Source organism: Felis catus, chromosome X, assembly GCF_018350175.1.
Source record: "Felis catus isolate Fca126 chromosome X, F.catus_Fca126_mat1.0, whole genome shotgun sequence".
Lineage (NCBI taxonomy): Eukaryota > Metazoa > Chordata > Mammalia > Carnivora > Felidae > Felis > Felis catus.
The window spans coordinates 75,098,477-75,170,565 of NC_058386.1; positions in this window are offsets into that span (position 1 = coordinate 75,098,477).

Sequence of the window (72,089 nt, forward strand, 5' to 3'; positions counted from 1 at the left end):
TGTGTGAGGCAGACTTGAAAACATTCCCCAAGTCATACACATATCAATCAACAAAGGGTGGAATCTTCACAAGCATTAAGAGCTTATACATAACCTACAATAAAACACTTCCTGAACAATGAGCTGCTTGGACCCAGTACCAACTACAACAAAGTTATATGTAAACATAAAGTCAGATACATCCCTGGTAATTTGGAAAATTTGTCATGTCCAAAGCTGCACTTTCTTAGAAAAATATAACTTACTAGGCTTTCATTGAACATGAGGCAAAAATTATAAACTCTCTGAATAGCAGCCTCCAAGCTACTTACAGATCCAATAATAAGCAGCAAAAATACAATTGGTCAAGGCATTTTAAGCACAACTTTTGACCAATAGTGGCTTATGATGGTATAGGAGAGACACATGAGTAACCAAGCTAAAACAGAAAGTGAAAAAAACATTTTTGAACAGGGATATTAGAGTCTGCATACTGTGAGGGAAAAGGATTGTGGACAATTAGTTCAGCCAAGGCATAAACAAACAAATGAATAAATAAATAAGCAAGCAATAGCAGTATCACCCCCTGCCATGATGGGTGTATGTGGGGGATCAGTATGTAAGTTGCTAAGGTATCCAGTATTCAACAACAACAACAACAAAAATATGAGGTGGAATATGAGGTGAAATCAACAAAGGGTGGAAGCTTCAGGGGCATTAAGAGCTTACACATAACCTACAATAAAACACTTCCTGAACAAGGACATAAGACATAAGAAATGACATAAGAAAGTATAAGCCATACATGGAGGGAAAGTAGCATTAAAAAAATTGACCTAAGAAAACCTAGATGTTGGATTTGGTAGATAAAAACAGCTAACAGTTGTCATAAAAATGTTCAAAGAACTATAGGAAACCATGTCTAAAGAACTAAAGGAAAGTGTGAGAACAAGTTCTCAACAAATAGAAAATATAAACAAAAAGAAAAAAACACAAAAGAGAGAAATAAAAAATTGCAGTTGAAAACTGAAATAGAAATTTCATTAAAGGGGTTCAACAGAAGATACAATCATACAGGAAAGATACAGTGAACTTGATAGATCAGCTGAATTTTAAACACAAAAAAAAATAATAAAGGAAAAATGAAAAGATACCACTGTCAAAATTTTGAAAACCAAAGGCAAGAGTACCACAATTAAGCAAGATTAGAATGATTTACCATGTACAGGGAAACAGATAAGTTTAATAGCTGTCCTCTCATCAGAAACAAGAGACCATATACAGTGGATGACATATTCAAAGTGTTGGAAGAAGTCTGTCAACTAAGAACATTATATCAAGCAAAATTATTTTTTGAAAATAAATAAAAATAAAGATACTCAAGATAAATGGAAACAGAATTTTTTGCCAGCAGACCTATTTTAAAAGAAATACTAAAGAGTGTTCTTCAAGCTTAATGCAAGTGATGCCAGTAATCTATGCAAACCCAAACAAATAAAACAAAACAGTAAAGGTAATTATATAGATAATTATACAATCTTGTGTATTCCTTATGACAGCCCTAATAATTTCTCCTAGAGCCCTGATTATATTTACTGGGGAATAGTACTCATAAACCTAGAAATGGGTAAAAATTGAAGTTGAGTAACATAAGTAATCCAACATTTTTGTTGTTCAGAATCCTTTTTCTCTGTCCTACTACCTTTGAATTCCCATGTAAATTTTAGAATCAACTTCTTTCTGTTACCAAAAATGCAAAAAAAAAAAAAAACAAGCTAAGATTTTAATTGATATTGTGTGGAATCCATAGAGAAATTGGAAAGAATTGACATTTCAACAATCAGGAACCTCCCATTCCATCAACATGGTATGTTTCTCCATTTGTTTAGATCTTCTATGATTTTTAAATCAGTGTTTTATATTTCTTTACATATAAATTAGGCATATATATATTAGATTTATACATAAATATTTTATGTTTAGCATGTGCTATTATTAATGATATTTTTTCTTTCATTATTTCAAAAGCAATTTTTCACTGTTGGTATATAATAAAGCAATTGAATTTTATAATACTTTTCTTGTATGCGGCAACATAACTTAACTGGTGTATTAGTTCCAGGAGTGTTCTTATATATTATTTGGAATTTTCTACATATACAATCATGTCATCTGTGAATAAAGGCAATTTTATTTCTTCTTTTCCAATCTGTATGCCTTTTAGGTGTTTTTCTTCTTTCATTCCTCTACCTAGACATTTCACTACAACATTGAGTGGGAGTGTCAAGAATGGAAACTGTCTATTAGCTTAAGGAAATTCCCATTTATTATTAGTTAAGGGTTTAAATCATGAATGAGTATCTTCTGGTCCTGTATTTAACCTTGTTTTCATTAAGCTATTTTCAATAAGTTTATTGAAAAAAATTTACGTTATTGAAAAACTGCCATAAACTCATTCTTAAAAAAGCTAATAGACCTAAACAAAGACTATTATAGGGTTCTAGTTAGTTTGTGTACCAAAAACATCTTTAATTTACAACCCTCTAAAACCAAAATTTCAATTAAAAATAATCATGTTCTATTAGGAAATTTTGTTTCAGCTTGCATTGCACAAACCCCCAACACTGCTTCTGTGGATCCATCACTCCAACGGGTCTGCCTTCCTCCCAGTGCTGCAGGGCTCCTTCCACAGGGGACCACCAATGGCAAAGTAAGCTAAGCCTGCCCCTCCTGCCCTGTACAACTTGTGGATCCACCACGGCTAATACTCCAGATAACATTAAAGCAGCACCACAAGTTTGGCAGTGTGCAAGCAGCCAAGACAAAGGCCACACCACTCCACTGTGAGTCCTACCTCAGGGAGAGGGGAAGATAAGGTACACACCAGTCTGACTGTGGCCCCAGTGGTGGGCTGGGGGAAGACATCAGGTCTGACTGCAGTCCCACCCACCAACATAAGTTACTCTGGACAGCACAAAGGACATGCCCTGTAGTTTGGAGCCACTGCAGGGACTACACAAAATGACAAAATGGAATAATTCTCTTCAAAAGAAACTCTAGGAAGTAATGACAGGTAACAAATTGACAAAAACAATTTAAGTAATATAACAGAACAAGAATTTAGAATAATAGTCATAATATTAATTTCTGGGCTTGAAAAAAAACATAGAGGAGAACAGAGAATCAATTGCTGGAGAGATCAAGGGACTAAGAAATAGTCATGAGGAGCTAAAAAATGCTATAAACGAGGTGCAAAATAAAATGGAGGTGGCCATAGCTCAGATTGAAGAGGTAGAGGAGAGAATAGGTGAATTAGGAGATAAAATTATGGAAAAAAGGAAGGTGAGAAAAAGAGAGATAAAAAAAAATCCAGGAGTATGAGAGGAGAATGAGAGAACTAAGTGATGAAATAAAACAAAAAATATCCATAGCATAGGAATTCCAGAAAAAGAAGAGAGAGAAAAAAAAAGGGGAGGAAAGTGTACTTGAACAAATCATAGCTGGAACATAGAGGAACAGAGAACTCCCTTCAGACGTAACTTGAATCAATCTTCTGCATGACATAGCATAGTGAAACTGACAAAACACAAGGATAAAGAGAAAATTCTGAAAGCAGCTAGGGACAAACAAGCTATAACTTACAAATGTAGACTAATAACAGTAGTAGCAGACCTATCTACTGAAACTTGGCAGGGTAGAGAGGAATGGCAGGAAATCTTCAATGTAATGAACAAAAAAAATATGCAGCCAAGAATCTTTTATCCAGCAAGTCTGTCATTCAGGATAGAAGGAGAGATAAAGTTTTTCCCAAACAAACAACAACTGAAGTAATTCATAACCACTAAACCATCCCTACAAGAGATCCTAAAGGGAATTCTGTGAGTGAAGTGCTGCAAGGGTCACAAAGTACCAGAGACATCTCTACAAGCATGAAATCTAAAGACATCACAATGACTCTATCCCACACCTTTCAATAATAACACTGAATGTAAATGGACTAAATGCTACAACCAAAAGACATAGGGTATCAGAATTGATAAAAACAGACCCATCTATGTGCTGTCTACAAAATTCTCATTTTAGACCTGAGGACACTTTGAGGTTGAAAGTGAGGGGATGGAGAACTATCTATCATGCTAGCGGAAGTCAAAAGAAAGCTGGAGTAACCATACTTATATCAGACAAACTAGACTTTAAATTAAAGGCTGAAACAAGAGATGAAGAAGGGCATTATATAATATTACAGGGTCTATCCATCAGGAAGAGCTACTAATTATAAACGTCTATGCACCGAATATGGAAGCCCCCAAATACATACAACAATTAATCACAAACATAAGCAACCTTATTGATAAGAATGTGGTAATTGCATGGGACTTTAACTTTACATTTACAACAATGGATAGATCATCTAGACACAGGATCAATAAAGAAACAAGGGCCCTGAATGATACATTGGAACAAATGGACTTGACAGATATATTTAGAACTCTGTATCCCAAAGCAACAGAATATACTTTCTTCTCGAATGCACATGAAACATTCTCCAAGATAGATCACATACTGGGTCACAAAACAGCCCTTCATAAGTATACAAGAATTGAGATCATCCCATGCACACTTTTAGACCACAGTGCTATGAAGCTTGAAATAAACCACAGGAAGGAGTCTGGGAAACCTCCAAAAGCATGGAGGTTAAAGAACACCCCACTAAAGAATGAATAGGTCAGCCAGGCAAATAGAGAAGAAATTATATATATATATATATATATATATATATATATATATATATATGAAAGCAAATGAAAATGAAAATACAACAATCCAAATGTTGTGGGATGAAGCAAAGGCAGTCCTGAGTGGAAAATATATTGCAATCCAGGCCTATGTAAAGGAATAAGAAAAAGGCCCAATACACACTCTAACAGCACAACTAAAGGAACTAGAAGCAGAACAACAAAGACACCACAAATCCAGCAAAAGAAGAGGAATAATAGAGATGAGAGCAGAAATAAACAATTAGAATCTAAAAAAAAAAAAAACAAAAAACAAAAACAAAAAAAAACCAACAGCAGAGCAGATCAAGGAAACCAAGAGTTGGTTTTCTGAAAAAATAAACAAAATTGATAACCCTCTAGCCAGGCTTCTCCAAAAGAAGAAGGAGATGACCCCAATAGATAAAATCATGAATGAAAATGGAAGTATTACAACTAGTCCCTCAGAAATACAAGCCATTATCAGGTAATACTATGAAAAATTATATGCCAACAAACTGGACAACCTGCAAGAAATGGACAAATTCCTAAGCACCCACACATGTCCAAAACTCAAACAGGAAGAAATAGAAAACTTGAACAGACCCATAACCAGGGAAGAAATTGAATCAGTTATCAAAAACCTTCCAACAAATAAGAGTACAGGACCAGGTGGTTTCCCTGGGAAAATCTACCAGACTTTTAAAGCAGAGATAATACCTATCCTTCTCAAGCTGTTCTAAAAAATAGAAAGGGAAGGGAAACTTCCAGACTCATTTTATAAAGCTAGCATTACTTTGATTCCAAACCAGACATGGACCCAGCAAAAAAAGAGAACTACAGGCCAATATCCCTGATGAATATGGATGCAAAAATTCTCAACAAGATACTAGCAAATCGAATTCAACAGCATTTAAAAAGAACTATTAACCATGATTAAGTGAGATTCATTCCTGGGCTGCAGGGCTAGTTCAACATTCCCAAATCAATCAACGTGATACATCACATTAATAAAATAAAAGAAGTATATGATCGTGTCAATCGATGCAGAAAAGGCATTTGACAAAATTCAGCATTAAGTCTTAATAACAACCCTGAAGAAAGTCGGGATAGAAGGAACATACTTAAACATCATCAAAGCCGTTTATGAAAAGCCCTCAGTTAATATCATCTTCAATGGCGAAAAACTGAGATCTTTCCCCCTGAGATCAGAAACACGACACGGATGTCCACTCTCACCGCTGTTGTTTCACATAGTGTTGAAAGTTCTAGCATCAGCAATCAGACAACAAAAGGAAATCAAAGGCATCAAAATTGGCAAAGAAGAAGTCAAGCTTTCACTCTTTGCAGATGACGTGTTATTAAACATGGAAAACCCGATAGACTCCACCAAAAGTCTGCTAGAACTGATACATGAACTCAGCAAAGTGGCAGGATACAAATTTAATGTACAGAAATCAGTTGCATTCTAATACACTAATAATGAAGCAACAGAAAGACAAATAAAGAAACTGATACCATTCACAGCTGCATCAAGAATCATAAAATACCTAGGAATAAAGTTAACCAAAGATGTAAAAGATCTCTATGCAAAAATTTACAGAACACTTATGAAGGAAAATGAAGAAGATATAAAGAAATGGAAAAACATTCCGTACTCATGGATTGGAAGAATAAATATTGTTAAAATGTCTATACTACCCAAAGCTATCTACACATTCAATGCAATCCCAATCAAAATTGCACCAACATTCTTCTGAAGCTGGAACAAGCAATCCTAAAATTCGTATGGAACCGCAAAGGACCCCGAATAGCCAAAGTAAGAAGACCAAAGCAGGCGACATCACAATCCCAGACTTTAGCCTCTACTACAAAGCTGTAATCATCAAGATAGCAGGGCATTGGACCAAAAACAGAAACATTGACCAATGGAAAAGAGACTACAGAATTGGAACCACAAAAGTATGGCCAACTCATCTTTGACAAAGCAGGAAAGAATATCCAATGGGAAAAAAATGACAATCTCTTTACCAAATGGTGCTAGGAGAACTGAACAGCAACATGCAGAAGAATGAAACTAAACCACTTTCTTACACCATTCACAAAAATAATCTCAAAATGGATGAAGGACCTGAATGTGAGACAGGAAACCATCAAAACCCTAGAGGAGAAATCAGGAAAAGACCTCTCTGGCCTCAGTCGCAGCAACTTCTTAATGGACACATCTCCAAAGGCAAGGGAATTAAACCAAAAATGAACTCTCGGGACCTGATGAAGATAAATAGCTTCTGCACTGCAAAGGAAACAATCAACAAAACGAAAAGGCAACCAATGGAATGGGAAAAGATATTTGCAAATGACATATCAGACAAAGGGCTAGTATCATAAATCTATAAATAACTCACCAAACTCCACACCCAAAAAACAAATAATCCAGTGAAGAAATGGGCAGAAAACATGAATAGACACTTCTCTAAAGAAGACATCCAGATGGCCAACATGCACATGTAAAAGATGTTCAATGTCACTCCTCTACAGGGAGATACAAATCAAAACCACACTCAGATATCACCTCATACCAGTCAGAGTGGCTAAAATGAACAGATCAGGAGACTATAGATGCTGGAGAGGATGTGGAGAAACAGGAACCTTCTTGCACTGTTGGTGGGAATGCAAACTGGTGCAGCCGCTCTGGAAAACAGTGTGGAGGTTCATCAAAAATTAAAAATAGACCTACCCTATGACCCAGCAGTAGCACTGCTAGGAATTTACCCAAGGGATATAGGAATACTGATGCATAGGGGCACTTGTACCCCAATGTGTATAGCAGCACTCTCAACAATAGTTAAATTATGGAAAGAGGATAAATGTCCATCAACTGATGAATGTATAAAGAATTTGTGGTTTATATACACAATGGAATACTACGTACCAATGAGAAAGAATGAAATATGGCCTTTTGCAGCAGCATGGATGGAACCGGAGAGTGTTATGCTAAGTGAAATAAGTCATATAGAGAATGACAGATTCCATATGTTTCCACTTCTATGTGGATCCTGAGAAACTTAACAGAAGACCATGGGGGAGGGGAAGGAAAAAAATGGTTAGAGAAGGAGGGAGCCAAAACATGAGACCCCTAAAAACTGAGAAAAAACTGAGGGTTTATGGGGGGTGGGAGGGAAGGTTTGGTAGGTGGTGGGTATTGAGGAGGGCACCAGTTGGGATGAACACTGGGTGTTGTATGGAAACCAATTTGACACTAAATATCATATTAAAAAAATAAAATAAAAGAGCAAAACTTATAAAACAGACAGTAAAGTAGTGGTTGCCTGAAGCTGGGGAGTGGGGCAAATGGGGAGGTGTTCGTCAAAGGGTAAAATATTCCGGTTAAAAGATGAATAAGTTCTGGGGATCTAATGTATAGCATGGTAACTATTAAAAATATTGTATTATATAATTGAAAGTTGCTAAGAGTGTTACATGTTCTCACTGCAGGAAAAAAAGTAATTATGTAAGATGATGGAAGTGTTAGCTAACTTTATTGGGGTAATTATTTCAAAATGTGTACATGTATTATATAAGCTTACATATGCTATATATCAATGCTATCTCAATAAACCACAGGAACAATGCAAAAAAAAAATTGCTACCCTTAACTGAAAACCAAGATATTATTATCAAGGAAGTTCAATTTTATTGATTCTGTTAAACTTATGTATCTTGTATACATAGCATTAGATGCTGATTCAATTGAACAATCTCTGTGATAGTGTTAAGAAGTTACCTTGGCTATAGATTTCAAACTTAAGAAGAATGTTCAAGCATTCATTTTTGAAGTTGATCTCATACTTATTTATAAAGTTTATTTATGTTCATGTATTTAAGAGTGTCCAATATAACTGCAAAAGTATCATATTTATTAATATTAATACCTTAGATTTTTCAAGCAAGCAAAGTGTATGTCAATTTTTATACTCCAGAAAAAGTGTAACAACTCAGTTTTCAAGCCACTTATATCAGTATTTTCCTGTGGCTCAGGTTTATATCTGAAATAATTTCTTACTCCACTTCTTTTCTGTATATCCGGTGGAGGTTTTATGTGGCTCTTGAGTAATTGTATAACATTCAGTTCCTAATATTATCCTTGTACTTCCCACAGTGTATTAAAATTATCAGCTTAATTGGATTTGCCTCCTTCATATTACCACATACTCATTGAGGGCTGAAACTATGTCCAATTTTTTTTTATATATACCTGGATCCCAGGCAGTGTCTATCGTATAAAGTGATGTTCAAAAGAATGTTTGTAAAACTGAAATGAAGTTTACTCTAATTAACTTGAAGTAAGTAACCTAGAAGGAATGGGAAGTTCAGAAATTTGAGGATCACAATATCTGCTTTAAATGCATACACAGAGATGTCCAAATTTAGGAAATATATATTCCTTTTTGATATATTTTAATGGCAAACCAGATGGTTCAGGAAGAGACCAGAATATTCCAGCCGACCTGGAATCTTAATCAATCTCTAGCCTTAGAATCAACCAGTCACTGGTGAATTAAAACGAAATCCCTGACCTAGAGAAACCGGTGAAGTAAGCAGTTCACCTTAGCTCTGTCTCTAATTCCAATATGCGTACTTATCTCAATATGCCTCCTTTGGATGAAGAAAAGTGTCTGATAATATCTTAATATGTTATCTTTATTGATATAATTATGCTTTTAAATACTAGAGTAAATTTATGGCAATGTGGTACTAGTGTAAATATTTGGGGTTCAAGGAACTTCCCAATATCTTTTAAACCAAGCCCAAAATAAAGTCACATTTTTTTCTACTCATAAATTATTTCATGCAATATACAATACTCTGGATACTGATTTATAAGCATCAAAACATGGCAGTAACAAGTTACTATTTGCTGAGTACTTACTCTGTTCTATACATTGGGCTAAGCATTTTCTATACCTCATTTCTCTTAAACTGAATTACATTTTAGGGAAGTAAGTGTTGTCATCCTTGTAGTACCGATGAGGAAATAAAGACTCAAAGGAATTGAATAAATTTCCAAAGTCAAACAGATAGTAAATGATAGAACCTTATGAGTTTCTAATTTCTAAATAAGTATGTTATCCATTATTTATTCAGTTTTCTGCTCTATTCACTGGAAAGTAGAAATGTAAATAATATGAATCATTTTTGTAGATAATTCATGATGGAAACATCTTATGTTCAGGAACATTGAATTTCTCGGGAATTTTTTTGAATGTACATAGAAAGTCCAGTGCTCAACAAAGTAAAATTAGATGTAATTAAACATCAATAATAATATTAACAGGTTTTGGCTTTGGAGATTTTTCTCCCCAAAATTTTACTTATGCGAAATAATTTCAGAAGCCATGTTCAATGCGTCTGAGCCTTTATTATAATAGCTTTATATCCTTTGTCTTATATCCTCATTTTTCCTCAGTCAATCTTTTCAAAATGTTGTGCTTGACAGCCATTATTAGCATCACTGCTTGATTATATAATTATTGGAATTATTAATTTCAGCAATAAAACATTCAGCAAATATATTGAGAACTAATCAATATGGAATATTCAGATCCCAGCACGTGAAGAGCAGGAGTAAATATACATTTTGATATTGGGAATTTAAGGTGTGCAACATACATTAATATTTGATAATATTTTCTCTCACTTCCCTGGTGTTGAAATTGGCACCCATAACTGAAAGTGATTTAGAAGAACATCAAAAAGTATTACCAAAAAAAGAGAGTATTAACCAGAGATCTCATCAAAATAGATATAGGTATTAGGTCTGATGCAGAATTTAAAGGAATAGTCATAAGATACTTGCTAGATTTCAAAGAAAACATAAAACACATTAGGAAGAACCTTACCACAGATATAAAAGAACTAAAAAACAATCAGGAACAGATGAAAAATCCAATAAATGAGATTCAAATCCAAGTGGATGCAATGTCCACAAGGAAGGTAGAAGCAGAGAAACAAATAGGTGATGTAGAAGACAAAATAATGAAAAACTAATAAAGCCAAACAAAAAGAAAAAAATGATGGATCACGATATTAGACATAGGGAACTCATTGATTGCATCAAATTTAATAACATTTCTATCACAAAAGTCCCAGAAGGAGAGAGAAAATGTGGGGTGTCTATATGAGGAAATAACAGATGAAAACTTGCTAATCTGGGGAAAGAAACAGATATCCAAATCCACGGGTCACAGAGAACTCCCATAACCATCAACAAAAGGATGGCAACACCAAAACATATTATATTTAATTTTGCAAAATATAGTGGTAAAGAAAAAAATCCCAAAAGCTTCAAGACAAAAGAAGTCCTTCTCATACAAGGGAAGACCCATATGGTTAGCAGCAAGTAACTCCACAGAAGCTGGCAAGCCAGAAGAGAGTGGCAGGATATATTCAACATGCTGAATAGGAAAAATCTAGAGCCAAGAATACTCTATCCATCAAGGCTATCATTCACAACAGAAGGAAATATAAAGACTTTCCCAGACAAACAAAATATAAAGAAATTTGTGACCACTAAAGCATCTCTGCAAGAAGTATTAAAGGGAAATATGTAAATGGAAAGGAAAGACTGAAAGTGACAAACACTAGAAAAGAACAGGGAAAATCACCAGTAATAATGAGAAAGCAAGTAATAAATGGTCACTAAGTACACACCTATCAATAATTACTCTGAATGTAAATGAACAAAATGTTCCAATCAAAATATGTAGATTGTCAGAAACAATAAAAAAAAATCTCCTTCCATCTGCTCTGAAAGGAGACTCACTTCAGACCAAGACATCTACAGATTTAAAGTGAGGAGATGGGGTAACATTTATCATGCCAACAGATGTCAGAGGAACACCAGAGTAGCAATACCTATATCAGACAAACTAGTTTCTAAACCAGACACTGTACAAAGAGAAAAAGAAGGGCACTATATCATTAAAAAATACTATTCAACAAGAGCAACTTACACTTGTAAATAATTATGCTCCCAACATGAAAACACAAAATATAGAAAAAAATCAATAACAAACATAAAGGAACTCAATAATAATAGAAACATACTAGGGGACTTTAGCACACCACTTACATCAATGGGCACATCATCTAAGCAGAAAGTCAACAAGGAAACAATGACTTTGGATGACACACTGTACCAGATGGATTTAACAGATAAATTCAAAACATTTCATCCTAAAGCATCAGAATACACATTATTTTTGTGTGCACATGGAACATTCTCCAGAATAGATTGCATACAAGGTCACACAGCAGGCCTCCCTCAACAAATACAAAAAGATTGAGATCATACCACGCATATTTTCTAACCACAATACTATGAAATTGAAGTCAACCACAAGAAACAATTTGGAAAGAACACAAATACATGGAGGTTAAACAACACACTACTAAAGAATGAACAGGACAACCAGGAAATTAAAGAATAAATTTACAAAATAATACATGGAAACAAATGAAAATGAAAACATGACAGTGCAAAATCTTTGAGAAACAGCAAACATGGTTGTAAGAAGAAAGTATATAAAAATACAGGCCTACCTCCAGAATCAAAAAAATCTCAATACACAAACTAACCTTACAACTAAAGGAGCTATAAAAAGAACAACAAACAAAGCCCAAAGCCGGCTTAATAAGGAAATAATAAGGATTTGAGCAGAAATAAATGATATAGAAAGTTAAAAAAAAAAAGAGTAGAACACACCAATTAAACCAGGAACTGGTTCTATTAAATAAATAAATAAATAAATAAATAAATAAATAAATAAAACTGATACCCCCCAGCAAGATTTATCAAACAGAAAAAAGAAATAACCAAAATAAATAAAATCACAAATGAGAGAAGAGAAATAAAAACTACATAAATACAAAAAACTAGAATATTATGAAAAATTATATGCCACCACTTCAGGCAATCTGGAAGAAATAAATAAATTACCCAAAGAATATAATCCACCAAACCTGAAACAGGAAGAAATAGAAAACTTGACCAGGCCAATAACCAACAAAAGAAATTGAATCAGTTATCAAAAATCTCCCAAGAAACAAAACTCCCTTGCACATGGCTTTACAGGGTAATTCTACCAAATGTTTACAGAGGAGTTAATACCCATTCTTTTCAAACTATTCCAAAATTTGGAAATAGAAGGAAAACTTCCAAACCCATTCTATGAGGCCAGCATTACCTTGATTCCAAATCCAGACAAAGACTCCATTAAAAAAGAGAACTACAGTTCAATATCCCTAATGAGCATGAATGCAAAAATTCTCAAAAAAATACTAGCAAATCAAATACAACAGTACTTTAAAAGAATTATTCACCATGATTAAGTGGGATTTATTCCTGGGCTGTAAGGCAGGTTTAATGTTCACAATTCAATAACTGTGATTCACCACATTAATAAAAGAGAAGATAATAATTATATGTTCATTTCAATAGGTGCAGAAAAATCATTTGAGAAAGTACATCCATTGATAATAAAAACCCTCAACAGAATAAACTTAGAGGGAACAAACCTCAGCACAATAAAAGTTATATACGGAAAAAGAACAGCTAATATAATTCAAAATGGGGAAAAGCAGAGCTTTCCCACTACAATTAGGAACAAGAAAGGAATGTCCATTCTCATCACTGTTATTTAACATAGTACTGGAAGTCCTAACCTCAGCAACTGGACAACAAAAAGAAACAAAAGGGAACAAAATTAGCAAGAAAGAAGTGAAATTTTCACTATTTTCAGATGCCTTCATACTCTGTATAGAAAACTCAGAAGATCCCATAAAAAATTGCTAGAACTGAAACCCAAATTCAGTAAAGTTCCAGGAAATAAAATCAATGTATATAAATCTGTTGCATTTTTATATACCAATAATGAAGCATCAGAAAGAGGAAAACAATTGATTCCCTTACTACTGCACCATAAACCATAAGATAACTAGGACTGAGGAATGAGTCTAAGCAAAGAGATAAAAATCAGTTCTCTGAGGGTGCCTGGGTGGCTCAGTTAGTTAAGCACCTGATAACTTGGTTTCAGCTCAGGTCATTATCTCACAGCTTGGTTAGTTCAAGCCCCTTGTCGGGCTCTGTGCTTGGCAGCATGGAGCCTGCTTGGGACTCTCTCTCTCCCCTTCTCTCTCTGTCCCTCTTCCACTCATGCTGTCTCTCTAAAAAAAAAAAAGTTAAAAGTATCAGTATTCTGAAAACTATAAAAAAAACTATAAAGACTGATGAAAAATTGAAGAGGAACAAAGCAACTGAAAAATATTTCATGCTCATGAGTTGGAAGACAAAATGTTGTTAAAATGTCTATAGTACCCAAAGCAAACTACATATTTAATGCAATTCCTATCAAAATACTACAAGCATTTTTCACAGGGATAGAAAAAGCAATCCTAAATTTTGTAAGGAACCAAAATACCCTAAATAGCCAAAGCAACCTTGAAAAAAGAAAAAAAAAAAGCCTAGCTGGAGGTATCACATTTCCAGACTTGTAATTGTATTATAAAGCTGTAGTGATCAAGACAGTATAATGATGGCACCAAAACAGACACATAAATAAATGGAACAGAATAAAACCTAGAAATGTACCCATCACTATATGGTCAGTTAATTTTCAAAAAAGCAGGAAGGAATATCGAATTGAAAAAAAAGTCTTTCAAAAAATGTTGAGAAAACAGGACAACAACATGCAAAGGAATGAAACTGGATCACATTATTTCACCATACACAAAAGTAAATTTAATATGGATGAAAGACCTGTGAGATAGAAAATTATCAAATTCCTAGAGGAGAATACAGGCATAAAACTTTTGACATCAGCTATAGCAACTTCTTACTTGATATGTATCCTGAGGCAAGGAAAACAAAGAAAATAATAACCTATTGGGACTTCATCAAGATAAAAAGCTTCTGCAGAGCAAAGGGAACAACCAACAAAATAAAAAAAAAAGAGCCTACAGAATGGGAGAAGGAACTTCAAATGACATATCTCATAAAGGGTTAGTATCTAATATATAAAGAACTTATGAAACTTAACACCCCCCAAAAAAAACACATAGTGTTAAAATGAGCAGATAAAAATGAGCAGAAGACATGAATAGACATTTTTTTCAAACAATACATACAGTCACATGAAAAAACCCTCAACATCACTCATCATCAGGGAAATACAAATCAAAACTACAAGCAGATGTCACCTCACACTGGTCAGAATAGCTGAAATAAACAACACAGGAAAAAACAGGTGTTAGGGAGGATGGAGAGAAAAGGGAACCCTATTACACTTTTGGTAGGAATGCAAACTTGTGCAGACTCTGTCACAAACATTATGATGATTTCTCAGAAAGCTAGAAACAGAACTACCTGAAGATCCAAAACCTGCAATATTAGGTGTTTACCTAGGAGATAAAAAATGCTGATTTGAAGGAACAAATGCACCCTGATATTTATTGCAGCACTATAAACAAAAGCCAAATTATGGAAAGAGCCCAAGTGTCCATCAACTGATAAATTGATAAAGAATATGTGGTATTTATATTCAATGGAATATTACTCAGCCATAAAAAATGAAATATTGCCAGTTGCAAAGAAATGGATGGAGTTAAGTACTATTATGGTAAGCTTAATAAGTTAGTGAAAGAAAAATACCATATGATTTCATTCATATGTGGAATTTAAGAAACAAAACAGATGAACAGGTTAAAAAAAAACAATAGTGAGGCAAACCAGGAAATAGACTCTTAACTATAGATAACATACTAAGATTTACTGGAGAGGATGTGGATGGGGACATGTCTTAAATGAGTGATGGGTTAAGGAGGGCACTAGTAGTGATAAGCACTTGGTGTTGTATATACGTAATCAATGACTAAATTCTACACCTTAAACTAATATTACACTGTATGTTAATGTACTGGAATTGAAATGAAATATTGAAGAAGCAACTAATGAAACTACACTGTGTATAATGGGTTCTACAATTGACAACTTCTTTCATTAGGATAAGTGTTTTTTAACATGTACGTAGAAGGTAATGGAAATACCTGTACACTTAACTCATTTATTACACTCCCTGTATTTAAAAAATTGTCATTGTTTTAATAGAAACAGGAAGCCACTGGGGTGCCTGGTTGGGCTCAGTTGGTTATGAGTCTGATCCTTGATTACAGTTCAGGTCATGGTCTCATGATTCCTGAAATAGAGCTTCACATCAGGCTCTGTTCTGACAGCACAGAAACTGTTTGGGAATCTCTCTGTCCTACCCACCCCCTGAAAGAAAGAAAGAAAGAAAGAAAGAAAGAAAGAAAGAAAGAAAGAAAGAAAGAAAGAAAGAAAGAAAGAAAGAAAGAAACATTTAGAAAAAGAGAAATAGGAAGCCACTGAAGGGTTTTAGTGTGTATGTGAGTGTGTGTATTACTGTGTGTGTGTGTGTGTGTGTGTGTGTGTGTGTGCGTGTTTCTAACTCAATGTATTTTGAAAAAGAAGTCATTCTAATTGACTGCCTGTGGAGATGTAAAGTGGATGAAACAGTGGGCAACTAAAAATGGATGAAACAGTGGAAAACTAATATTCAACAAGAATATCCAATGGAGAAAAAAAGACACCCCTTCAAAAGATTGTGTTGGGGAAACTGGAGAGCAACAAGCATAAAAATGAAACTGGACCACTTTCTTACAACATACACACAACTAAATTCAATTTCGATGAAAGACATATATGTTTGACAGGAAACCATCAAAATCCTAGAGGAGAAAACAGGCATCAAACTCTGACCTGGGCCATAGCATCTTCTTACTAGCCATGCCTATGGAGGCCAAGAAACAAAAGCAAAAATGAACTGTTGGGATCTCATCAAGATACAAAGCTTCTGCACAGTGAAGGAAACAATCAATAAAACTAAAAGGCAAATTACAGAATGGGAGAAGATATTTGCAAATTACATTTTGGATAAAGGATTACTATGCAAATCTATAAGAAATAATCAAAATGAACACCCCAAAATCAAAAATCCAGTGAAGAAATGGGCAGAATACATGAACAGACACTTTTCAAAGACGTCTAGACGGCTAACAGATATATGAAAAAATGCTCAACATCACTCATCATCAGGGAAATACAAATCAAAACCACGATGAGATACCAAATCACACTTGTTAGAATGACTAAAGTTAGCAAGTCAGGAAACAACAGATGTTGGTGAAGGTGCAGAGAATGGGGAAAACATTTACACTGCTGGTGGAAATACAAATTTGTGCAGCCACTATGGAAAACGGTATGGAGGTTCCTCAAGAAACTAAAAATTAAACTACCCTATGTCTCAGTAACTGCATTACTAGGTGTTTATCCAAAGGGTACAAAAATGTTGATTCAAAGGGGCACATGCAACCCAATGTTTATAGCAGCACTATCAACAATACTTAAATTATGGAGAACCCACATGTCCATGGAGTGATGAATGGATAAAGAATATGTGGTATACATGTACAATGGAATATTACTTTGTGATCAAAAAAGAATGAAATCTTGCCATTTGCAACAATGTGCATGGGACTAGAATGTATTATGCTAAGTGAAATAAGTCAGACAAATACAAATATATGATTTCACACATATGTGGAATTTTAGACACAAACAGGTGAACACAGGGGAAGGGAAGAAAAATAAGATCAAAACACAGAGGGAGGAAAACCATAAGAGATTCTTAAATACAAAAAACAAACTGAGTGGAGTTGGGTGGAAGATGGGCTAAATGGGTGATGGACATTAAAGAGGACAGTGATTGGATTGGGAACTAGGTGTTATATGTAAGTGATGAATTGCTAAATTCTACTCCTGAAACCATTACTATACTCAATGTTAACTATCTTGAACTTAAATTAAAAAAAAAAAAGAATAAGACAGACCAATTAGAAGAATGTTTCAGTAGCTCAAGAAAGAAATGATGATCATTTGATGGCAGTGACGATTGAAAACAGTGTTTTTTTTTATATCTAAAATTAGCAGGACCTCTTTGAATATTTAGAGAGAAAGTTTCAAAAAATAACACTAAGTTTCTTAATGTGTGGTACTGGAAAAAAGTTGTGTCATTCACTGAGTTAAGGGACATTTAAAAAGAACCAAATTCACAGTGGGGAGACTGTACACTTTATTTTGTATATGTTCTGTGTGGATTAATTTTGAAACATTCAAGAGATATGTCATATTTTTAAAAGTTAATGCGTATTAGAGTTGTACAATCAACCCATTTTGGGTATAGGGATAAATAAATGATTGTATAGGTTTTTTCCAACTCTTAGTCTTTGAATTTTAATCCTGATTTCATCATCAATCAACTATGTAGTCTTTAGCAAGACATTCATTTTTCTTGAGCCTTGGCTATCTCAACTGCAAAATGAAGAGTTTGAATAATATAATCTACAAAAATGAAGTACTTGGGTTCTCTAACGTGCTTTGATTTTATGAAAGCAATAAATGAGCAAGTCAAGGACAGGGGCCAATTTTTATACTTTATATTCTAATTATACAATTCTACCTCCTTCTATTCCTTAAATGAATTTCTGAGAGTTAACTGCTACTTTAAATTAGAAACAGAGTAACAACTAGAATATGCTAACTAGACATATGAAAGTCAATCATTGGACTAATAAAAATCAAGTTCATGGTTATTGTGGATTGAACTTTTGGAGGCTAAAGATTTCTATTTTTTGTTAGCTTTCTTTAGCAATAACCAATCAATTCAACTAGTTAATTATTCCAAATTTCCATTTTACGTCTTTTATTTTTAATGTCATCACACCTATTATTATTGGTGTTAGTATATCCATAGTTTTATATGAGTACTCCAAAAATGACTTGAGGAAACTAATAATAAAAAGCATCTCAGTGTAATATAGTTGCTAAAATGAAATAAAACATGTATTAACTATGGAGGAAAGTGTATCAAAGATCTCAAACAGTCCCGTAAGTGAATAAGATTACCTTAAGTGAACATGAGGCCTAAGTGAACTTCTTGGCAAACAACACAGAGAAACATGATAATTTATATGATATTCAGGTGTAATAACAGTAAATATGTCAGCATGTTTGTAGCAAATTTTCTCCCATGGACTACATTTTTAAAGGAATTAATTACTTAGAGTCTTAGACTGGGAATACTTTAAAAAAATAGCACAGCATTTTCCTGTCTTTATAGAAAATAAGGGTGCCAAAACAATAGAAAGCAGTATGGATATGAGGGTAATAAGAAAGAAAGAAAATGAACATTATTGGTAAGTACTTTTACTGGGTGTTTTTTTTAATTTTATTAAAATCCAAGTTATTTAACATATAGTGTAATAATGGCTTCAGGAGTAGAATTTAGTGATTCATCACTTACCTATAACATCCAGTGCTCATCCTAACAAGTGCCATCCTTAATTCCCATCACTAATTTAGCCCATTGCTCCACCCAACAGCCCTTCTGCAACCTTCAGCTTGTTCTCTGTATTTTACAGTCTCTTAAGGTTTGCTTCCTCCTGTGTTTGCATTTTTTTTCTCTTCCCCTATGTTCCTCTATTTTGTTTCTTAAATTCCACATGAGTGAAATCATATGATATATGTATTTCTCTAAATGACTTATTTCACTTAGCATAATACACTCTAGTTCCATGCACATTGTTGCAAATGGCAAGATTTCATTCTTTTTGATCACCAAGTAATATTCTATTGTATATGTACACCACATCTTCTTTAACCATTCATCAGTAGATGGTCATTTGGGAATCTCCATAATTTGGCTATTGTTGACAGTGCTGCTATAAACATTGGGTTTCATGTGCCCCTTTGAATAAACACTTTTGTATCCTTTGGATAAATACCTAGTAGTAAAATTACTGGGTCATAGGGTAGTTCAATTTTTAATTTTTTGAAGAACCTCCATAATGTTCTCCAGAGTGGCTGTACCACTTGGCATTCTCACCAGCAGTGCAAAGTTGTTTCCCTTTCTCCACATCCTTGCCAACATCTGTTGTTTCCTGATGTGTTAATTTTAACCATTCTGTTATGTTTGAAGTGGTATCTCATTGTGGTATTGATTTGTATGTATTTCCTTGAAGATGAGTGATGTTGATCATCTTTTCATGTATCTGCTAGCCATTTAGACGTCTTCTTTGAAAAGTGTCTGTTCATGTCTTCTGCCCATTTATTCACTGGATTTTTTTTGGGTGTTCAGTTTAATTATTTCTTATAGACTTTGTATACTAATCCTTTATCTAATATGTCATTTGGAAATATCTTCTCTCATTCACTTGATTACTTTTAGTTTTGTTGATTGTTTCCTTTCTAGTGCAAAAGCTTTTCATATTGATGAGGTTCCAATAGTTCAGTTTTGCTTTTGTTTACCTTGCTTCTGGAGACATGTCTAATAAGAAGTTGCTGCGGCCAAGGTATAAAAACGTTGTTGCCTCTATTCTCCTCTAGGATTTTGAAGGTTTGCTATCTTACATTGGGTTTTTTATATTTGTTAACAAATTTTATCTTCGGTAATTACCTGAATTACATAATTTTCCCATTTTTAGTATGAGAACACTGAAATTTGTAGATATTAAGCATCCATAGCCTATGTTATTGTTATTTGCAATCTTTGGTGGTTAAGCATCAAATTTAAGGGTGTTGGTTTATGTTGATTTGTACTTATTACTATTCTTAGTGTTAGCCTCATGCTTCATGTTCTTTTATTTGTGATATAGGGATATAGAAGAAACTTATATCACTAATTCCAGGACCCAAGTTTCCTAATTGTAGCAAGCATTCAACCCTTTTGAGTTTTTATAACCTCCTGAGGGTGTTGCCATTATTTTGCACATGGATTTCACATATAAGTATTCAACCCTCATTCTGGTTAATTCCCATGAATATCTCTTCTCTTCCTCTCCTTGACCTTAATATGTCAATTCGACCTTACTTCTGTCCCTCAAGTGCACAGAGATTATTTATTTCTTGTATTCATGATTTGACAAATGAACAAGATTTTTTCTGCTTCATAATTGGCAAAAACCCTGGTCTCCTGATAGAAATGAGGTGAGGGAAAGTCAAGCAATACCATTATCTCAAGATATATCTTGTAATACTAGTAAGTTGGAAACTTAAAAATGAAATCCAGGTATACCTGAAAAACAAAGTTGTGTGTATTACACCTGTATAACATAGATCTTGAACACATAGTCTTAGGAAGTAAAGAGAAATGGTTTGAATCCCAGTATTCCACTTAGTAGGTTTGTGACTTAGGTAAGTTATATACACTCTCTGCATAACTTTCTGTTTTTCCAAAAAGAGATATACAGTGTTTACCTAACAAGACAATTTTCAGTATTAAATGATATCATAGGCATAATGTACTGAGAACAAGGTCCAACATATAAAGTAGTAGTCAAACATTGGAATATACCAAAGCAAATTTTCTCAATTAGAATAAAGAAGTAAATCACATGTAAGTTAACTCAAAACATGTCAAATATCTAAAATTATAAAACTTTTAGAAGAAAACAGAAAAAGTACTTAATGACACTTGACTTTGCAATTATTTCCTGTGTATTGCATCAAAAGCACAAGTAACAAAAGAAAAATATATAAATTGCACTTTATCAAAATTTAATACTTTGATATATGAAAGGACACTTTAAACAGTGAAAAGGAAACTCACAGAATGACAGAAAATATTTGCAAATCATGTCTCATAAGAGATTTATATCAGGAAAATATAAGAAACTCTTATGACTCAACAACAAAACAACCTCATTTAAAAATGGACATAGGTCTTGAACAGATGTTTCTCCAGAGAAGATATACAAATGGCCAATAAGCACATGAAAAGATGCTCAGCATCATTAATTAGTGGGAAAATATAAACTCAACCCCCAAAAAACAATCCAATTAAGAAATGGACAGAAGACACGAATAGACATTTTCCCAAAGACATCCAGATGGCTAACAGAAACATGAAAAGATGCTCAACATCAGTCATCATCAGGGAAATACAAATCAAAACTACAATTAAATATCACCTCACACCAGTCAGAATTGCTAAAATTAATAACACAGAAAACAACAGATGTTGGCAAGGATGTGGGGAAAGAAAAATCCTTTTACACTGTTGGTGGCAAAGCAAACTGATATGGTCATTGTGGAAAATAGTGTGGATGTTCCTCATAAAGTTAAAAATAGAACTAACTACCCGATGATCCAGCAATTACATGGCTAGGGATTTACCCAAAGTATACAAAAATGCAGATTCAAAGGGACACATGCACTCTGATGTGTATAGCAGCATTATCAACAATACACAAATTATGGAAAGAACCCAAATGTCCATCAACTGATGAATGGATCAAGAAGTGATCATACATAGGAAAAAAAATATATATATATATATAATACTAATTAGCCATAAAAAAAAGGAATGGAATCTTGCAATGTGATGCAATGTGATCAATGGAACTAGAGTATATTATGCTAAGTGAAATAAGTTACTCAGAGAAAGATGAATACCATATGATTTCACTCATATGTGGAATTTAAAAAAATAAAGAGATGAACATAGGGAGGAAGAAGAGTGAGGCAAACCAGAAAAAGATTCTAAACTATAGATAACAAACTAAGGGCTGCTGGGTGGGAGGTAGGCAGGGAAATAGGTTAAATGGCTGATGGGTATTAAGGACAACACTTGCTATGATGAGCACTGGTTGTTATATATAAATGATGAATCATTAAGTTTTACACCTGAAACTAATATTACAAGATATATTAAGTAACTGTAATTTAAATAACATATTGAAACAAAACAAACAAACAAAGAAACAAAAAAAAACTCAATATGATGCCACTTTATACTCATTAGGATGATTATTACCAAATTAAAAAAAAGTATTGTCAAGGATATGGAGAAATTTGAACCCCTGTGTTGCTGGTGAAAATGTAAAATGGTGTAGCTGCTGTAGAATACAATGTGGGAGTTCTCAAGGCAATTAAACAGAATGAATGATTCAGCAATTCCACTTCTGGGTATATATACAAAAAGAATTTAAAGCAGACAACCAAGCAAATATTTATACACTCATGTTTGTAGCAGAATTATTTACATAATGAAAACAGTGTAATCAACCCAAGTATCCTTCAGAATATGAATGTATAAATAAATTATAGTATATACCAACATTAGGATATCATTTAGCTTTAAAAAGTAATTAAATTCTGACATATACTATAACATGGATAAGCCTTTAGGCTAAGTGATATAAGCCTGTCAAGGGAAAATACTCTGATTCTGCTTATATTAGATACATAGACTAGTCAAATTCATAGATATTGAAGGGAGAAGTTACACCCAGAGGCTGGGAATAAGTGGATGGGGAGTTACTGTGTGCTCTATACGCAGTGTTTCAGTTTGGGAAAATGAAAAACTCCTCGAAGTGGTGATGACTGCCCAAAAATGTAAATGTACTTAATCCCACAGTACCGTACACTTAAAAATGGTTAAAATTGTAAATTTTATGTTATGTATATTAAACTATAATAAAAAATAGAAAGAGCCCAAATATGTATCAACTGATGAATGAATAAAGAAGATGTGGTATATGGGGCAGCTGGATGGCTCAGTCAGTTAAGTACCTGACTTTGACTCATGATCTCACAGTTTGTGATTTCGAGCCCTGCATCAGGCTCTGTGTTGGCATCTCAACTTTTAAAATATAAATATATATATATATATATGATATAGATATAGATATGAATATATAGTGGAATATTACTCAGCCATCAAAAACAATTAAATATTGTTTTTTGCATTGAAATGGATGGGGCTAGAGTGTATTATACTAAGTGAAATATGTCAGTCAGAGAAAGGCAAATACTGTATGATTTCACTTATATGTGGAATTTAAGAAGTGAAAGAGATGAACATGCTGGGGCGAGAGAAAGAGTCAAAGCATAAAACAGACTCTCAACTATAGAGAACACACAAAGTTGCTGGAACACACAAAGTTAACTACAGAGAACTCACACAATTTGAGTGGGGGGAATTGGTAAATGTTTGATGAGTATTAAGGGCAACACTTGTGATGAGCCCTGGGTGTTGTACATAAGTGATGAATGAATCAGTGAATTCTATTCCTGAAACTAATTCTACAATAAATGTTAACCAATTATAATTTAAATAAAAACTTGAAAAAGACAAATAGAAAAGCTAAGATGAAAAAGTTAGACTGTCTTGTTGGAGCATATGACAGAGCTATTATATTCATTATTGAGGGATGAAAAAAAATAAAGCTAGGGATAAGAAGAAAGGCAGTAACATGGGAGTAGCATAATAACCGTGCTCCCAGTAGAGAAAACAGACTATAAAGGAGGCCTAGAGATAAAATCCAGTAGCATAACTGAAGACTCTCAAGAAGTCCAAAGTGGCTCTTGCATAGAGTACAAAGTATGAGATGAGAAGAAATAAATATAAAGCAATGGTTCCTAATAGATTGTCCTCGGACCAGAGCACTGTCATCAGCATCACTTTTGTGTTTTACGGATGATATATTATCAATTAATATTCATTATTTTAATCAATTAATTATTAATTCTTTCAAATTCAAAGGTGGCTCTAAAGATATTTTGAAAATTTTCATAATCTATATCCCGTTTACTTTAGACACTTGTAGGAATTCTCTCCCCCCCGCCGTGGTAAAATGCAAAGATTTTTTATTGTTACCATTATCATTGTCATCACTTTAAACTAGGATACACACATCTGTAGTAAACAGTAAATATAAAGCAACAAAAAATCAGTTTTGAATAAGAGTGCATCCTAGTAAAAGTCTGTGACCTTAAAGAGTATATATTTTTTTAAAGTAGTGACAAGAATGGGATCCGTTTTAATAAATCATTGAAGAGGATAATCTAGTTTGTAGAAGAAATGAGTTCATAACAAAGGAAAATAAGCAAATGGTTAGTAATAAATAAAATAATAAATTAAAAAAGAAAAAGTTTAGCCATGGGCAACATTATTAAGTAGGAGAGGTTTCCCTCTATTTTTTTTTTAAATCCCCTTTGCCCCTCCAGAAACCTAACTTACAACGGTGGGTCCAGGCTATGAGACTGACTTTCCTGCCCCATCAATATAAATTTATACTCCACCACGTTTTTAAAAACAAAATTCACTCAAGGTAAATTAATATTTGATAATTGCTGTAAATATTCCCTATATTTGATATAGTATCCATTTTGAAATGATATTTCAGTGCCTCATCCCAAATAGATGATGTGAAAATTTCAAGACACCACAACGTTACTATAGAAAATTGTGTGGGATAAATGGAAAATAAATCATTCTTTTCGTTACTCGAATTATAAGAAGACTGTTGTCTATCCCATCTAAATTTGAGTCTGACCTTATGTAAAACATAGTTTGTTTATTTTTTTCTCATATACACTGTGGAAAGACAAGACTAAAAAATAGACCTATGTTGATCTCTTAATATATTTATTCAACACCCTGTGGTATAGTTTATTCTGATTACATTTAATGATTGCTTGAGAGCAACCCACCCCCCCCGCCCACACACACACACTCGTGCATATTTTCTCTTTGCTCAGGCAAATCATAGAGTAGTATGCTGGTCATACTGGCCTACTGATAATAAAAGACACAGCAAGCATGGTGTTTTAGGAGGAAAAAGATTTTCTTTAAAAAAAAGTGAAGTTGATTTTGAAGGTGATGATATTTCTATGTAGCATCACAGGAGACTCATTTCCCAATTTAAATAGGAGACCTACCAGGCTGAAAAAGAGATTGACTTTGACCCACAGGCATGGCACAGAGTAAAGAAACATGTACTGGCAACATGATTTTTGTTTTTCAATTTACTTTCAGCTGAGCAGTTTCTTTAATTCTTCTGTGGCCATGCTATTTTTAACTTTCTCATGTTTAAAAACAAACAAACAAACAGAACAGAACAGCAATTGAACCCCAGAGAAAAAAACACCCAGAGGACAAAACACTGTCACTTATTTGCCTTTAACAAGTAATTCTGTGTTGCTTTAGAGACAGCAGAAGTTGCACTATAACAAAACTCTACAGAAATAAGATTTATTAAGAAACAATTATTTCATGGTCGCAATATCATGATTCACCTCCTCAAAAAGAGATATTTGTATTCATGGAGCATCAGTAAATGAACAGTACAAAACCATTTTTATACTGTTGCAAAGAGAAGCTTTTCCTAATTTCCTTCTTTTCATATTATTTTACTTTTCTTAGTTATTTCTCAATTTCTACTGGTCCCTATTAGTTTTAATTTCAACTTTTGTCATACTCCAACCTCTCACAGTTTCCTTTGCCTAACATCTCTTCAATTTAGCAAGCAGACTCAATTGAAAACTACAACCTAAAAATTTCAGTGATACAGGATATGGAACACCATGGCAAAGAGAAAAGAGCATATGCAATAGGCAAGGGTTCTAATATTTGAATGGGTTATACTTACGTTTTTCTTCTTTTTAAAAGTTACATGAGAATACATTTTTGTGAAAGGGAAAATATGTCATGGAAAATGTTATGTATGTTACACTGAAGACATAATGTGGACACTTATATTTTCCTATTAAGTACATTTTTGAGGCAGTTATTTCTGAAAATAAAATCTTTTCTGAGTTAGTTCTTCTATAGGGCTATGGGAATTAAATATTTACCTCTAGAAAAACTATGAATTATTCTGTGAACATAAATATCTAAGAACCAACTCATTTTCAAATTAATTTTTTAAAAACCTGATCATTTACTTATAGATTATAACCTATTAGCCCCAGACAAGGAGCAGGTAATTTCTACCCTAGATGTTTTGTAGAGAGCATATGGTATTTCTAGGGTCATACTCTCCAGTGACCACTAGAAAGTATTTCAAAGAGTATCATAGCTTTGAGATTAAGACAGAATTCTTGAGAGGAAAGATTTAACTTTTCTCATTACTTTATATCATGTCTTCTTCCCTTTAGACCCCAACGTTAACCTTGTATACTGATCACTTCATAATGAGTTAATATTTGCTGTAACCTATGCACCTCTTGCTTCTCCCTGTACTTATAAAGCCTTGGGGTATGAAAAGCTAGTGCTGTGATTTCACACATAAAATATAGAGAAGATAATTTCCAAATCAAATAACTAAAATCCAAGCAATCTATTCAGAAGTCATTGTATGAAAAGCAAACATTAATAATGGAGGAGAAAAGCAAGATTTCAAAATACACAATGAAGCCATATTATGAACATCTCTTTGTTGTTAATGCAAAGCTTCATTTGAATCATTGTTGCAAATGTAGAAACTTACAGGAGTACTGACTTTAATAAGATCCCTATGGTTCCTTAATCATTAAGTTGTATGAGATTGAATACAAAGTTTCTTTAAATAAATGTTGGTAAATTTTGAAATATTCAAGGAGAATTTTAGGCTATACAGTATTTATTTTTTTTCTCATGTTGGCATCTCTAAAAACAAGATGTCCCTTAAAACTGGCTATATGTAAGACTTTAATAGGTAAAATCTGTTCTCTTTATTGGTATAAAGTATAAGGTATCTTATAATTGATGGCATCCTAGATTTGATAAAATATGATATTACCTTGCTGTTACTGAACAAATGTATATATACTTTATTTTCTACTTTCAATTATTCAAGCTTTCTTTTTTTTTTAGTTTTTAAATGTTTATTTTATTTATTTGGAGAGAGAGAGAGAGAGAGAGAGAGAGAGAGAGAGAGAGAGAGAGAGAGAGAGACTGCACCCGAGGTACAGGGGCAGAGGGAGAGAGAGATTCCCAAGCAGGCTCTATGTGACAGCAGGGCTTGATCTTATGTACTGGAAGATCATGACCTGAGACAAAAATCTAGAGTCAGATGCTTAACCAACTGAGCCACCCGGGTACCCCAATTCTAGCTTTTAAGAGTTAGAAGTTTCTCTACTAATAACTTCCTGAAACCTGAAGTCATCATTTTATTTTAATATCTTGCCTTATGAATAGTCATAATTTATTTTTTATTTTATATATGAAATTTATTGTCAAATTGGTTTCCATACAACACCCAGTGCTCATCCCAAAAGGTGCCCTCTTCAATACCCATCACCCACCCTCTCCTCCCTCCCACCCCCCATCAACCCTCAGTTTGTTCTCAGTTTTTAACAGTCTCTTATGCTTTGGCTCTCTCCCACTCTAACCTCTTTTTTTTTTCCTTCCCCTCCCCCATGGGTTCCTGTTAAGTTTCTCAGGATCCACATAAGAGTGAGCACATATGGTATCTGTCTTTCTCTGTATGGCTTATTTCACTTAGCATCACACTCTCCAGTTCCATCCACGTTGCTACAAAAGGCCATATTCCATTTTTTCTCATTGCCACGTAGTATTCCATTGTGTATATAAACCACAATTTCTTTATCCATTCATCAGTTGATGGACATTTAGGCTCTTTCCATAATTTGGCTATTGTTGAGAGTGCTGCTATGAACATTGGGGTACAAGTGGCCCTATGCATCAGTACTCCTGTATCCCTTGGATAAATTCCTAGCAGGGCTATTGCTGGGTCATAGGGTAGGTCTATTTTTAATTTTCTGAGGAACCTCCACACTGCTTTCCAGAGCGGCTGCACCAATTTGCTGAATAGTCATAATTTAATCTCATGCTACTTTAATACAAACTAAAATACTATAAGGACTACCATGCCACAGCCACTCTCAGATATTTATTGACTAGACTAGATAGAATTATCAATTACAATATTTTATTAAATTTTCAGGGTGAAATAATTCCTCTAATATCTATTATAGAAAAATTCTGCAGTACTCCTGCAATAACAGTGTTTTACTTTAACAGTGTCAAGCAAATTAAAATTAGGTTACTAAAAAAACATTTTCCCAAGTTTTTATTTATATTGCACTTAGCTAACATACAGTATAATGTTAGTTTCAGGTGTAGAATTTAGTGATTCAACACTTAAATATAACACCAGGTACTCATCGCAACAAGTGCCATTCTTAATTCCCCTTTCCATCATCCCTTCAGGTAACCATCAGTTTGTTCTCTATAATTAGTCTGTTTTTCAGTTTGCCTCTCTTTTTCCCTCCTATCTTCATTTGCTCTGTTTCTTAAATTTCATACATGAGTGAAATCATATGCTACTTTTCTTTCTCTGAATGACTTATTTTGCTTAGCATAATTCTCTCTAGCTCCACCCACATTGTTGCAAATGGAAATATTTCATTCTTTTTTATGGCTGAGTAATATTCCCTTAAATATATGTCTTCTTTATCCATTTATCAGTTGATGGACATTGGGGTTCTTTCCATAATTTGGCTATTATTTATAATGCTACTAGAAACAACAGGGCCTATCTATCACTTTGAATCATTATTTTTGTATCTTTTCGGTGAATATCTAGTAGTGCAATTGCTGGGTCATAGTTCTATTTTTAACTTTTTGAAGTACCTCCATACTGTTTTCCAGAGTGGTTACACCAGTTTTCATTCCCATCAACAGTATAAGAAGGTTCGCCTTTCTCAACATCCTCACCAACACCTGTTTGCATATGTTGTACTTTAGCCCTTTTGTCTGCTGTGAGGTGATATTTCATCACGGTTTTGACTTGTATTTCCCTGATGATGAATAATCCTGAACATTGTTTCATATGTCTTCTAATCATCAGTTTGTCTTCATTGGGAAAATGTCTATTCATTTCTTCTTCCTACTTCTTAACTGGATTATTATTGGGGGATTACGTTTTATAAATTCTTTCTATATTTTGTAGACTGACCCTTTTTCAGATATGTCATTTGCAAATATCTTCTCCCATTCTGTAGGATGCATGACACTTTTTATCTGGATGAAGTCCCAATAGTTTATTTTTGCTTTTGTTTCATTTCCTTCAGTGATGTGTATAGTAAGAAGTTGCTATGGCTGAAGTCAAAGAGGTTACTGCCTGTGTTCTCCTCTAGGATTTTGACGGTTTCCTGTCTCACAGTCAGGTCTTTCATCCATTTTAAATCTACTTGTGTGTATGGAGTAAGAAAATAGTCCAGTTTCATTCTTTTGCATGTTGCTGTCCAGTTTTCCCAACACCATTTGTTGAAAAGACTGTCATTTTTCAATTGGATATTCTTTCCTGCATTGTCAAAGATTGGTTGACCATGTAGTTGTGGTTTAATTTCTGGGTTTTCTCTTCTTTTGCATTGATATATGTATCCATTTTTTGTGCCAGTACCCTCCTGTCCTGATCATTGCATATTTTTAATATAACTTTATGTCCAGAAATGAGATGCCTCCTACTTTGCTTTTATTTTTATAGATTGCTTTGGTTATTTGGGGTCTTTTGTGGTTCTATACTAATTTTAGGATTGCTTGTTCTGGTTCTGTGAAAAACGCTGGTGGTATTTTGATAGAGATAGCATTAAATGTGTAGATTGCTTTGAGTAATATAGACATTTAAAAATATTTATTCTTCCAACCCATGAACATGTAACATTTTTTCCTTTTTTTGTGTCCTCTTCAATTTTTGTCATCAGTGTTTTATATTTTCACAGTATAGATCTTTTACCTCTTTGATTAGGTTTATTCCTAGGCTTCTGATGAGTTTTGGTGCAAATGTAAACGGGATTGATTCCTTGATTTCTCTTTCTGCTGTTTCATTATTGATGTATAGAAATGGAACAAATTTCTGTACATTGATTTTGTATCCTGTGACATTCTGAAATCATCTATTAGTTCTAGCAATTTTTGGTGGAATATTTCCAGCTTTCTATAAACACCATCATGCCATCTCCAAATAGTGAAAGTTTGAATTCTTCCTTGCCAATTTGGATGCCTTTATTTCTTTTTGTTTTCTAATAGCTTTGGACAGGATTTCCAGTACTATGTAAAAATAAAAATGATGAGAGTGAACATCCCTGTCTTGTTCCTGATCATAGAAGAAAAGCTCTCAGTTTCTCCCCATTGAAGATGGTATTAGCTGTGCATCTTTCATATATGGCCTTTATGATTTTGAGGTATGTTCCTTTTATCCCTACATTGTTGAGAGGTTTTTAATAAAATGGATGCTGTGTTTTTTCAAGGGTTTTTTCTGCCTCTATTGAAATGATAATATGGTAATTTTCCTTTAATTAATGTGGCAAGGAGCGCCTGGGTTGGCTCAGTTGGTTAAGCATCCGACTTTGGCTCAGGTCATGATCTCAGAGTTCATGAGTTCAAGCCCCACATCGGGCTTTGTGCTGACAGCTCAGAGCCTGGAGTCTGCTTTGAATTCTGTGTCTGCCTCTCTCTCTGTTCCTCCCCCACTTTCTCTCTCTCTCTCTCTCTCTCTCTCTCTCTCAGAAATAAGAAAGAAACATTATTTTTTAATGTGGTAAATCACATTGATTGATTTGTGCATATTGAGCCACTTTGCAGCCTAGGAATAAATCCCACTTGATCGTGATGAATGATTCTTTTAATTTACTGTTGGATTCATTTTTCTAGTATTTTATTGAGAATTTTTGGATCCATGTTCATGAGCAATATTGGTATGTAGTTCTCTCTTTTAGTGATGTCTTTATCTGATTTTGCAATCAGGAGAATTCTGGCCTCCTATATTGAGTTGGGATATTTTCCTTCTCTCTCTCTCTCTCTCTCTCTCTCTCTCTCTCTCTTTGGAAGAATTTGAGAAGAATAAGTAGTAACTCTTCTTTAAATGCTTGGTAGGATTCCCCTGGTAATCCAACTGGCCCTGGACTTTTGTTTGTTAGGAGATTTTTGATTACTGATTCAATTCCTTTGCTGGTAATAGGTCTGTTCAAATTTTCTATTTCTTCCCATTTCCGTTTTGGTGGTTTATATGTTTCTACGAATTTACCCATTTCTTCTAGGTTGTCCAATTTGTTTGAATACAGTTTTGATAATATTCTCTTATAATTGTTTCCATTTCTGTGGTATTGGTTGCTATTTCTCCTCTCTTTTCTGTGCTTTTTTTTAAACTTTATTTCTGATTTTTAAAATTTACATCCAAATTATTTAGCATATAATGCAACAATGATTTCAGGAGTAGATTCCTTAATGCCCCTTACCCATTTAGCTCATCCCCCCCACAACCCCTCCAGCAGCCCTCAGTTTGTTCTCCATATTTATGAGTCTCTTCTGTTTTGTTCCCCTCTCTGTTTTTATATTATTTTTGTTTCCTTTCCCTTATGTTCATCTGTTTTGCTCTTAAAGTCCTCATATGAGTGAAATCATATGATTTTTGTCTTTCTCTGACTGACTAATTTTACTTAGCATAATACCCTCCAGTTCCATCCACATAGTTGCAAATGGCAAGATTTCATTCTTTTTGATTACCAAGTAAAACTCCATTGCATATATATACCACATTTTTTTGTCTGTTCATCCATCGAGGGACATTTGGGCTCTTTCCATACTTTGGCTATTGTTGATAGTGCTGCTATAAACATTGGGGTGCATGTGTCCCTTCGAAACAGCACACCTGTATCCCTTGGATAAATGCCTAGTAGTGCAATTTCTGGGTTGTAGGGTAGTTCTATTTTTAGTTTTTTTGAGGAACCTCCATACTGTTTTCCAGAGGGGCTGCACCAGCTTGCATTCCCACCAACAATGCAAAAGAGATCCTCTTTCTCTGCATCCTCGCCAGCATCTGTTGTTGCATGAGTTGTTAATGTTAGCCATTCTGACAGGTGTAAGGTGGTATCTCATTGTGGTTTTGATTTGTATTTCCCTGGTGATGAGTGATGTTGAGCATTTTTTCATGTGTCGGTTGGCCATCTGGATGTCTTCTTTAGAGAAGTGTCTATTCATGTCTTTTGCCCATTTCTTCACTGGATTATTTGTTTTTTGGGTGTTGAATTTGATAAGTTCTTTGTAGATTTTTTTTTTGGCTACTATATCATTTACTTCTCCTCTAATCTTTAATTTTACCATTATTCAGCTGGATTTAGGCTTCATTTGTTGTTCTTTTTCTAGATTCTTTAGGTGTAAAGTTAGGTTTTTATTTGAGATTTTTCTTGCTTCTTGATGTAGGCCTGTATTGCTACATCTTTTTCATTTAGGACTGCTTTTGCTGCATCCCAAAGATTTTGGACTGTTGAGTCTTCATTTTCATGTTTCCAAGTTTTTTTTTTCAATTTATTCTTTGATTTCCTGTTTGATCCATTGATTTTTTTGGTAGCATTTTGTTTATCTTCCATGTATTCATGTTCTTTATGACATTTTCCTTGTGGTTGTCTTCAAGTTTCATAGTGTTGTGGCCATAAAATATGCATGGTATGATATCAATCTTTTTATACTTGTTGAAGCCTGATTTGTGACCTAGTATGTGATCTCTTCTGGAGAATGTTCCATATGTACTTGAAAAGAATATGTATACTGGTGCTTTAGGATGAAATATTCTGAATGTATCTGTTAACTCCATCTTTTCTAGTGTGTATTATTATAAGTGAGTTCCTTCATGTTTGTATTGTTTTATATATGTGGTTCTTTCATGTTGTGGGCATAAATATTTACCATTAGTAGATCTTCTTGTTGGATAGTCCCCTTTTTTATGATATAGTGCCCTGCCTCATCTCTTGTTAAAATCTTTGGTTTAAAATCTGGTTTGTCTAATATAAGTCTTCCTGCTTCAGCTTTTTTTTGATGTCCATTTGCATGATAAATGTTTCTTCACCCTGTCACTCTCTTTTTTTAAGATTATTTATTTATTTTGAGAGAGAGAGATTGAGAGAGAGAACATGGGAGGGGTAGTGAGAGTGGAGAGAGAGGGAATTCTAAGCAAATTCTGCACTATCAACATTGAACCTGATGTGGAGCCTGATTCAACAAACTTTGAGATCATGACCTAAGCTGAAATCAAGAGTCAGATGCTGAACCAATTAAGCCACCCAGGTGCTCCACACCCTGTCAATTTCAATTTGTAAGCATCTTTAGGTCTAAACTGAGTCTTTTGTAGGACAGCGTACAGATGAGTTTTTTTTTTTTTCCCGTTCTGATACTCTGTGTAGTTTTATCAGAACATTTAATCCATTACTTTCAGAGTATTTTATTTACTTATTTATTTATTTATAGTTTATTTATTTATTTATTTATTTATTATAGTTTAATATAATTTATTGCCAAGTTAGCTAACATGGAGTGTATACAGTGTGCACTTGGTTTCAGGGGTAGATTTCACTGATTCATGACTTACATACAACATCCAGTGGTCAACCCAGTATGTGCCCTCCTCATTGCCCATCATTGATAGATATGTATTTCTTGCCATTTTATTACTTATTTTCTTGTATCTGGAGATTTTCTATGTTCCCTTTCTTCTCTTTGTAACTTTTGATCTTTCCTTTCCACTCAAAGATTCCCCTTGAATATTTCCTGCAGGCCTGGATTAGTGGTCACCAACTCCTTAGATTTTGTTTGTCTGGGAAACTCTTTATTTCTCCCTCTATTCTGAATGATTGACTTGCTGGATAGAGTATTCTTGGCTGCATATTTTTACCATTCAGCACATTAAATGTAGCATTCCACTCCCTTCTAGACTGCCAACCTCTTGTTGAGCGATCTGCAGCTAGCCTTATGGATCTTTGCTTGTAAATTTGGAACTATGTTTGTCTTGCTGCTTTTGATAATTTTTTTCTTTATTATTGTATTTTGTAAATTTTATTACAATATGTCTTGGTGCTTACCAGCTTTTGTTGATTGTGATTGGAGTTCTCTGTGCATTCTGGAGTTGGATGTTTGTGTCCTTCCCCAGATTACAGACATTTTCAGCTATGATTTTCTTAAATGAATTTTCTGCCCCCTTTTCTATTTATTCTTCTGAGACCCATATAATATAAATGTTATACATCTGATGGAGTCACTGAGCTCCTTAATTGTGTTCTCATGTTGCATAATTCTTCCTGTCTCTTTTGTTCAGCTTCATTAATTTCTTTTATTTTATCTGTTATATCACTCATTCCTTCCTCTGATTTTTCCATCCTCATATTCATTGCATCCATCTGTATCAACTCTCAGTTATTGTATTTTTCATTTCTGACTGCTTTTTTTTAACTTTTTTTTTATCTGTGTGGTCGTTGCCTCCCTGAAGTCTTCTGTTCTTTTCTGAAACCCAGTGATTAACTTTATAATTGTTTTAAATTCTCCATCAAGTATATTACTTATATCTGTTTTGATTAGATCCCTGGTCGTGACCTTATCTTCTTTCATTTGGGATGAATTCTTCTGTCTTGCCATTTTGTCTAAGTCTCTGTTTTCTTCTCTGTGTTAGAAAAACCTGTTATGTTTACTGCTCCTGATACTAATGACTTTGTGAAGAAGAGGTCATATGTATTTCACAGCCAGGCACTTCAGGGAATGTCTGTGGAGTGTTCTGAGTGCTCCTATGTTTTGGCTGCTCTATCCTTAAGGCCAGTAGTCTGGAGAGGCTCTCCTTACCTGCAATGGGAAATTTTTGGTCTATGGTGTGTGGTAAATTTTAACTAGGTGAACTCTCGTCTGCTTGTTAAATGAGACTAGATACTACTTCCACTTATAACTGAGGACTTGTGGAACTTTCCTGTTGGGAGACATGGTTTGGGCAGGGATTTCTGCTGGTCTTCTGCTGAAAGGGCCTGCCACACTAGAACTGAGGCAAACTTGACTGAGAAGCACAGTACCTGCTGAGTGCCCGTGTGTGGGACCTGGCATAAGCAGGTTAGGCAGCCAGTATGGTCATTGTGCTGTTTACTGCAGGTGGCTCTGTGTTTATGCTGAAGGGCAGGGGAGGGAAATGATGCCCTGCATCTCCTTTGCCCCAGAGAGGCATCTCTCCCTTCTTGCTGCTCTCAGGGCAGCACTCAGAGAAAAGTGAAAAATGTCCCCTCACTGTGTCCCAGGCATTTTTAGATGGATTTTCCATAATGTCTGCCTCAGGGTTGTTTGCCTGCCTTCTATCCAGGAGCATCACAGTGCCCTTTGGCCTCTATCACAGTCAAGCCTGCTGACTTTTAAAACCCCAAGCTTTGGGGACATGATATGGGCAGAGGCCTGTGCTGGGTTTCTGTGTGAAGGTCTTCCTACACTGTGCCTGAGGAAGATTTTACCTAGAAATGCAGTAACATCAGGTTGCAAGGGCATGGGACTTGGAACAAGTAGGCTAGGCAGCCAATGTGGGGGCCAAGCTGTCCTTAGTTGGTGGCTCTGTGTTTATGCGGGGGGGGGCAAGAATTTGCACCTGAAAGCTTCTTTGCCCCCAAGAGGTATCTCTCTGAATGCTACCTTTCAAGGAAGTGCTACAAGAAGAGCAAATAATCCATTGTATGCCCCAGGAGTTCCTCAGATGCTGTTTCTATACCTTCTGTCCTTGGGTTGTTTGCCTGACTTGTCTCCAGAGTTGGACAGCACCATCAGGGCTCTATCCCAGTCAAGCCCATGGACTTTTAATACTCCAGTCTTCAAGGCACACTGGTTGCAAAAACTCACACAAAAAAGCCCCTTTTGTTTTCCCATTCAAAGACTTTGGGTAAGTGTTCTCCTTGTGTGTTCCCCTGTGTGCTTCTCTCTTTTTTGCCATTCTCCATGACCAGAGCTCCCTCCCCTCCACAATATCATCCATGATCCATTTCTCCCCAAACCATGTCTCTGTACTTCCTACCTTCTTCAGTGTGGATTCTTCTCCCCCTCTAGTTGAGTTTGTTCTGTCAGTCTTCAGGTCAGTTTCTTGGGTGTTCAGAATGATTCAATACTTATCTACTTGTGTTTTCTTTTTTTTAATATAATTTATTGTCAAGATAGCTAACATACAGTGTATACAGTGTGTTCTTCACTTTGGGTGTGGATTCCCATGATTCATTGCTTACATACAACACTCAGTGCTCATCCCAACAAGTGCCCTCCTCAATGCCCATCACCTATTTTCCCTTATCCCCTGCCCCCCACCATCAAACTTCAGTTTCTTCTTTCTATTTAAGAGTCTCTTATGGTTTGCCTTCCTCTCTGTTTGAAACTATTTTTCCCCTTCCCTTCCCCCATGGTCTTCTGTTAAGTTTCTCAAATTCCACATATCAGTGAAAACATATTATATCTGTCTTTCCCTGACTGACTTATTTCACTCAGCATAATACCCTCTACTTCTATGCACGTTGTTGCAAATGGCAATTTTCATTCTTTCTCATTGCCAAAGATATAGATATAGATATAGATATAGATATCTCAACCATGAGATAATTACCTGAGTAGAAACCCAGAATTGTGCACTTAACCAACGGTGTCACCAAGGCACCCCAGATAGTTATCTAGTTGTGTTTTGGGAATAGAATGAACCTAGGGTCCTCCTACAATGCTGTCATATTAGCTCCAAAAACATACCATATAGATACATAGATATAGATTATATATATATATGTATATGAATAATTAAATGACAATTAAAAAACAACAATTTTATTGTATTTCAGGTGTCATCAAAATGTCATTTGGAAATATAGGTTAACATTTACCATAAAAATGCAGGTAATAACTATTTTTTTCTTAATGTATTTCTGATACATAATACACAAGGTAAAAATGTATTATACTCAATACCACATTATAATTTATAATATGAAACACAATTTCCAATAATTAGTTTTCTATAGTTTCATTTAAACTTCAGAATATTTGTGTTGTTCTTTTTGCTGTGGGCATAGCCCTTATAATCAATACAGTTCAAGCAATTAAAGTGGAATATTTGAAAGCAAAAGAAGCAAAGATTTTAAATAATTTTATGGTTAGTTCACATAATAGAATTGGGAGGCTTGGAAATAATTAGCATTTAATTAATTTTATAGTTATTTAACATAATAGTATTTTTATATATTCTATATTTGTATCCTATGATAAATGAATTCATCACTAAATGATTATTCAATCAATGTGTTGTATGATAAGCTCCTAGAAGTCTGGTGACAGCTTTTTTTTTAATCTCTATATTTCCTCAGCACCTAGTGAAGTTCCTTGAAATGCATTAAAGTCTTAGTAATGATCTACTGAATAAACTTCAGAAGTATAAAAACACATTGCTTAGCTCCATAGTACAAACATTTGGATAAGGACAAAGGAAAAAAGGTGCAATATATTTTTTTCTGCTGGAAACACAATATTTGCAGACTCAAACATAGTAATTCCATGGCTAAGGAGCATTTTCAGTAATATGATGATACATTTACATTTATGAACTAAAAAAATACTATACCAATTTAAGTTTAAAAACTTCATAAGTCAAGACTTTCAAGTTTCATGACATTAAGAGGTACCTACCATGAGTATAATAAAAAGGTTTACTTCACTTTTGATGGTTCACTGTTTACAGCTTTCAATTCCCACCATTATTCCTTTCCCTTATGCCCCACATCTGGGAAAGCTGATGAGAAAAATTGAGTGCTACTTCCTTTCTAGTGTCAGCAGGAAGCTTAAGACACACAAACCCTGGACTGCTTTGCAAGAAACCTAAGGATCTCAGCCACTAATCATATAAAAGTCCAAGCCAATCTCCTTTTCCTGACTCCTCAAGCCATTTTCAGACCATCTTGGTAGCCACCCTGTTTTCTCTATAAAGCTATATTATGGTACACCTGTGTGGCTCAGTTGGTTTGAGCTTTGGACTTCAGCCCAGGCCATGATCTCACAGTTCATGAGTTTGAACCCCACATCGGGCTCTCTGCTGAGAGAGAGTCTGCTTTGGGTCCTCTGTCCCTGCCTCTCTCTGATTCTATCTCTCTCTCTCAAAAATAAATAAATATTTTTAAAGTTTTATTATGTAAATAACAAACATTTTAATACATGCTTAATATGTGCATGTGAACTATAATATAAGTATGTGAAAATCCACCCCACCATTGCAGAGTGGCCACTACAATGTCAATTATAGTCAATATAAATGAATTTTCTTTTAGTAGTACAGTGCATATAGTCAGTGTTCTTGTGCACACTGGCTTTGTATAGTTCCATGTATCAAAAATATCATCATTTGAGTTTTGGGGTCATATGTTTATTTTGGGGGAAAACTGATCTATTTTTCACATACCCTACTTCACCTTAGCACCTCTTTACAAATTAGAAAAGAAAATTACAGAAGAATGAAGCAATTGATGCAGGGCCCCACATTATTTAGTAGAAGAGGAAGACCTAAACCCACGTTTTCAAGTTTCCAGTGCTCTTCTCAATATTCTACTTTGCTTTTATGACCTGCTCAACAACTCCAAGGAAACATGACCTTAATACCTTTAGGGTGTGGACTTCTCTTCACATATAAACAATTGTTCTGGAGATAACTCAAATTTTATAGCCTCCTGAGCAGTCACATACGCTGACCTAACTCAATCTTAGAACTCTAGAAAATCTCCTACTTCTTTAAAAAAAATCACTTGGCAATTATGAATGTCTTGAGTATATTGTCTCAAACTGTTATTTAAATATTACTTATTTTTACATATTATCCCTGTACTCAAAGCATAAACTTTATAAAGGCACCAACAATGTATCATAGTAGTTGATCGGTGATCATGGTAGTTTATCAGTTAATATTTATTTGTTCATTAATGTATCTGCAAGTAAATACCATGTCATATTTTTTTAATTTAATGTTTATTTATATTTTGATAAAAAGACAGAATGTGAGCAGGTGAGGGACAGAGAGAGAGAGGGAGTCACAGAATCTCAAACAGGCTCCAGGCTCTGAGCTCTCAGTACAAAGCCCAGCACAGGGCTCAAACTTGGGAATGGTGAGATCATGACCTGAGCTGAAGTTGGACACTTAACCGACTGAGCCACCCATATGCCCTGCATATCATATTATTAGAGAAAGACAATGTAAACAATTTATCTTTGATCAATATACTCAGAAGTTTTCTACAATCCCACTTACTATGAAAACTAAATAAGCTACAGAGAAAAAACTAGTACTCTGAAGTGTACTTTAGGTCAATTAATTATTTTTTTAATATTGTAAACTATTTTTGAAGTGTAATTGACATAGGATATTATATTATTTTCAGGTATACAACAAAGTGGTGTCACAATTATGTATATTACACAAAACTCGACATAGGTGCAGTATAATTATCTGTCACCATACAGTATTATTAAAGTAATATTGACTATATTCCTTATGTTGTACTTTTCATTTTTGTGACTTATTGATTTTAGAAATGGAAATTAGTAGCCTATTAATCCCCTTTACCTATTTTGCCCATCTCCCTGACACCTATTTCCTCTGGGAACCAACAGTTTATTCTCTATATTAATAATTTGTTTCCTTTTTTATTTCTTTGTTTTTTTTTTTTATAGATTCCACATGTAAGTGAAATCATATGGTATTTGTCCTTTTTTGGTCTCATTTATTTCACTTAGCATAACACCCTTTAGGTCAATCTATGTTATCACATATGACAATATCTCATTTGGATGCATTTCATTTCTTTGTGTTGTCCAATTGCTGAGGCTAGGACTGCCAACACTATGTGAAACAACAGTGGTGAGAGTGGGCATCCCTGTCATGTTCTTGATCTCAGGGATAAAGCTCTCAGTTTTACCCCACTGAGGATGGTATTAACTGTGGGCCTTTCATATATGGCTTTTATGATGTTAAGTTATGTTACTTCTATCCCAAAATTCTTGAGGGTTTTTATTAACAATTGATGTTGTATTTTGTCAAATGTTTTTTTTTGTACCTATTGACAGGATCATATGCTTTAAAAAAAAAAAAAACCTTTCTTTAATTTTGACACAGAAAGGGACAGAGCACAAATGGGGAGGGGCAGAAAGAGAGGGAGACAGAGAATCCAAAGTAGGGTCCAGGGTCTGAACTGTTAGCACAAAGCCCAATGCAGGTCTTGAAGCCACAAACCGTAAGATCATCACCTGAACTAAAGTCAGACACTTAACTGACTGAGCCACCTAGATGCCCCAGGATAATATTGTTCCTATCCTTTCTTCTATTAATCTGATGTATCACATTGATCGATTTATGAATATTGAACTAGACTTGCAGCACAGGGATGAATCCCATTTGATCATGGTGAATAATTATTTTACTATATAGTTTAATTTGATTTTATATTATCTTGTTGAGAATTTTTGCATGCATGCTCATCAGGGATATTGGCCTGTAATTCTCCTTTTTAGTGGGGCCTTTGTCTGGGAATAAAGGTAATGCTGTCTTCATAGAATGAGGGTGGAAACTTTCCTTCCATTTCTATTGTTTGGAAAAGCTTGAGAAGAATAGGTATTAACTCTTCTTTAAATGTCTGATAGAATTCCCCTTGGAAGCCATCTGACCCAGGACTCTTATTTTGGAATATTTTTGATAACCAGTTAAATTTCTTCACTGATTATGGGTCAGTTCAAATTTTCTGTTCCTTCCCTTTTGAGTTTTAGTAGTGTGTGGGTGTCTAGGAATTTGTCCATTTCTTCCAGGTTGCCCAGTTTGTTGGCATATAACTTTTCATAGTATTCTCTAATAATTGTTTGTATTTCTTTGGTGTTGTTTGTGATCTCTCCTCTTTCATTCGTGACTTTATGTCTTTGGGTCTTCTCTGTTTTCTTTTTTGGAAACCTGGCTAGGGGTTTGTCAATTTTGTTTATTCCTTTAAAAAAAACAGCTCTTAGAGTCATTTTCTATTCTACTGTGTTTTTTAAATTCTATATATTTGGAGTGGGAGAGAGCCAAATATTCTATATATTTGGAGTGGGAGAGAGCCAAATATTCTATATATTTGGAGTGGGAGAGAGCCAAATATTCTATATATTTGGAGTGGGAGAGAGCCAAATATATATAGAATTTAAAAAACACAGTAGAATAGAAAATGACTCTAAGAGCTGTTTTTTTTAAAGGAATAAACAAAATTGACAAACCCCTAGCCAGGTTTCCAAAAAAGAAAACAGAGAAGACCCAAAGACATAAAGTCACGAATGAAAGAGGAGAGATCACAAACAACACCAAAGAAATACAAACAATTATTAGAGAATACTATGAAAAGTTATATGCCAACAAACTGGGCAACCTGGAAGAAATGGACAAATTCCTAGACACCCACACACTACTAAAACTCAAAAGGTAAGGAACAGAGAGCCAAAGCATAAGAGACTGTTAAAAACTGAGAACAAACTGAGGGTTGATGGGGGGTGGGAGGGAGGAGAGGGTGGGTGATGGGTATTGAGGAGGGCACCTTTTGGGATGAGCACTGGGTGTTGTATGGAAACCAATTTGTCAATAAATTTCATATATTAAAAAAAATAAAAATAAATTCTGTATATTTTTTTATTTATGCTCTAATGTTTATTATTTCTCTTCTCCTGGCTTTGGGCTTTCTTTGCTGCTGCGTTTAGATGTGAGGTTAGGTTGTGTATTTGGGACCTTACTTGCTTCTTGAGATAGTCCTGAATTACAATGCATTTTCCTCTTAGGACTTACTTTGCTGCATCCCAAAGGGTTTGGAAAGTCATGTTCTCAATTTCATTTGCTTCTATATATTTTTAAATTTTGTCTTTAATGTATTGGTTGACCCATTCATTCTTTAGTAGGATGTTCTTTAACCTCCATGTATTTGGGTGCTTTCCCAATTTTTTCTTGTGTTTGATTTCAAGTTTCATAGCATTGTGATCTGAAAATATGCATGGAACGATCTCAATATTTTTATACTTGTTGAGGGCTGTTTTGTGATCCAGTATGTGATCTATTTTCCAGAGTGTTCCATGTGCAACAGTTAAGAACGTATACTCTGCTGCTTTTGGATGAAAAGTTATGAATATATATATTAAGTCCATCTGATCCAAAGTGTCATTCAGAGCCGTTGTTCCCTTATTGATTTTCTGCCTAGATGATAGGTCTATTGCTGTAAGTCGAGTATTAAAGTCTCTTACAATCACAATCTTATTTTCTATACATTTATTTATTTTTGAGATTAATTGATTTATATATTTTGGTTTCTACCACTTGGGGTTATAAACATTTACAATTGTTAGCACTTCTTGATGGATAGATCCTTTAAATATGAAAAATATAATGCCCTTACTCATCTCTTTTTATAGTCTTTGTTTTAAAATCTAGCTTGTCTGATATAAGTATGGCTACTCTTGTTTTCTTTTGACGTTCAGTAGCATGTTAGATGGTTCTCCATCTCCTCACTTTCAATCCTCAGATGTTTTCAGGTCCAAAATGAATCTCTTTTAGGCAGCATTTAGATGGATCTTGTTGTTTTTTTTTTTTGTTTTTAATCCATTATGATACCCTTTGTCTTTTGATTAGAGCATTTAGTGCATGTATATTCAAAGTGATTATTGAAAAGTATGGATTTAGTGCCATTGTGTTATCTGTAGGTTTTATGCTTATACTGATATCTCTGGTCCATTGCTACTTTCCAGTCACAGACTTCCTGCAGAGCTCTTTTAGTGGTCATGAACTCCTTTAGCTTTTGTTTTCTTGGGAAAATCTTTATCTCTCCTCATACTCTGAAGGACAAGCTTGCTGGTCAAAGGATTCTTGGCTGCCTATTTTTCCTATTCAGTACATAGAGTATTTCCTGCCACTATCTTCTGGCCTGCCAAGTTTCAGTGGACAGGTCTTCTACTAATCTTATGTGTCTACCTTTGTAAGTCAAGGCCCATTTGTCCCTACCTGCTTTCAGAATTCTCTCTTTATCTTTGTATTTTGTGAGTTTCACTATGATATGCCATGGTGTTGACCTGTTTTTCTTGATTTTGAAGGGAGTTCTCTGTACCTCCTGGACTTGGATGCCCGTTTCGTTCCCCTGATTGGGGAAGTTCTCAACTATAATTTGTTAAAATAAACCTTATGCCCCTTTCTTTCCCTCTTATATTTCTGCCAATCTTATGATATGTATATTATTTTGTTTCATTGAATCACTTAGTTTTATAATTCTCCCCTTGTGGTCTAGTAATTTTCTTTCCCTCTTTTTTTTCAGCTTCACCATTTCCCATAATTTTATCTTCCATTTCACCTAATGTCTCCTCTGCTCCTTCAATCCTCACTGTCACTGTATCTAGTTTATTTTGCATCTCATTTATATCATCTTAACTCATCATAACTATTTCTTAGGTCTTTGATTTCTGAAGCAATAGATTCTCTGCTCTTTTCTATGCTTTTTTCAAGCCCAGTTTTAGTCTTATGAATGTTATTCTAAATTCTTGTTCAGATATATTGTTTATATCTGTTTTGAGCAACTAACTGGGTGTTATTTCTTCCTGCAATTTTTTTGAGGAAAATTCTTCTGTTTCATCATTTTGTCTCGGTTTATTTACTTTATGTATTTTTTAATTTGTTATGTTTCCTGAACCTACACATACCACTATATTAAAAAGGAGTCATACACTGTCCAGGGCCTGGCACTTCAGGAAGTGCTTTAGAATGTGTTGCATGCACCCTGTTGTTGTGTATTTGGATACTGTATGCCACTGGTCAGTCCTCTACAAATCTCCTTGCTCGTAGTGGTGGACATTTTGGACCTTTCAGCAAGTGTGCTTTGATTTGTTCATTGAAGGAACACTTGAAGAAAGGAAAGTGCAGGGAGCCTCATCCTATAATAAGAGAAAAATGAGAGGGGATAAAAAACAGACCAAGCATATAATCAAAGAACCCATAAGGCTTAATGCAGAGAGAGAAAGGAAAATAAAAAAGAAGGAAATATAGAAAAGGTTTCAAAAAAGTAGAGTAAAATGCCTTATTAAACAAAGCAGAAAAACAAAAAATATGAACTGACCAAAACTCAGATCAGAAACTTTGACACTGATTCTAAAGGAAAAAAAAAGAGGGTAGAAAGAAAAAGAGAAAAGAAGAGATGAGTCAAGAAGAAAAAAAAAAGAAAAGAAAAGAAAAGATGACAAAAACAGAGAAACAGACTAACTTACAAAACCACAGGACAGATGTCTGTGCCTGGGACCTGTGGCTATGCTGGTCTGGAGGAGAGGTAGACTCCTTCACTCAATGTCAGACTTGATCCAGTAGATAACCAGTTGCCAGGCATGGAGGCGTGGGAGTTGGTATAAGTGGGTCCCACCTCCATTAGGGGCCAATGTCCTATTCCCTGAATCCCCACCCAGGTGGTCATGGTGAGAAAAATGGCGACACCTCAATCTCTCCTTCCTGGACCTGGAGTTTCAATTCATGCCATTCAGGCTGCCCTCACAGAGTAGCATGGATGGCCATCTTGCCCTGCTCCACAGTTCTCCTGCACCTCCTAGGCACTCAGCTGGGATTCAAAACCTGATGTTTTAATGGACCCTGCACCATGTGGATTCTATTCTGGTGTAGCAAAACTCTGCCTGCCAATAAAGGGCCTTTGGCTGGGGCCTGCAGTCTTTTGTCCTTGGAGGGTGGCAATAAAATTTCTTTCTACAGTAATCAAGGAAGGGGGCTATTCTCTCCCAGTGTGCCCCTGAGATAATATGCCACGGGATGAGCTACCCTCCCCCATAGGCACACACACACACACACACACACACACAGCTGAAGCTTCAGTCCAGAGAAAGTCATGCACTTTTGAAAACTCCGATATTCATTCAGCTCCAAGGCTGTTTGCAAAGTAAAACCTGGCACTCTTCATATTTTTCATTCCCCAGCCTGTGATCTGAAGGATCTTTATCTTGTACTAACACAATGCAGGAATCCACAGCCTCTCCATCTTTCTTTCCCTTTTGTCTCTCCACAGAAGGGGTTCCCTTCTCAGGGCCTACACTGTTTAATATTCCCCAATTCTCATACACGCAACTCTGTCCCTCCAAGCTGTTTCCTCCCAACTGTAGAGTTTTTATATCACTCTGAAGACTGATTTTCTGTGTGTTCCATGTGTTCTAAGCTCAATACAGCCGGGTTTGAGGGATGAGGGAAATTCCAGTTCCCCTACTTCTCCACCATCTTAAGTCGTCCCCAAGTTCCATATCACTGTTCTCAGAAAAGTTTCTTGAAATTTTTTCAATTTTATATAATGCATTGAGACTTGTTTTCTGGCCTAACATATCATCTGTCTTGTAGAATGTTTCATGTGTACTTGACAAGAATGAGTATTCTCCTACTTTGTGGTGGAATGTTTTGCATATTTCTGTTAAGTCCACCTGGTCTCATGTATTGTTCAAAGCCACTATTCTTTATTCATTTTCTGCATAGATGACCTACCCATTAATGTAAATGAGGAGTCAAAGTCCTCTATTATTATTGTATTACTGTAATTTCTCTCTTTACATCTATTAATATTTGTTTATATGTTTAGGTGTTATTATGTTGGGCACATAAATATTTACATTTCCTAGGGAATTCTACCAGACATTTAGAGCAGAGATAATACTTATTCTTCACAAGATTTTCCAAAATATAGAAAGGGAAAAAATTGCAGACTCAGTCTATGAAGCCAGCATTACTTTAATTCCTAAACCAGACAGAGAACCAGCAAAAAAGAGAATTACAGGCCAATATCTCTGATGAATATGGACGCAAAATTCACAATAAGATACTAGCAAATAGAACTCAACAGCATATAAAAAGAATTTTTCACCAGGATCAAGTGGGTTTCATTCCTGTGCTGCAGGGCTGGTTCAACATTCGCAAATCAATCAATGTGATACATTACATTAATAAAAGAAAATATAAGAACCATATGATCCTGTCAATCGATGTAGAAAAAGCATTTGACAAAATTCAGCATCTTTTCTTAATAAAAACCCTCAAGAAAGTCGGGATAGAAGGACCATACTTAAACATCACAAAAGCCATTTATGAAAAGCCCACAGTTAATATCATCCTCAATGGGGAAAATCTAAGAGCTTTCCAACTGAGATCAGGAACACCAAAGGCATGTGCACTCTCACCACCGTTGTTTAACATAGCGTTGGAAGTGCTAGCATCAGCAATCAGACAACAAAAGGAAATCAAAGGAATCAAAATTGGCAAAGATGAAATTAACCTTTCACTTTGTGCAGATGACATGATATTACACATGGAAAATCTGATAGACTCCACCAAAAGTCTGCTAGAACTGACACATGAATTCAGCAAAGTTGCAGGATACAAAATGAATGTAAAGAAATCAGTTGCATTCTTATACACTAATAATGAAGCAACATAAAGACAAATAAAGAAACTGATCCCATTCACAATTGCACCAAGAAGCATAAAATACCTAGGAAAAACCTAACCAAAGATGAAAAGATCTGTATGCTGAAAACTATAGAAAGCTTATGAAGGAAATTGAAGAAGATATAAAGAAATGGAAAAACATTCTGTGCTGGTGGATTGGAAGACTAAATATTGTCAAAATGTCAATACTACCCAAAGGTATCTACACATTCAATGCAATCCTAATCAAAATTGTGCCAGCATTCTTCTTGAAGCTAGAACAAGTAATCCTAAAATTTGTAATGAACCAAAAAATACCCCGAATAGCCAAAGTAATTTTGAAGAAGACCAAAGTAGGAGGCATCACAATCCCAGACTTTAGCCTCTACTACAAAGCTGTAACCATCAAGACAGCCTGGTATTGGCACAAAAACAGACACATAGACCAATGGAATAGAATAGAAACCCCAGAACTAGACCCACAAACATATGGCCAACTAAAATTTGACAAAGCAGGAAAGAACATCCAATGGAAAAAAGACAGCCGCTTTAACAAATGGTGCTGGGAGAACAGGACAGCAACATGCAGAAGGTTGAAACTAGACCACTTTCTCACACCATTCACAAAAGTAAACTCAAAATGGATAAAGGACCTGAATGTGAAACAGGAAACCATCCAAACCCTAGAGGAGAAAGCAGGAAAAGACCTCTCTGGCCTCAGCCATAGCAATTTTTAACCTGACACATCCTCAAAGGCAAGGGAATTAAAAGCAAAAATGAACTATTGGAACCTCATGAAGATAAAAAGCTTCTGCACTGCAAAGGAAACAATCAACAAAACTAAAAGGCAACCAATGGAATGGGAAAGGATATTTGCAAATGACATATCAGACAGAGGGTTAGTACCCAAAATCTATAAAGAGCTCACCAAACTCCAAACCCGAAAAACAAATAATCCTGTGAAGAAATGGGCAGAAAACATGAATAGACACTTCTCTAAAGAAGACATCCGGATGGCCAACAGGCACATGAAAAGATGCTCAATGTCACTCCTCATCAGGGAAATACAAATCAAAACCACACTCAGATATCACCTCACCCCAGTCAGAGTGGTTAAGATGAACAAATCAGGAAACTATAGATGCTGGCGAGGATGTGGAGAAATGGGAACCCTCTTGCACTGTTGGTGGGAATGCAATCTGGTGCAGCCGCTCCGGAAAACAGTGTGGAGGTTCCTCAAAAAATGAAAAATAGACCTATCCTATGACCCAGCAATAGCACTGCTAGGAATTTACCCAAGGGATACAGGAGTGCTGATGCATAGGAGCATTTGTACCCCAATGTTTATAGCAGCATTCTCGGCAATAGCCAAATTATGGAAAGAGGATAAATGTCCATCAACTGATGAATGGATAAAAAATTTGTGGTTTATACACACAGTGGAATACTACATGGCAAGGAGAAAGAATGAAATGTGGCCTTTTGTAGCCACGTGGATGGAACTGGAGAGTGTTATGCTAAGTGAGATAAGTCATATAGAGAAAGACAGATACCGTATGGATTCACTCTTATGTGGATCCTGAGAAACTTAACAGAAGTCCATGGGGGAGGGGAAGGAAAAAAAAGAGGTTACAGGGGGAGAGAGCCAAAGCATAAGAGATTCTTAAAAACTGAGAACAAACTGATGGTACATGGGGGGTGGGAGGGAGGGGAGGGAGGGTGATGGGCATTGAGAAGGGCACCTTTTGGGATGAGCACTGGGTGTTGTATGGAAACAATTTGACAATAAATTTGATCTTAAAATAATAAAAAAAATAAAACAAAGCCTGTTAAGAGACAAAAAAAAGGTTTTACATAAGGATAAAGGGATCAATACAACAGTAGGTTATAACAACTGTAAATATTTTTTTTTATTTTTAATATGAAAAATGTTTTCTTTTTTTACTGGGTCTCTGGTATAGGAATCAAATTAATGCTGGCTTCATAGAATGAGTCTGGAATTTTTCCTTCCCTTTCTATTTTTTGGAATAGCTTGAGGAGGATAGGTATTATTTCTGCTTTAAATGTCTGGTAGAACTCCCCAGGGAAGCCATCTGGTCCTGGACTCTTATTTGTTGGGAGATTTTTGATTATTGATTCAATTTCTTTGCTGGTTATGGGACTGTTCAAGCTTTCTATTTCTTCCTGTTTCAGTTTTGGAAGTTTGTGGATGCTTCAGAATTTGTCCATTTCTTCCAGGTTGTCCAGTTTGTTGCAATATAATTTTTCATAGTATTCCCTGATAATTATTTGTATTTCTGAGGGATTGGATGTAATATTCCATTTTTATTCATGATTTTATCTATTTGGGTCATCTCCCTTTTCTTTTTGAGAGGCCTGGCTAGAGGTTTATCAATTTTGTTCATTTTTTCAAAAAAAAAATCTTGGTTTCATTGATATTTTATACATCTCTTTTACATTCTATATTGTTTATTTCTGCTCTGATGTTTATTATTTCTCTTCTTCTGCTGGGTTTGGGGTGTCTTTGCTGTTCTGCTTCTATTTCCTTTAGGTGTGCTGTTAGATTTTGTATGTGGGATTTTTCTTGTTTCTTGTGATAGACCTGTATTGCAATGTGTTTTCCTCTCAGGATTGCCTTTGCTGCATCCCAAAGCGTTTGGATTGTTGTATTTTCATTTTCATTTGTTTCCATATATTTCTTAATTTCTTCTCTAATTGCCTGTTGACCCACTCATGCTTTAGTGGGTGTTCTTTAATCTCCATTCTTTTGGAGGTTTCCCAGACTCTTTCCTGTGGTTGATTTCAAACTTCATAACATTGTGGTCTAAAAGTGTGCATGCATGATCTCATTTCTTGTATGCTTATGAAGGGCTGTTTTGTGACCCAGTATGTGATCTATCTTGGAGAATGTTCCATGTGAACTCGAGAAGGAAGTATATTCTGTTGCTTTGGGATGTAAAGTTGTAAAAATATCTGTCAAGTCCTTCTGATCCAATGTATCATTCAGGGCCCTTGTTTCTTTATTGATCCTGTGTCTCGATTATCTATCCAATGTTGTAAGTGGAGTATTAAAGTCCCCTGCAATTACCACATTCTTATCAATAAGGTTGCTTATGTTTGTGATTGTTTTAAATATTTGGGGGCTCCTGTATTCGGCACATAGACGTTTATAATTGTTAGGTCTTCCTGATGGGTAGACCCTGTAATTAGTATATAATGCCCTTCTTCATCTCGTTATGGCCTTTAATATAAATTCTAGTTTGTCTGATATAAGTATGGCTACTCCAGCTTTCTTTTGACTTCCAGTAGCGTGATAGTTCTCCATGCCCTCACTTTCAATCTGATGTCCTCAGGTCTAAAATGAGTCTCTTGCAGACAGCAAATAGATGGGTCTTGGGTTTTTTTGTTTGTTTGTTTGTTTTGTTTTTTTATCCATTGTGATACCCTATGTCTTTTGGTTGGAGCATTTAGTCCATTTACATTCAGTGTTATTATAGAAACATGGATTTAGAGTCATTGTGATGTCTGTAGGTTTCAGGCTTGTAGTGGTGTCTCTGGTACTTTGTCTCACAGGATCCCCCTTAGGATCTCTTGTAGGCTGGTTTAGTGGTGATGAATTCCTTCAGTTTTGTTTTCTGTTGTTGTTTGTTTGGGAAGACCTTTATCTCTCCTTCTATTCTAAATGACACACTTGCTGGATAATGGTTTCTGGGCTGCATTTTTTTTATGTTCATCACATTGAAAATTTCCTGCCACTCCTTTCTGGCCTGCCTAGTTTCAGTAAATAGATCCGTCACTAGTCTTATTGGTCCCCCTTTATATGTTAGAGCATGTTTATCCCTAGCTGCTTTTAGAATTTTCTCTTTATCCTTGTATTTTGCCAACTTCACTCTGATATGTCATGCAGAAGATTGATTCAAGTTACATCTGAAGGGACTTTTCTGTGCCTTTGGATTTCAATGCCTTTTTCCTTCCCCAGATCAGGGAATTTCTTACCTATGATTTCTTCAAGTACACCTTCAGCACCTTTCCCTCTCTCTTCCTCCTCTGGAATCCCAATTATGCATATATTATTACATGTAATTATGTCACTTAATTCTTTAATTCTCCCCTCATACTCCTGGATTTTTTTATCTCTCTTTTTCTTGGCTTGCTCTTTTTCCATAATTTTATATTCTAATTCACCTATTCTCTCCTCTGCCTCTTTAGTCCAACCTGTGGCCACCCCCATTTTATTTTGCACCTCATTTATAGCATTTTTAGCTCCCCCTGACTGTTTCTTAGTCCCTTGATCTCTGTAGTAATAGATTCTCTGCTGTCCGCTATACTTTTTTCAAGCCCAACGATTAATTTTATGACTATTATTTTAAATTTATTTTCTGTTACATTGCTTAAATCGTTTTTGATCAGTTCGTTAGCTGTCCTTACTTCCTGGAGTTTCTATTGAGGAGAATTCTTCCATTTGGTCATTTTGGATAGTCCCTAGAGTGGGGAGGAACTTCAGGGCTCTTCCCCTCTGCAGTCTGGAGTAACTTGTGTTGGTGGGTGGGGCCACAGTCAGCCCTGATGTCTGTCCCTAGGCCACTGCTGTGGTCACAGTCAGACTGGTGTGTACCTTATCTTCCCCTGTTCCAGGGGCAGGACTCACTGTGGAGTGGTGTGGCCCCTGTCTGGGCTACTTGCACACTGCCAGGCTTGTGGTGCTGCTTTGATGGGATCTGGTGTATTAGTCGGGGTGGATCCACAAGGTGCACAGGGGCGGGAGGGGCAGCCTCAGCTCACTTTGCCTTTAGTGGTCTGCTTTGGGAGGGGCCCTGTGGCACTGGGAGGGGGGCAGACCCGTCGGAGGGGTGTATCCACAGAAGCACAACATTGGGTATTTGCGCAGTGCAAGCAAGTTCCATGGTGGAAACTGTTTCCCTTTGGGGTTTTGGCTGAGGGATGGGCGAAAGAGATGGCACTGGTGAGTGCCTTTGTTCCCCACCAAGCTCAGCTCTGTCCTCCAGGGCTCAACAACTCTCCCTTCCATTGTCCTCTAGCCCTCCTGCACTGGGAGCAGAGCTGTTGACTTATAACATTCCAGATGTTAAGTCCTGTTGGCTGTCAGAACACACTCTGTCCGGCCCCTCTGCTTTTACAAGCCAGACTCGGGGGCTCTGCCTTGCTGGGTGGGCTGGCTGCCTCTCCACTGCCCGTGCTCTCTCCTGCCAGTCCGTGTAGCACGCACTGCCTCTCCGCCCTTCCTACCCTCTTCTGTGGGCTTCTCGTCTACGCTTGGCTCTGGAGAGTCCATTCTGCTAGTCTTCTGGCGGTTTTCTGGGTTATTTAGGCAGATGAGGGTGGAATCTAAGTGGTCAGCAGGATGCGGTGAGCACAACGTCCACCTATGCCGCCATCTTCCTCTGTCCTAAGAAGCTTTGTTTTAAATTCTATATGTATTATATGTATATGTATAGATAGGTATATATCTATATGTTATATATATATATATATCCGTCAGGTTTTTTTTCACCTTATGTAGAATATCATTTTCTATCCCTTCACTACGTGTCTGAATGTGACTTTGGTGTGAAGTGAGTTTTATAGGCAGCATACAAATGGGCCTTAAAAATTATTAATTTACCTTATGTCTTTTGATTTGAGCACTTAATCCATTACATTTAAAGTAATTATTGATAGGTACATACTTCTTACCATTTTGTTAATTGATTACTGGTTGTATTGTAATTTTTCTCTATTTCTTTCCTTTTCTCTTGCTCTCTTCCCTCGTGCTAATGGCTTTCTTTAGTGTTATCTGTAGAATCCTTAATTTTTCTGTGTATCTGTTATGTTTTCTGTTTGTGGTTACCATGAGAATCATACGTAGTACCCTCAGTATATATAGCAGTCTATAATAAGATGATGGTTGCTTAAGTTCAAACATATTGTAAATGCACTGTATTTTTGTTCCTTCCTGTACACTTTATATATATGGTATCACAAAATATATCTTTTTATTTTGTAAGTTCCTTAGCTATTTTTTGGATATAATTTATTTTACTAGTTTTCTCTTTTAACCTTCATACTAGCTTTATAAGCACGTTTTCTATATTTAGTTTGTGTTTGAGTTTAGCTATGACATCTTTTCATAATCTTTTTACTTTCTTACTAAAAGTTATGACATTCTCTTTTCCACTAAAAAAAAGTCTCTTTAACATTTATTATAAGGCTTCCTTAGTGGTGATAAACTCCTTTAACTTTTGTTTGTCTAGAAAAATCTTTATCTCATTTTCAATAATGAATGAGTACCTTGCCAGGTAGAGTTTTCTTGGTTGTAGTATTTTCCTCCCAGAACTTTGAATATATCATGCCACTGCCTTATTTCCTGCAAAGTTTATGCTGAAAACTCAGCTGACAGCTTATCTATTTATATTTAATCTTTGTGTGCCTTGGATGTGGACTTCCTTGGTTTCATCTAGTTTGGGACTCTGTGCTTTCTGAAACTGGATGTCTGTTTCCTTTCTGTGGTTTGAGACATTTCAAGCTATTATGTCTCCAAATAAATTTTCTGTCTTGTCTTCTCCTTCTGGGACCTTTATAATGCAAATATTATTATGTTTGATGTCCCAGAAGTCCCTTAACTTAGTCTCATTTTTTTTTCAAAATTATTTTCCTTCCTTGCTTTTCAGCTTAGTTGCTTTCCATTATTCTGTCTTCCAGATCACTGATCCATTTTTCTTCATCCTCTAATATGCTGTTTATTCCCTCTAGTGTATGTGGGTATATATATATATGTGTGTGTGTGTGCGTGTGTGTGTGTGTGTGTATACACACACACACACACATATATATATATATATATGTGGGAATATATACACATATACATACATACATATATATATTTATATAATTTTATATATACATACATATATATATATAATTTCTCACTGAATTTATCCACTCTCTTCTGAAGTCTAATGAGCATCTTTATGACCATTACTTTGAACTTTGTATTAAGTAAATTGTTCATCATTATCTTGTTTAGTTACTTTTCTGAAGTTGTTTCTTATTCTTTCAGAGTATATGTCTCTGACTCATTTTGTTTGACTTTCTGCATTTATTTCAATAAGTTAAGCGAAATAGCTCTGCCATCCCATCATTAAGGAGTAGCTGTGTAGAAATGTTCCTGGTGTTAACTACCTGTGCTTGGCAGCTTTGTGTGGCTGGCATGGGATGGGGGCTCTGATGCCATCTGCCTTGGGATCACCTTAGTGAGACACTTAGTGCCTTAAACAGCTGCATGTACAGAGAGGGCAAAAAAATAAACCCTTGAACCAGGGAACTCCCTCAAAGAAGACTAATCACCAAAGATTTGGCTTTACAAACCAGAGGTGTTGAATTCTGTGAGTTTGTAAAACCAGTGGGAGTTGGAACCTGGAGCTTTAAAGGCCAGCTGACTCACCACTAGGTGAGCCAAGAAGGCAAGTGATAGCTGTGTCACCTCCCTTAAAGAGATAGCAGCTTGCCTGAAGAGGCAACATAACAACTACAGTTTACACATTACAGGGGCAAACAGGTGACAGATCTGTTCATATTAATCTCGGAGTGTTGAGGAAAGTCAAAAACAAGGGATATGGCAGACATCATTTTCCATCCCTGTGCCCTGCTCCAGTGTAAGCACAGAGACACCTGAAAGGGGTATACTGCTTAGACATTTGCTACCTAACCTGTTAGCAATGTGCCATGCCCAAGAGTTCTCCTGAGGAATCCCCATTCTAAGCCTGCTAGCTTGTGCAGGTTTAAATTTTGTTAAAGCCACACAAGAATCTTGCCCATCTGCTGGGCAACCACAGTCCCCACCACAACCACACTCCCCCAGCCAACATGTTGGACCCTGCCAAGCCATGCACCCTAGGTACCCTTCAGCACCTTGACTACCCACACACCACCCCAGCCATCTTCACACACCACACCCAGCAACCAGGTGCACAACAGCTGTTGTGCACCATGTCTAACCACCACACCAGGCTCAACCACCACACCTTGCCCAACCATGGACCACCAACCATGTCCATGCATGGAGTCCAGCCTCAAGTCCCTGGCTGCCCTGGCATGAAACCTCCAGCCACCACAGTGTAGCAGGGTAACCTGCATAGAACTAATGGCCCAATGCAAATTTTGCTAACACCACTGCCCTGCTGCTAAGTTCCTTGGGGGAAATGACACCCCTGGAGCTGGCTTTCCTTTGTTCCACTAACATCACAGCGAAGAAGATAGCCTTCAACAAGCAGTCAGTACAGAAGACTGCACCAAAAGGAAAATTGACTCAGATACAACAGCAGAGCATAAGCAGCACACATAGGACATTCTCCGGAAATACCAGTTTCTGATCAACAGGGAACACTGCACTGCAGGGAACTCCAGGACCTCTTCTTCATAAAGCCATTGCTTTTAAGATCATAAGACATAGCTAACTTCTGAAAACACAGAAACAGACACAGATAGGCAGACAGAATAGAGAGGGATATAAATTTATCCCAAATGAAAAAGCAGGGCAAGGACATGGCCAGAAATCTAAGTGAAGCAGATATAAGTACATGCCTGATGGAAAATTTAAAGTGATGATCATAAGGATAATCACTGGACTTGAGAAAATAGTGTAACACATGAGTGAGACCCTTAACACAAAGATAAGGAATAATAATATAGCAGAGATAAAGAGCACAGTAAGTGAAATGAGAAACACCACTTATAGAATCAACTGCAGTATGTAAGAAGCAGAAAAATGAATTAGTGACCTAGAAGATACAGTTATGCAAAGTAACTAAGCTGAACAAAAGAGATAGAAAAGAATAATGAAAATGACAGTAGACTTAGGGAACTCAGTGACTCTATCAAACATAACATTTGTGTCACACGAGTCCCAGAAGATGAATAGACAGAAAAGCAAAAATTTATATGAAGAAATAGTAGCTGAAAACTTCCCTACGTTGGAGAAGAAAACACATATCCAAATCCAGGATGCACAGAGAACTCCCAGCATTATCAATAAAAGCAGACTGACACAAGAAGATATTATAATTAAATTTGCAAGATATGATGACCAAAAATTTTTAAAGCAGCATGACAAAAGAAGTCACTAAATTACAAGGGAAAACCCATAGGCTAATAAGAGGTTTCTCAACAGAAACTTTGCACAGCAGAATGGAGTGGCATGATATATTCAGAGTGCTGAATGGGAAAAAAAAATCTGCACTAAGAATGCTTTATCCAACAAGGCTATCATTCAGAAGAGGAGTAGGTATATAGAATTTCCCAGATGAAAAAAAACTAAAGGAGGTGATGACCACTGAACCATCCCTACAAGAAATATTAAAAGAGACTCTTTGAGTGGAAAGTAAAGACAAAAGGTTAAAAAGACAAGAATGGAAAGATAAAATCTCCAGAAACAATGATGAAACAAATAATAAATGACACTAAATACATATCTATCAACAATTACTCTGAATGTGAATGGATGAAATGCTCCAATAAAAAAAATATATAGCGTATCAGAATGGATAAAAAATGCAATCAAGATCCATCTATATTCTTCCTACAAATGACCCATTTTAGACCTAAAGTTACCTGCAAATTGACAGTGAGGAGATGGAGAAATATGTATTATGCAAATGGATGTAAAATGAAAGTTGGAGTAGCAATACTTATATCAGACAAACTAGATTCTAAACCAAAGATTGTAACAAGAGATAAAGAAAGACACTATATAATAATAAAGAGGATTATCCGGCAAGAATATCTAATAATGGTAAATATTTATGTCCCCAATATGAGAGTACCCAAATATGTAAAACAATTAATAATAACCATAAAGAAACTCATTGATTTTAATACAATAATAGTAGAGGACTTTAACATCCCACTTACATCAATGCACAGATAATCTAAGCAGAAAATCAGCAAAGAAACAATGGCTTTGTATGACACACTGCACCATATGGACTTAAGAGAGAGATTCAGAACACTCCATCCTAAGTATCTGAATACACATCATTTTCAAGTGCACATAGAACATTCTTCAGAAGAGATCACATACTATATCACAGATTATGCTTCAACAAGTACAAAAAGATTGAGATCATACCATGCGTATTTTCAGATCCACAACCCTTTGAAACTTGAAGTCAACCACAAGAAAAACTTTGCAAAGACAAATACATGAAGGTTAAACAACATGCTACTAAACAATGAATGGTTCAAGCAGAAAATCAAAGAATAAATGAAAAAAAAATACCAGAAAACACATGAAAAGAAAAATTAAACAGTCCAAAACCTTTGTGATGCAGTAAAAGTGGTCCTAAGAGGGAAGTATATAGCAACAGAGGTCCACCTCAAGAAGCTAGTAAATCTCAAGGAAACAACGTAACCTTGCATGTAAGGGAGCTAGAAAAAGAACAAACAAAATCTGAAAACCAGCAGAGGAAACAAATAATAAAGATTAGAGCAGAAATTGATGATATAGAAACAAACAAACAAACAAACAAACAAAAAGAACAGATCAATGACAACAGGAGTTGTTTATTTGAAAAACCAAAAAAAAAAAAAAAATAGAGAAACCTCTGACAAGATTATCATGGAAAAACAGAGAAAATACTCAAATAAATGAAATCACAAATGAGGAGAAATAACAACCAATACCACAGAAATACAATCATAATATATAATGAAAAATTATATGCCAACAAATTGGACAAACTTGAAGAAATGCATAAATGCCTAGAAACATAAACTGTTAAGACAGAAACAGGAAGAAATATAACATTTGAACAAACTAATAACCAGCAAAGAAATTGAGTCAGTGATTAAAAAACTTCCAATAAACAAAAGTCAAGGACCAGATGGTTTCACAGGTGAATTCTACAAAATACTTAAAAAAGACTTAAAACACATAGTTCTCAAACTATTCCAAAAAAAAAGAAAAGGAAAGAAATTTACAAATTAATTCAATGAGACCAGCATACCCTTATATCCAAACCCAATAGAGACTCCACTAAAAAATAGATCTACAGGCAAATATCCTGTATCCAGATATGTAAAATGCTCAATAAAATACTAGCAAACTTAATTCAAAAATGCATTAAAAATAATTTGCCATGATTGAGATTTATTCATGGTTTGCAAGTGTGGTTCAACATTGACAAATTAACCAGTGTGACACACGACATCAATAACAGAAAGGATAACAAAAATATGATCATTTCAATAGATACAGAAAAAGGATTTGACAAAGTTCCAAACCCATTCATGATAAAACCCTCAAAAAATAGGTTTAAAGGGAATGGATCTGTTAATAATAAAGTCCATCTATGAAACACTCACAGCTAACATCATCCTTAATGTGGATAAACTGAGTTCTTTTCCCCCAAAATTCAGGAACAAGACAAGGATGTAAACCCTCACTAATTTTATTCAACACGGTACTGGAAGTCTTAGCCACAGCACTCAGACAACAAAAAGAAATAAAAGGAATCCAAAATCAGTAAGGAATAGTAAAACTTTCACTATTTCAGATTACTATATACATAAAACCTGAAATATTACACACACACACACACACACACACACACACACAAACACACATCTAGAACTGACAAATGAATTCAGTAAATTTGCAGAATACAAAATCAATGTACAGAAAAATGTGTCATTTCTATTCAACAACAATGAAGCAGCAGAAAGAGAAGTCAAGAAAACAATCTCATTTACAATTGCACCAAAATTAAGATATGTACAAATAAACCTAGCCAAAGAAATGAAAGACCTAGAGTCTGAAAACTATAAAATACTGCTTGAGGAAACACAAAATGATGCAAAGAAATGGAAGAGTATTTCATGCTCATGGATTGGAAGAACAAATATTGTCAAAATGTCTATACTACCCAAAGCAATCTACAAATTCAATGCAATCCCTATCAAAATAACACCAGCATTTTTCAAAGAGGTAGAATAGACAATCCTAAACTTTGTATGGAACCACAAAATATACTGAATAGTTAAAGCAATCTTGAAAAAGAATAGCAAAGCTGGAGGCATCACAATTCCAGACTTCAATTTGATTACAAAGCTGTGGTGATGAAAACAGTATGATACTGGCATAAAAATAGACAGATAGATCAATAGAATAGAATAGAAAACTCAGAAGTGAGTGCACAATTATATCATCAATTAATGATTAATGAAACAGGAAACAATAATCAGTGGGAAACAATTTCTGTAACAAATGATGTTGAGAAAACTGGACAGCAGCATGCAAAAGAAGGAAACTGGACCACTTTCTTACACTATACAAAAAAATACATTCAAAATATTTTAAAGACCTAAATGTGAGTCCTGAAACCATAAAAATCCTAGAAGAGAACACAGGCAGTACCTTCTTTCTAATCAGCTATAATGACTGTAAAGATATTTTGAAGTGACATATCTGATAAAGGGCTGGGATCCAAGATTGATAACTTATAAAACTCAATACCCAAAAAAACAAATAATTCAATTTAAAAATGGGTAGAAGATATCAACACACATTTCTCCAAAGAAGACATACAGGTGGCCAACAGACACATGAAAAAGATGCTCATCATTACTTATCATGAGGGAAATGCAAGTTAAAAGTACAATGAGATAACACCTCACACCTATCAATTACTAAAATCAATAAAACAAGAAATAAAAGGTGTTGGCAAGGTTGTGGAGAAAGGGGAACCCTCTTGCACTGTTGGTGGGAAGGCAAACTGGTGCAACCGCTCTGGAAAACATGGAGGTTCCTCAAAATGATAAAACTAGAACTACTTTTCAATCCAGTAATTGCATTACTGGTTATTCCTCCAAATAATACAAGAACATTCAAAGGGATACTTGCACTCTTATGTTTATTGAAGCATTATTTACAATAGCTAATATATGGAAGCAACCCATGGGCCCATCAATAGATGAATGGATAATGGAATATATAATATATATATATATATATATATATATATATATATATAATGGAATATTATTCAGCCACAAAAAAGAATGAAAGCTTGTCATTTGCAAGAATGGAGCTACATAGTGTAATGCTAAGCAAAATATATCAATCACAGAAAGATAAATACCATATGGTTTCCCTCATATGTGGAATTTAAGAAATAAAACAAATAGGCATGGGAAAAAATAAGAGTGACAAAGCAAGACACAGACAATTATAGAGAAATATCTGATGGTTACCACAGGGGAGGTGAGTTGGGGTATGAATTAAATAGGTGTTGGGTATTAACAACAGCACTTGTAATGGCTACAGGGTGATGTATGTGACTGCCAAATTATTATATTATACACCTGAAGCCAATCTAACAATGTACATTAAAAACAATTAAAAAATAAAAATGTGCATGTGAACTGTAATCTTCTAGGTAAAAACCTAATTGCATTTATGTGTACTACAATATGATAAACTGGTCTCTATATTCTACTTTCTTATCATTGTGGTCTTCTGAAAATATGAATTCATTTAATTACAATATGCAAATAACTTGAGAATGGAGACAGTTACAATAACCTATATAATTTTTTCAAAGATGATTAGAAAAATGAAACTGAATTTAATATAGCATTGTATTTTCCCAGAAGGTTCTGCGTATATTCACTGTATTAGATTTGATCATAGCATTTCATATTAATACATTTCATAACTTATAATTAAATTCAAAACAACTTAATCTTATCTCAAACTATTTCTATTCTAATGGTTGAAACATATTTGTTATTTTGGCTTTGAACTTCTTTTTAAATGTGCCATAAAATATAATTTTTCCTGTGGTCTCTCTTTCTAGTACTCACAGGCATTTGTCTAAATGTTGGCTATGAATCCACTTAAAAATCTGAAAAATAAGCAGCTGAATAAAATAAATTCAGGTCCCAAAGTTTCCTGTATAATTTTATTGACAGCTAGAAATTACATCAGAATCTCCAATATCCCCATCTCCCTTTATCAACCCCATGCAGTATTATTCAGAAAAATACCTCCACTTCTCCCTCTTTGTACGATTCTTTTTTTTAATGTTTATTTATTTTTGAGACAGAGAGAGACAGAGTGCAAGTGGGGGAGGGGCAGAGAGAGAGGGAGACACAGAATCTGAAACAGGCTCTAGGCTCTGAGCTGTCAGCACAGAGCCCAACACGAGGCTGGAACCCATGAACCGTGAGATCATGACCTGAGCCGAAGTCGGACGCTTAACTGACTGAGCCACCCAGGCGCCCCTGTACAATTCTTAATGCAGAATCAAACTAACTTTTTGTATTAAAACTACAATAACCTTACAACTATTTTAGTGTTGCTGAATACTAGCCACAAAACATTCCTATTAATGTAGAGGGATACAAAAAACATAACAATTAAAAGCAGAATTCAGGGACACAGACAACCTGGGTTGAAATCTCAGTCTTGCAATTTAATAGCCAGTTGAACTTGGACAAGTTACCAAAGATCTCTGTGCTTTTGTTTCCTCATCCGTAATCTGGTGATGATTATAGAGCCTACTTCACGTCATTATTGTGAAATTAAATAAGTTAATGTATGTGAAACACTTAGAAGAGTGCCTCAATAGCAAGTACCATATGTTCATTTCCCATTGTCAATTTTCAAAGTGATAAACTTAGTCAATTACCTGGAGGTTTTCTTGCAAGGTTTCGAAAAACACTTCCTTTTTTTTTTTTAAATGTATTTATTTATTTTGAGAGAAACAGAGACAGTGCAAGCAGGAAAGGGGTAGAGAGAGAGAGGGTGAGAGAGAGAATCCCAAGCAGGCTCTGTACTGCCAGTACAGAGCCCGACACAAGGCACAAATTCACAAAACCATAAGATGATGACCTGAGCCAAAACCAAGAATATGATGCTCAACCGACTGAGAAACCTAGGCACCTGAGCATTTCCCTTTTGATGTGAACTAATTTTAGTCATTAAACTCAGGAGAATGGACTGTTCATAATTTTTGGCTTCCCTTTGCTTTTAGGATCAAGGCAGAACTTCTCCATAATCTCTAAAATCCCCACATGGTTTGGCTCCTACCTGCCTGGAAAACTTCATGTTTTACCATGCTCAAAACACAATGACCCAGTCTCGCCTTCCCATAATCTTTTTTTTTTTTTTTTTTCTATTTTGACTTCTGGAGCTATGAAAGTGATCTTTGTTAGATTTTTCCCCCCTTACTTGTTTACCTGACTCCTTTGTATCCTTCAGATGTCATTTCAGTGTTATTGCTTCATGCAAATTCATTGTTAACTACTCTCAGAGCATTTTCAAACTCTTTCTAAATTTAACCTCAGGTTTAACTTTAATTTGTATTATTACTTAATTATTGTTTGTCTCAACCATTATATTTTTAAATACAGTAAGGATATCTAATGCTTACAATCCTGCATGATACAAAACAGTAACTCAAATAATTATCAAATTAATAAATGAGAAAAAGGAATATTATGCATTGAAGCACAATGTCTTCATTTACACTGAATAGAAGGCACAAGAAATGATCCTAAATTATTAATGGCCATAAATACTTTCCATGAAAAATTATTAATCATTCTGCACTACTAATTCACCAGTAAGCAAACTTTTATTTTATAGACAAAAATAACTTTGAAAACAAAGATTAAAAAAAGCTTTGAAATAAACTAAGGCACAATGTACAGGTGTTAGTACATATCATTTGGCTTTTACGGAAAATCTTGATGTTTTGGATGATTATAAGACACTTTTCCCATAGGGTTAAAACAAATTTTGAAGAAATTTTTGGACAATTTGCCTAAATAGTGGAATTATTGAGAGTAAATACATTATATATAAATGGGAAAGATTTTTCCTCCAAAAGTTAGTCTGAAGAAAAGAAAACCAACACTCTCCATGTTTATAAGGATCAGAAATATATTATTACTCTTTTTATTTTGAAATTCACTTATATGTCCAAATCCTTTCTTTTTGCTTCCACTAACTTCCACCACAATCATTAACTTGTGATATATTTTGGTCATCTTCTTTGGCTTGAAAATAGAAACTATTGAGGAAAAATTTTATATACATAGGTAACTATAAGTTATACACTATATTATTTGTCAGCCATTGATTGTATTTGAGTGAGGCTTTTAATAGATTTACATTACCTAGTCCTACAATGTTATATTTAGTATTAAGGGAATAATCCTCATGAATATAAGAAGTAAATATGAATTATGTGGGAACAATGTCCAAGTGATAATATTTATAAAATTTTTTGAGGGTGGTATACACAAGCCACAAATTAAGCCTTAAAGTAACTCAGAGAAAACTGTACTTATTTTAAACAGTTTGGAAAACTCTAAGAACAAATTTATAGCAACTGACAAAAGTATATTGTCCTTTTCACTTTACATCATGGTAAGTCATAAATGTTTAAGACAGCACTGTGATTGTGCCGATTAAATAGAGTTATAAAGACTATACCTTGATTACATCTTTAACCTCAGTAATTGGAAATATATTAGACTTATGAATACAGACAGAGGTAATGATTTTAGCTGGAACTAACTGGATAGTAGAATAAGAGAGCCAAAAGTAGTCTAGCTTGTCCATGAAAATATCCTCAGGAAAAAAAAAATTCATTTGATGACATTAAGTCTGTGTCCTCCTCAGGAGAACCCTCAGGAACAGAGTCATCCGGTAAAGAAATTGAAGAACTATTAAAGTTATTTCTCTTTCAGATGCCATTTCTGTATAATGACCAAACCTGTAGTCTAAGATTTTATTGGTCTTGGGCAAAATAAAATATAATACAGCATTAAATTCACTTAGTTGGGGGATAGATATATTTATTTATTTACTTATTTCTTTGTTTATTTATTTATTTATAAACAGTGGAGGATCTTGGTGAATGGAATGAAAGGCTTTCTCATGTGTCCACTTGGTAAAATTTGAGGGAGCCCACTCAATATGAAAATGAGGCTAAGTCCTTTGAGTTGTGACAGTGAGGACAAAACCTAGCTCTAAACATCAGATTTAAGCCAGCTTCAGAATAATCATTTTGAATAAGTCTAGTCTGTAGAAACCAATGACCTAGAACCAGAGTGGGAAGACATGGTTCTTAACAATAGGGGCAACACCATTTTTCTAAAGATATCTTTGTAACAAGAGAGTGAAATTAGTTAACAAAATATAACAGTATTAAATATTTCAGGGATATTTAGTCCTTACTACAAAGATAACTTTAGACTAAATTTTAATTTTTAGAAAACACAATTTACATTTTTACCCTATATTGGAGCTTTGGTATGCAGGAAAATATAGTAATAACAAAATAATAATGAAAAAATAACAATGATCTAGTTAACAATTTTAATTTTGTAAGTTCTCAGTACATTAAATGATAAGCCTATTAACATTAAATAGAAATAGTAAAGAGAAGTAATAAAGTAGAATATTAGGAATATTAATAGTATTAATTTTAGCAACAGTCTAGAAGTCTATCCCATACTGTGAAGATGTTTACATTCCAGAATTGGTTGAGAACTACTACCTCATTTTTCCTCAATTCTAAGACCAGTCTTAGTTCTTAAAAACCAGTGTGGTACAGAATGGAATTCGTTACTTTCTTGTGACATAGTTCACAGGTTTGAATATTAGTTCTCCAAGATGTTCTGTCTGAACAAAGCAGCTTTGCATAAACTCATACACTATGGAACTTTTGAACAAGGATATGCACAATCATCTCAGCTAGTAGTATTATTATGTCCACTTGATTTTTAAAAGCGGTTGACCAGAGTCTCTTCGGAAGATGGCGGCATAGGAGGGCGCTGGGCTCACCACGTGTCCTGCCGATCACTTGGATTCCACCTACGCCTGCCTAAATAACCCAGAAAACAGCCAGAGGATTAGCAGAACTGAGTCTCTGGAGCCAAGCGCAGAAGAGAGGCCCACGGAAGAGGGTAGGAAGGGCGGCGAGGCAGTGCGCACTCCACAAACTGGCAGGAGTGAGCCGGGGCGAAGGGGCAGCCCACTGGCCAAGCAGAGCCCCCAAGTCTGGCTTGCAAAAGTGGAGGGGCCAGACGGAGTGTGTTCCGACAGCAAGCAGGACTTAGCATCTGGGAGATCATAAGTTACCAGCTCTGCTGGGAAAGCGGGAAGGCTGGAGGACAAAGGGAGGGAGAGTTGCTGATCCCCAGGACCACAGAGCTCAGTTTGGGGGGAACAAAGGCGGTCGCCAGTGCCATCTCCCTCGCCCATCCCCCAGCCAAAATCCCAAAGGGAAGCAGTTCCTGCCAGGGAACTTGCTTGTACAGCGCAAACACCCAACGCTGGGCTTCTGTGGAGCCACCCCTCGGGCAGCAGGTCTGACTCCCTCTCGCTGCCACAGGGCCCCTCCTGAAGTGGATCACCTAAGGAGAAGCAAGCTAAGCCTGCCCCTCGTGCCCCCGTGCACCTTGCCTACCCACTCCAACTAATACACCAGATCCCCAGCACCACAAGCCTGGCAGTGTGCAAATAGCCCAGACGGGCCACGCCACCCCAGAATGAATCCCGCCCCTAGGAGAGGGGAAGAGAAGGCACACACCAGTCTGACTGTGGCCCCAGCGGTGGGCTGGGGGCAGACATCAGGTCGGACTGCGGCCCTGCCCACCAACTCCAGTTATACACCACAGCACAGGGGAAGTGCCCTGCAGGTCCTCACCACTCCAGGGACTATCCAAAATGACCAAGCAGAAGAATTCCCCTCAGAAGAAGCTCCAGGAAATAACAACAGCTAATGAACTAATCAAAAAGGATTTAAATAATATAACAGAAAGTGACTTTAGAATAATAGTCATAAAATTAATCACTGGGCTTGAAAACAGTATAGAGGAGAGCAGAGAATCTCTTGCTACAGAGATCAAGGGACTAAGGAACAGTCAGGAGGAGTTGAAAACGCTTTAAACGAGATGCAAAATAAAATGGAAACGACCACGGCTCAGATTGAAGAGGCAGAGAAGAGAATAGATGAACTAGAAGATAAATTTATGGAAAAAGAGGAAGCTGAGAAAAAGAGAGATAAAAAAAATCCAGGAGTATGAGGGGAAAATTAGAGAACTAAGTGATACACTAAAAAGAAATAATATACGCATAATTGGTATCCCAGAGGAGGAAGAGAGAGGGAAAGGTGCTGAAGGGGTACTTGAAGAAATAATAGCTGAGAACTTCCCAGAACTGGGGAAGGAAAAAGGCATTGAAATCCAAGAGGCACAGAGAACTCCCTTCAGACGTAACTTGAATCAATCTTCTGCACAACATATCATAGTGAAACTGGCAAAATACAAGGGTAAAGAGAAAATTCTGAAAGCAGCAAGGGATAAACGTGCCCTAACATATAAAGGGAGACCTATAAAACTCGTGACTGATCTCTATTTTGAAACTTGGCAGGCCAGAAAGGCATGGCAGGAGATCTTCAATGTGATGAACAGAAAAAATATGCAGCCGAGAATCCTTTATCCAGCAAGTCTGTCATTTAGAATAGAAGGAGAGATAAAGGTCTTCCCAAACAAACAAAAACTGAAGGAATTCGTCACCACTAAACCAGCCCTACAAGAGATCCTAAGGGGGATCCTGTGAGACAAAGTACCAGAGACATAGCTACAAGCATAAAACATACAGACATCACAATGACTCTAAACCCGTATCTTTCTATAATAACACTGAAGGCAAATGGACTAAATGCGCCAACCAAAAGACATAGGGTATCAGAATGGATAAAAAAAACAAGACCCATCTATTTGCTGTCTACGAGAGATTCATTTTAGACCTGAGGACACCTTTAGATTGAGAGTGAGGGGTTGGAGAACTATTTATCATGCTACTGGAAGCCAAAAGAAAGCTGGAGTAGCCATACTTATATCAGACAAACTAGACTTTAAATTAAAGGCTGTAACAAGAGATGAAGAAGGGCATTCTATAATAATTACAGGGTCTATCCATCAGGAAGTGCTATCAATTATAAATGTCTGTGCGCCGAATACGGGAGCCCCCAAAATATATAAAACAATTACTCATAAACATAAGCAACCTTATTGATAAGAATGTGGTAATTGCAGGAGACACTAACACTCTACTTACAGAAATGGATAGATCATCTAGACACACGGTCAATAAAGAAACAAGGGCCCTGAATAATACATTGGATCAGATGGACTTGACAGATATATTTAGAACTCTGCATCCCAAAGTAACAGATTAGACTTTCTTCTCGAGTGCACATGGAACATTCTCCAAGATAGATCATATACTGGGTCACAAAACAGCCCTTCCCAACTATACAAGAATTGAAATTTTACAATGCATACTTTCAGACCACAATGCTATGAAGCTTGAAATTAACCACAGGAAAAAGTCTGGAAAACCTCCAAAAGCATGGTGGTTAAAGAACACCCTATAAAGAATCAGTGGGTCAATGAGGCAATCAGAGAAGAAATTTAAAAATATATGGAAACAAACGAAAATAAAAATACAAAAATCCAAACGCTTTGGGATGCAGCGAAGGCAGTCCTGAGAGCAAAATACATTGAAATCCAGGCCTATCTCAAGAAACAAGAGAAATCCCAAATAGAAAATCTAACAGCACACCTAAAGGAATTAGCAGAACAGCAAAGAAACCCCTAATCCAGCAGAAGAAGAGAAATAATAAAGATCAGAGCAGAAATAAACGATATAGAATCTAAAAAAACTGTAGAGCAGATCAATGAAACCAAGAGTTGGGTTTTTGAAAAAATAAACAAAATTGATAAGCCTCTAAACAGGCTTCTCAAAAAGAAAAGGGAGATGACCCAAATAGATAAAATCATGAATGAAAATGGAATTATTACAACCAATCCCTCAGAAATACAAGCAATTATCAGGGAATACTATGAAAAATTATTTGCCAACAAACTGGACAACCTGGAAGAAATGGACAAATTCCTAAACACCCACATGCTTCCAAAACTCAAATAGGAGGAAATAGAAAGCTTGAACAGACCCATAACCAGTGAAGAAGTTGAATCAGTTATCAAAAATCTCCCAACAAATAAGAGTCCAGCACCAGATGGCTTCCCTGGGGAGTTCTACCAGACATTTAAAGCAGATATAGTACCTATCCTTCTCAAGCTGTTCCAAAAAATAGAAAGGGAAGGAAAACTTCCAGACTCATTCTATAAAGCCAGTATTACTCTGTTTCCTAAACCAGACAGAGACTCCGTAAAAAAAGAGAACTACAGGCCAATATCCCTGATGAATATGGATGCAAAAATTCTCAATAAGATACTATCAAATCGAATCAACAGCATATAAAAATAATTATTCACCATGATCAAGGGGGATTCATTCCTGTAATGCACGGTGGGTTCAACATTCACAAATCAATCAACGTGATACATCACATTAATAAAAGAAAACATAAGAACCATATGATTCTGTCAATTGATGCAGAAAAAGCATTTGACAAAATTCAGCATTCTTTCTTAATAAAAACCCTCAAGAAAGTCGGGATAGAAAGAACATACTTAAACATCATAAAACCAATTTATGAAAAGCCCACAGCTGACATCATCCTCAATGGGGAAAAACTGAGAGCTTTTTCCCTGAGATCAGGAACACGACAGGGATGCCCACTTTCACCGCTGTTGTTTAACATAGTGTTGGAAGTTCTAGCATCAGCAATCAGACAACAAAAGGAAATCAAAGGCATCCAAATTGGCAAAGATGAAGTTAAGCTTTCACTTTTTGCAGATGACATGATACTATACATGGAAAATCCGATAGACTCCACCAGAAGTCTGCTGGAACTGATACATGAATTCAGCAAAGTTGCAGGATACAAAATCAATGTACAGAAATCAGTTGCATTCTTATACACTAACAATGAAGCAACAGACAAACAAATTAATAAACTGATCCCATTCACAATTGTACCAAGAAGCATAAAATACCTAGGAATAAATCTAACCAAAGATGTAAAAGATCTGTATGCTGAAAACTACAGAAAGCTTATGAAGGTTAATGAAGAAGATATAAGGAAATGGAAAGACATTCCCTGCTCATGGATTGGAAGAATAAATATTGTCAAAATGTCAATACTACCCAAAGGTATCTACACATTCAATGCAATCCCAATCAAAATTGCACCAGCATTCTTCTCGAATCTAGATCAAGCAATCCTAAAATTCATATGGAGCCACAAAAGGTCCTGAATAGCCAAAGTAATTTTGAAGAAGACCAAAGCAGGAGGCATCACAATCCCATACTTTAGCCTCTACTACAAAGCTGTCATCATCAAGACAGCATGGTATTGACACAAAAACAGACACATAGACCAATGGAATAGAATAGAAACCCCAGAACTACACCCAGAAATGTATGGGCAACTAATCTTTGACAAAGCAGGAAAGAACATCCAATGGAAAAAAGACAGTCTCTTTAACAAATGGTGCTGGGAGAACTGGACAGCAACATGCAGAAGGTTGAAACTAGACCACTTTCTCACACCATTCACAAAAATAAACTCAAAATGGATAAAGGACCTGAATGTGAGACAGGAAACCATCAAAACCTTAGAGGAGAAAGCAGGAAAAGACCTCTCTGACCTCAGCCGTAGCAATCTCTTACTTGACACATCCCCAAAGGCAAGGGAATTAAAAGCAAAAATGAATTAGTGGGACCTTATGAAGATAAAAAGCTTCTGCACAGCAAAGGAAACAACCAACAAAACTAAAAGACTACCAATGGAATGGGAAAAGATATTTGCAAATGACATATCAGACCAAGGGCTAGTATCCAAAATCTATAAGAAGCTCACCAGACTCCATACCCGAAAAACAAATAACCCAGTGAAGAAATGGGCAGGAAACATGAATAGACACTTCTCTAAAGAAGACATCCGGATGGCCAACAGGCGCATGAAGAGATGTTCAACGTCGCTTCTTATCAGCGAAATACAAATCAAAACCACACTCAGATATCACCTCATGCCAGTCAGAGTGGCCAAAATAAAAAAAATCAGGAGACTATAGATGCTGGAGAGGATGTGGAGAAACGGGAACCCTCTTCCACTGTTGGTGGGAATGCAAATTGGTGCAGCCACTCTGGAAAACAGTGTGCAGGTTCCTCAGAAAATTAAAAATAGACCTACCCTATGACCCAGCAATAGCACTGCTAGGAATTTACCCAAGGGATACAGGAGTACTGATGTATAGGGACACTTGTGCCCCAATGTTTATAGCAGCACTCTCAATAATAGCCAAATTATGGAAAGAGGATAAATGTCCATCAACGGATGAATGGATAAATAAATTGTGGTTTATATACACAATGGAGTACTACATGGCAATGAGAAAGAATGAAATATGGCCCTTTGTAGCAACGTGGATGGAACTGGAGAGTGTGATGCTAAGTGAAATAAGCCATGCAGAGAAAGACAGATACCATATGTGTTCACTCTTATGTGGATCCTGAGAAACTTAACAGAGACCCATGGGGGAGGGAAGGAAAAAAAAAGAGGTTAGAGTGGGAGAGAGCCAAAGCATAGGAGACACTTAAAAACTGAGAACAAACTGAGGGTTGATGGGGGGTGGGAGGGAGGGGAGGGTGGGTGATGGGTATTGAGGAGGGCACCTTTTGGGATGAGCAATGGGTGTTGTATCGAAACCAATTTGACAATAAATTTCATATATTGAAAAAAAAAGCAGTTGGCCCATCTGTTGGGCTGCTCTCTGGTACAGGTGGTTTTCACCAGTGAGGTGTGTAAGCAGTGTCTTGTAATGTGTGAGTTGTGTGTGTAAGCAGGAAAATCTTGTCTGTTTCCTCAGAATATCTTTGGAAAATTATTCCTTTTTACTCCTATATCTTGACCCAGTGTCTTAGAAGCAGTAGAAGGGCATTTGATTGTGCTCAGCGTTTCTGTAAAAGAAAATTGTATAAATACTATGAAAACTTTAGTAATTTATGTAGTTAAACTAAAATTTTATTGGGTATAATTATGGGTTAATGGCTTTTGCAAATATAATTTGTTTTTCCTAGTTGCACCCGTTGCCTGAATTTTAAATTAAGTTTAAATGAATTAAGTTAATTAATATGAGTTTTGAATAAGCTTGGGTAAACATGTCACATGATCACATCTCTTGAACATTAAGAAAACTAATAGATTTGCTAATGTTAATACATAGTAAGTATAATTATTATATTTAAATAACACCAAATAAGAAGGTTAGGAAAAAATATAGGCAATTTGTTATTTCAGTCATTTTAGGAGGCATATCTCTGAACATTAATTTATTCATTTTAGTAACTGACAGATGAAATTTCTAGTGTGGAGCTATTTGAATCCATTTATTTTTATTATGTCTTTTAAACATAGAGTATATTTAAAATACAATTTTAATATTAGCATTAAAAAAGTGTAGGGAGAAGTTAAAATGGTGGAGTAGTAAGGGGACCCTGGGCTTGTCTCATCCCTCAAACATAGCTAGATCAACATCAAACCATTTTGAAAACCTAGGAAATAAATCTGAGGATTAACAGAACAATGGTCATAATTTGAGGGAGAGAAAGATGCATGTACAAGGTGCTGAGATGCAGAAGAGCATCAGTGTCACAAGGGGAGGGATCCAGTTTCTCAGAGAGGAGAAAGATTAGAGGAGTAGAGAGACCAGTGCATCAGGTTAGTGCAAGAAAGCACTCCCCCTGAAAGCAGCTAGAGAGAAAGAGTGAAAACATGAACAGGGGACTACACAAGAAAACTGTTCCCCAAAAACACTGATGGGGAGACAAGGAGAGGGATTCAGTACTACCATATTTATTTTATAAAAAGGAAAGCACAGAGTCTGATGTTTCAGAGATCAGCCGCTAGGGGTCTCCAGTGAGAAAGAAAGATGGGACCCTGAGAGTGGGCAACTACAATTTGAGGATCCCTTGGGTCGCACAGAGAGAAGAAGTTCCCCTGCTTGGAGTGCATTTGGTAGAGGTGATATTGCCTCTCCATGGGCAAAAGACCCAGCTGGTGCTATCAAGCCACCATGTTCACCCACATAGGAACACAGACACCAGCTGAGGGCAGCAAACCCTGGCACCAACTATGTGTTCCAATTTACCATATACTCTGAGCTACTGCCACTGTGTGGTAGTGTGACCGTTTCCTAGGA